The sequence below is a fragment of the Ceratotherium simum genome, chromosome 34 (genome assembly GCF_057802395.1).
Source record: "Ceratotherium simum simum isolate JZ-2026a chromosome 34, ASM5780239v1, whole genome shotgun sequence".
Taxonomy (NCBI): domain Eukaryota; kingdom Metazoa; phylum Chordata; class Mammalia; order Perissodactyla; family Rhinocerotidae; genus Ceratotherium; species Ceratotherium simum.
Window position 1 is genome coordinate 148,000 of NC_141933.1, and position 68,957 is coordinate 216,956.

The window sequence follows — 68,957 nt, forward strand, 5'->3', positions numbered from 1 at the left end:
GGGTGGATCATAAACACCAGAAGTTTACTTCTCACAGTTCTGGAGGCTGGAAGTCGAGATCAGGGTGCCAGTGTGGACGGGTTCTGGTGAGACCCTCTTCCTGGTTGCAGATGGCCAACTCATCAGTGTCCTCACAAGGTGGAAGGGGCTAGGGAGCTCTGTGGGGGTCTCTTTTATAAGAACACTAATCCTTATCACGAGAGCTGCACCCTCACCACCTAATCACCTCCCAAAGCCCCCACCTCCTAATACTATCACATTGGCCATTAGCTTCAACACGGGAATTTGGGGGGACACAAACGTTCAGTCCATCGCACCTCCTCTGCCCCATCTCTCCCAGCACAGGTGATGGCAACTCCACCCATCCAGCTACTCAGGCCAAAAAGGTTGGCTCACCCTGCCAGCTCTGCTGCCCGTACCAAGTCCATTTGGCCCCATCCTCCAGGGCATGTAGAATCTCAACCCCCACTGCAACCTCCGAGACCAAGCCATCCTCACCTCCTGCTGGATTAGCGGAGCCACCTCTTCTTGGCACTCTCAGTACTGCCCCAGAGTGATCCTGTTACAGCAGAAGACAGGTCATCTCCCGCCTGCTCAGAATACTGCAATGGCTCCCACCTCCTCCGAGGGAGATCCCAAGTCACCACAGTGGCTAACAAGGCCCTGCAAGGTTGCTCCAGGCCGTGGTCCCTGAACAGCAAACTGAGAAGGAGATTCGGGTGTAGGACGTTTAATAGCTCTAGGGGTCAAGCCCTGTGGAAGGGAAAGGAAGCAGGATGAGGCAGAGGAGAAGCTGAGCTGCACTGAGCCTCAACAAAGACGGCCGACCTCTCAGGAGCTCTGGAGCTTAGAAGGCCCTTCGGAGACATCCAGAGCAGAGGGAGGGGTCCAGGTCTTTACACCCCTGTGTTGCTCAGACGTTGGAAGCAGGATGCCCCCTCGAAGAAGGCGTGGCCCTGAGTGACACCACTTTCTTCAGTAGAGGCAGTCCCCAGGGACGGCTGCCCACTCTCCCACCAGCCGGAGGAGTGAGTCCTTTCTTCCTGAAGGTGGGTCTGAATGTGCATCATGGCATTGGCCATAGTCTACCCCATGAGCTGCTTGCGTGGGCTTCTTCAGGTGGGTTCTGGGAGCGGCCCCTCCAGGCTCCCAGTAGGCTCCTCCTCCTGGGGGAACCTGGAAGAGGGAGGTGAGTGGAAGGAAACCTGCCTCCTGCAGCTGCAGCTGGTCTCAGGGCCATGCTAGTGCTCTTCGTTTCTCTCCAGAATCCATCCCACATTCTCCTCGCCCTCAGCTATTACCCTGCTAGGCCCAGGAGGTGACTGCGTGGTGTGACCCCTTCTCTGAGGCATCTAGGCCCTGGTCACCATGCCCTTCTTGGCGCGATGGCGCTGCGCATGTCCAAAACTGGGCTCCATGTGGAGCAACAGCCCTCCCTTTTCTCCAGGGCCAGAGTCCAGTGGCCCTGCCTGTGACCCTCACGTGAGGACCCACAGGGCCCGAGTGGCATCCAGGGCAGTCAGGTCAACGTGCCTTGTTGTGTCACCTGATGGAAGCTTTCCCACTTCGGGAAATAGAACTTCTGAACTCAGAACCCAAAGTAGCAGGGATGGAGAGCGTGAATGCGCCAGTGGTCCAGAGGGTCCTGCCCTTGGGTCCTTGACCCCTGCCCACACAGCACCTGATAAAGGTCTTTGATCTGATGACTCACTGGAGCCACGATGGGTGCCCACCCTTGGGGCCATCACCTCTGCTCTGCTCCGTCTGTCAGGCATCTTCGGGGTGGTGTGGGGTGGGGCGTGACTGGCAGACCCAAGCCCTGCTCCTGTCACTGGGTAGACATGATATGATGTGGGGCCCTGTGTAGCGGTCAACATGCTGAGCCCCTGGGAGGTGCTGACTGAGGCCTGGGAACAGGGCGGGCAGCCACACCCAGAATACATGTCCTCTCTCTGGAGGGGGATGTCCAGTGAAAGTCACTGGCTTGCACCTCTGCCCATGGGGACCTTTCCCTCCCAGGGGTGTTCAGGCCACCCCTGAGGGGGCTGGAGTGGAGACTCCATCTGTGTCCAGCTTTCTCCTAACACTGAGCTGACCCATGGAGAACCAGGCTGGGAATCCTTCCTTTGCCACCATCTGGTCCCAAGGGGTTCCTCCTGCAGAACCAGGTGCCAGCAGAGCGACAGGCGTTGGGAAGCAGTGCTGGATGACACAGGGTCAGGACAACCTGCCTGTTTGGTCTGGAGTGTTCCATTTCCATCTTCGTATGCATTGCTGCTGGGCCCACCTGACGCTCTGACTTAGTGGGTCTGACACAACCCTGCTGAGTTGGGCAGTTCTGCCACCAGGTCAGCAGGTGGCGCATATCCATCTTTAAAGACAGGATAGGAAAGACTGCCTTCACCAGATCGGCCTTCCGGGGCCTGTCCCCGTCGTGCCCCCACACGTGGGACACCATGGAGAGCGGCACCCCGAGCACTCCCAAGGCCCACCCTGGGGACCCCGCCCAACAGCTGTCTCCTGGAGTTAGGCCGCTGATTTTCGGGGCACATAACGGGGTGTGGGTGAGATATGGAGGGGACCCTGGCAGACCCGCCCCTCTGGATCTGGGAAGGACGCACTCGGAGGTGGAAGGGCCCGCGGTGCCCCTTCCCGGCCGACAGTGCAGACTTGGGTCCGGTGACGCCCACCCTGGCCCCAGTGGACAGGAGGGCCCCCATTCCCCGAGGACAGCCATCATGAAGAGCGGTAACACAGCACTGTCACATAAAGTTGAGCTTTATTGAGTACAGGTGTAGACAGGTCTGTCTGTGCAAACTGCTATAGAAAGGGGTGGGGGTAAGGGGGCAGGGCCAACAGCCCCAGGATGCGGGGCCAGCAGGGACGGTGAGGATGGGGCCGCGGCCATGGGCAGCTACAAGTGGCCTCTGCCCTCCTGCATGGACTTTATAGCTGTCTGGTAGAGGATCAGGGTGGCAAATCCCAGAAGAACGATGAATCCAGTGGTCAGAAAGAGGCCCAAGACCAGGGCCCAGATGTTCAGGCACTTGGCAGTGGACGCATAGCTCTGGGCCCCAGTCACGTCGCCCACCATCTTCCGGTCCCTAGACTGGGGGAGAAGAGAGGTGAGAGGGACTTGGAGGGGTTCTGGTGAGAGCCAGGTGCTACGACTCAGGTCCTTCCCTGGCTGGTCCCTGCCCAGAGCAGCCTCCACCTGCCTTTCACCCACATGGGGAGCTGCCATCCCCGGCCCCTGAGCCTGAGCAGGACAGCGCCTGATGGGCCCTCTCCCTGCTGGGGCCTCCGTCTCCTTCCTCACAGCCTCAGCCTCTCCCCGAGGCCTCAGATTCCTCCTCCCTCTGCTCTGGCCCCCTCGCTGGCCACTCACCCCACCATGGGGCAGGATTTCCTGTGAGTCCCTTTGTTCTTTCTGAGAGAGCCTTGGAGCCACATCCTGAGTCTGAGGGATGTAATTTCTGGTTTGGTCAGTAAGGAAATCCCTGGTCCTGGGGACAAAGGCTGACCCTGGCCATCGCCATGCACCTCATGCAGCCTCATCGTGGCCTAGACACACACACACACACACACACACACACACACACCAGGAGATACCCACACACCAGGCCTCCCCACACCCCAAGTGCCATCTCTGCAGGCTCACACACTTTCTGGAGCATCCCCCACCTTCACAGAGTAGGCGAATGCCACGAAGCCCAGGCAGCACCAGTTCATGAAGAGCGTGTTGAACAGGGACCAGACGATGTGGTCGGGCACAGCCGTCTCGCTGTGGATGTTGATCACAGTAGTCGTCATGGGAGCTGAGCTCTGGGGCGCCCCCAGCACTGACACCTCGTGCTCCTCCTTGAGCATCTCGTAGGTCGGGGGGACGCCAGTGTGGGTGCCACTGACGAAGGTCTGGACAGTGCGGTTCATGGCGCCGGGACAGAGCAGCTGTGGGTGGGATACTGGATGGTGCTCAGTCCCTTTGCCCAGTAGTTTCGATTTCTCGGAAGTTTCTTTTTTCTTGCCTTTGGGGGAATTAGGAACTGGCTGGGCACCAGGAGGGTGGAACAAATGAGTGAGTGTCAAGTTACACCAGGGCGGGGTGGGAGGAGGGGCTGTGGTCTGAGGCGGGGCTTCCTGTCCCAGGCACTCAGGCCTGGTCCTGTCCCTGCTGACCCACCTCCTCCTTCAGGGTGTGGGACTTTCCCCAGCCTGGGAGTCACCCACCCTTTCCCCCAGCCCAGACCCAAGCCTGCTGCAGCCCCCCACTGTCCCCACGCAAGGCCCCACAAGGCCCTCATTCAGACTCCACACTGCAGGCCCAGAAGACGTGCCCCGCCCCCAGAGCCCACATCTGGGCTGTCACAGGCCCCCTCTCTGAAATCCGCTGTCCTTTTTTTTGTGCCGGTCTCTGCCTATCGATGGTAGGGCTATCGGCTAGAAATGCCTGGGGGTGCTCACCTGGCTCCTGTGAGCTTCCCATGGACATAAATCCCCTCTCCAAACCGTTGTTACCATGGACCAGACCTTGTGGTCCTTAGTATGATTGCATGACGCTCTTCAACAATAACCATCAGGAAATGTGGAAGAAAAAAGTTTATTACTTACAAGTCTTGCAGTGTACAACGCACGCCCGGGGCCACAAAGCAAGGTCGTGGGTAGACAGAGACATGGAGCGGGGTCCAGGCTGGGGTCTAGGGTTCCCGGGGCTCACTCTTTATTGCTGAATTTAGAACATAAGAGTGGGAATTTAAAGCACAGGAAGACAAAGACACAAAGAAAAACAAACAAGCAGCCCAAAGACCAGGTATCTAAATCAACCAGAATCTCTAAAACAAAGGATCATCATGGGGGGCCCGGAGTGGAGGGGTGCCCTGGCTCTTTATCTAGCTCAGTGGCTGGCAAAGTGTTGATTCCAGACAGACTTTTTTGAGTGGATGCCTCAGCAATTAAGACTGAAGTCAGGCACTTGCCTCAAGAAGAAAGCCAACTCTCCAGGCTTCACAACTCTTCGTGGTGCTGAGTCCATGCTCCAGGTGGGGTTGGGTGTTTCCTGGTTGCAGGTCAGGACCCAGCAGCTGTGTTGCCTGCCCCCTAGGAGCCTTCCAGGCCCTCTCACCAGGGTCCCCCAGGAACAAGAACACTGGGCGCTCCGTGAGGTGAGGAGGCGGCTGTGGGGGGAGACAGGACGACTCGGGGGCATTTGGCAGCAGCTCCGGAGCACAGGGCCAGCATCTCCGTGCAACCCCACCCTCCTCCTCCCTCCTGTCCCCCATCATTTCCCATGGGTGTTGTTGGGGTGGCGACAGGAGGAAGCTCCAGCGTTGGCAGGATGGCTCCTGGGCTGGAGGGCCTGTGCCCCCTTCTCCGGGAGAGGGTCAGGTCAGCTCAGTAGCCAGGACACAGCTCCATTTAAGACTGAAGAATCAGGTTGTTCTCGTTGTTGTCTGCAGTCCTCACCAGAGGATCAGGCTGTGGGAGGCCAATGGCCAGGCCTGCACTGTCTTGTTAGGAGCTGTCGCCTTTACCTGCTGGCCCTGTTGGGTCAAGGCTCCCAGACCAGCCTCCAGCTGCCCCAGTGGCTCTCACACCACCCAGAGGTCTGGGTCTCCCACTCTGGGGCCTCCTCCAGGTCTCCAGGTTCTGATCATTTCAGCCCCTTCCCTTGGTTCCCCTCAAGGGTGTGCGGGGAATTTGATACCCCAAAATGTGTCTCTTTACCTTGATTATTTTTAAGAATAAAAGTCTCTGAAAGTAACTTTGATTTTCCCCCTAACTGCCTAAAAGAATTTAAGATAGAAGGCCTGTTCCAGGAAGGAGCTAATACCATGAGATAACTACGGTATAATGTAAAACTGGTGGCCTAGAAAGGCACCAGCAAGCCCATTTTTGTCAAAATCTTGTTTCTCAGGTCACATTGTCTATAGAGGGCCCAGTGAACACTTGTTTAACAAACATTTGCTTTTCTGTCTCCATGTAAATTGCCTTCCTCCCGCTCTGAAGTCCCCAACCACCGCCCCAACATCCTCTTTTTTGTCTTTAGCTGAAGATGGTATTTAAGGCCGTCACTTCGGCCATTCTGGCGAGTTACCCAGTTTTCCTGGGCTTCTCCCAAGTATACAAAAGTGTCGGGGGAAGAGGAAGAATCTCCCTCTGCCCTTTTCCTTAAGGTTCTTATGGCTGGCCAAATAATCAACAAGACATGTTAGCAGGAGAAAATAATACCAAGTTTAATAACATGTATACATGGGAGAAACTCAGAAATGAGCAACTCGTCCCTCTGTCTAAGCTGCTTGCTTAAGTATTGCAGCTAAAGGCGAGGAGCGTGTTGGGGGCAGGTAGTGGCCTGGGACTTCAGAGGGCAGGAAGACAATTCTTTTCAGGGTCATCTATAGATAATGTGGTCAGGGAGAGACAGAGTTTTTGATAAAAGAGGCTTGGTGCCTTTTCTATTGTAACCTCTATCTTACATTATCTTTACAGCCATCATGATAGAAGATCTGTTCCAGGAAGGAGCCACCATGTCAAATTCTTTAGGCAGTTAGTAGGGGAGGTCAAATGTCCTTCAGAGAAAACAATCAAGGTAAAGAGATATTTTTCAGGGTGGCCAAATCTTGATCTCCCACAACATGTTATTAAACTTTGATTTTCTCCTGTTATTCTCTCTTGTCAATTTAATTCTTAGACCAGCCAGAAGGACCTAGTGGGTAGAGGGATTGTCTTGCTCCCCTGCAGTTGGGTGACTTGGACAGGATAAAACTTCACTATCTGCACACTGCTGGCTCCTGGACTACTGCAGCTGCGAGATCCTGGACCCCTGACAAGAGGTAGCAGGAGGTGAGGGTTCTTACCATGTCAGTCTCCTGGATCTCTGCCTCAGGGTCCAGTAGCAGTGAGAGTGGTGAGTTTTTTCCTTTTCTACATTTAGATTAGCAGGAGAAAATATTGGTAAAGTTAGCTTCTTGGACTCAGCAACTCTGGGAAATTTGGCTTGAGTACTCATTGGTTTATTGATCCTTCTCCTCCCAGAGATGGTCACCATTTTGCCTTGTCTCTGTCTTTTGTGTCATTTGTCATAAAAAGGAAAAACCATAGTGCAGGATGCAGGCATAGACCCCAAAGCCTGTTGCCTGGGCCGGCCTGCAGTAAACTTCACTGTGGGTTAATATGCACAGGGGTGAAAGTTGTTGTTAAGGGACACCTTGGAAGCCAAAAGGCCACAAAATTGTTGGGCACAGGTTGAGTATTTAAGAGCCATTAGGGCACTCAATACCTCAAGAAGACTCTTGTGATAGCATAAGTCGTTCACAGAATTAGGTAGATGACACAGGTCACTTGCCAACCTTAAGAATATTTCAGTGCAACAAGGCATTCCATAAAACAACATACAATCCCCAATCCTGCGGAACATCCCTCTTAGGTATTGGTTTGGCTCTAAGAGACCCAAGTCTTAGCTGAAGCTGTTAATGTGCACAGAAGATGAGCACAAATTCTATGTTTTGAGGTCTTAGCTTTGTGACCTCTCTGTTCTCTGCCATCCAGAGGGTGCACATACTGGCGTGCATCTTGGCAGCCAGTCAAATAGACTGGGGTTCCAAGATGCACTCTCTTTGTCCAGCTGTGTCAGCTCCCAGGGGAGTTTGTCATAAGGGGTCCCAGTCTATAAGAAACCTTTGTCTTCTCAAAGGTTCATTGCTTGTTATTCCTGGAAAAATTCAATTCCCGTAGCACCTGCCAGCGTCACAGATTAGCAGGTTTGTGACTAGAGGCATCCGTGTTCCCCTGGGAGACCGGAGACACTGTTTTCACTACATCCTCCTTACCACCTGTGCGACGAAGGCCTCTGCTTTCTTAGACTATTTTTGGGAGTGAACGTTCTGGATCTTGTGAAGGCTGCTTCTTTTGAACTCTCTTTTGGGGACACCTCCTAAGTCCATAGTTATGCCATAAAAGGTTGGTATTATGCCGTATTGGTTTCAGTTGCCATTAAGATCCTACTTGTCAATGGCCAGACGATGGATCCCTTAAGTTGGAAAAACTTCTAAGTTGGAAACATTTTTAGAGAGCTCTTTTTATAAACAGCTGTTTTATTGGTACCTATGAAAAGACCAAATTAAAAGAAAATACAAAGAAATAACGATTAGCCTTAAGAACTTAATCAAATTGGGGTTCAGCTTCCCCTCATCGTCTTACAAATGCTAATGAAAGCATTAGGTTAATTAATGAGAGAATAAAAGAAGCCTGGGGGGGAATCAAGGGACTTTTCTCAATAAGATGGAAATTTTTAAAAGGGTTTTTAGAAAATAAGGTAAATAAAGCAAACATTCAAAGAGGAGGAAACAAAGAGGAAACAGAAAGGGAAAAGTCACAAGACTCACCCCTGCAGGACGAGACTCTTTAGATGGTTGTTTTAAAAAGTGGGATGAATAAAACGGACATTAGTGGGGTTAAAAAACGGCTTTAATACAGCCCTGCCTAAGGTTGGGCCGGTCAAAGGGAAACCCTACTGGCCCCCCCAACATTAAAGGGCTGCAACCAAGTCTGTTCTACTTGCCCCAGTTTGGAGAAATTTAAAAAGTTGTAAGGCAGAGATCACGATGAGAAACCTCACCAACAGTCGCTTAGGGTACCAGTGAGGCCTGTTAATCATGTTCAAGACTAACAGAAGGGCCGGAGTCCCTGGGCTCGACCTCTCCCTGGGGACTAAACACCTTTTGCACAGGAAGGGATAAAGTAACTAGGAGATGGAGAAAGTTCCGAGACTCCTTGAGGTGGGAACCCCACGGGTTGTGGCACCAAACCCTCTTGGTGGGGCTCCGAGTCAGGCTACAATTAGATTGAGAAAACGTAAAAGTGTGAAGGTGGATGAGGTTATAAACATTGGAATGCTTGAGCTAGTATCACATGAAGAGGTTATGTCAACTTTGCCTGAGTGTTTTTTGGAAATAAATGTTATGTCTGGCCAGGAACGCTTCCCCTACCCAACACCATAAGACCAAGGCTTATTGATGAAGTTATAATGGAAGCTGTGGTTAGAGAGGTATAAGAGTTGGTGAAACTAAGATAAAAATTTGTAGGAAAAGTGGTATATTTAAACAGGTTTTATGTGAAGTGATTGCGTCTCTTTTGCCTGATTGTAGTATAGATTATATTGTGGGGATAGACTTTGTGTCTCACTGGGAAACGTGTCCCCTGCCTGACATTGTAAAACAGAACATACAAATCTATCCAGGCAATGTTAATTAAACATGCTAAAGGGAGTCAATAGGGTTGCCTGTGCCCACAGTGTGAGATGGAAACTAGAGGCTAATATTCGAAGGGAGACTAATAGAAAAGATAACAGACCCCCCAGGCAAATTGGTCTAGCGTTGAATTGTGCACTCAGGTAGGTGGCCTCTGTTAACCACTTTGTGCAGACTTTTTAAAGGTGTGGTATATTGTCCTGAAGTTTTAGAACATAAAAATCTCTTCATTTACCTCTTAGTTAAAAATCTCCCTGACGTAAAGAAGCAAATTAAAGAAAATGTGGTTGGATGAGCGCATCAGCCTTTTGATATCATTCAGGCTTCAACCCAAGTATTTGAGAAATTGATAGAACTATCTTTGTCTTACAAAAAGGGAGAGGAAATATTTGGAAATTTAACAACAACAACAAAAAGAAAATCTTAAATGTCTTCTCCATAAATATTAGTAAAAAGATTTAGCAGGTGAACTTAACTGTTTCCAATTGCTAAAATGAAATTTGGATCCAACTATTCTCTTATAAACTAGTGAGTTTTGTATTGTACCTGATTCATAGCAAAAATTTAACACAAGATATAAGGTCTCTGTCTGTGTCTGCCTGTGTGTTATGTATGTCCGTATGTCTATGTTGTAAATGTGAGATATTTTTCTACCTCCAGATGGTATGGCCAAAATTAAGAGCTCTATTTAATTGGCTTAAAGTAAGCACTTATATACATTATTTCTAAATGTAATAAAAACTAACCCAAATGTTTTTCAGGTTAACATGATATAAAATAATCTTTGATAAGTAAAAACTTATTTAAGTTTGTTGGTTTGGTTGCAATAGACATGTCCTCCGAGTTATCGGCATTGGAGAGGATGCAGACCTGCAGCCCGGGTTTCCTGGTCAGAAAAGCTCATGTTACCTTTGTTACAAATTTGTCAGCAAAAATAATAACTTAGAATGATAGCTAATTTTGTCTAATGTCTCATGAAGTTTTCATCGATAATCTAAACATAATTGTTGAGAACAAATGATTTAGATAGATGTAAGTGAGAGAAAAGTTTATAGATAAACTTTTAACAACAATTATATTTTATGGCGTGTGTATTTAAAATAACTTCCAAAATCTCTTTGGTAACTTGAAACTTTGAAGTTTTGCTAGGATAAATTAAATGATGGAAAATTCATTGAATATCTAGATCATTTTCAAATAGGATAAAATACTGAAACATTAATTGCTAAACAAGTCTACATTTATCTACTTTTATTACAGAGAAGCTAAAAAATATTTAGGGCTATTAATAAACATGTCTTGTAAAGAAGGCATAATAAATGGAGATATTTTTGTTTGTTAAGAAAGGTAGAGGGCTGGCCCGGTGGCTTAGCAGTTAAGTGCGTGTGCTCCGCCGCTGGCGGCCCGGGTTCGGATCCCGGGCGCACACCGACGCACCACTTCTCCGGCCATGCTGAGGCCGCGTCCCACATACAGCAACTAGAAGGATGTGTACCTATGACATACAACTATCTCCTGGGGCTTTGGGGGAAAAAATAAATAAATAAAAATAAAAATATTAAAAAAAAAAAAAGAAAGGTAGAGAAGGTTTGTGGAAGAAGAACTCTGAAAAAAGAGTTTTGTGCGTGGTCAAGTTGGCTAGGATTGAAATGAATTTAATTAAGTAAATGAGTTTTAATGTCAAATGTAACCTGGTGCAAAATTAGAATTTGGTTTTCTCTCTCTTAAAAGGATAATTTTCTTCAACTTTTAGTATGCCCTTGATAAAGAGATTAAAAAGGTTTTTCTTGGGGCTGGCCTGGTGGTGCAGATGTTAAGTGCCTGCGCTCCACTTTGGCGGCCCGAAGGTTCGTGTGTTCGGATCCCGGGTGAGCACTGATGCACCGCTTATCAAGCCGTGCTGTGGTGGCATCCCATATAAAGTAGAGAAAGATGAGCATGGATGTTAGTCCAGGGCCAATCTTCCTTGGCAAAAAGAGGAGGATTGGCATTGGATGTTAGCTCAGGGCTGATCTTCCTCACAAAAAGAAACAAACTAAAAATAAAAACAACAACAAAAAAAGGTTTGTCTTTACCTTTGAGTAAGTCTACCTAAAAGGCAGAAATTCTATGTTTTGTCAAAATAATTTCCTGTGTTAAAAAAGCTGAAGTCTCTCTATTAAGAGAGCTAAGGTTTTTTTTTTTTTTTAACTGTTTAACTCTTTATGTTAAATGGATAACGAAGCATTGTTTCACAGTGACCTATGATCCCATTGAAATTTTTTATAAACTTCCCCAAAATTCAAATCTTAAATAAAGTATTTCTTTTGACCTGAATGTAATTTTAGGAATTTTATCAGGTCCCTGGGACTTCTCAAAAAATTTGTTCTCTCTTCCCATAGAGAGGGAGATATTAAACTAATTAGGCATTTTTGGCATGTTAAATCGCATGAGAAGCATTGTCAAATAAATGATGATAAGCCTTCCTAGGATATATTGTGTGGGTAAATGTTATTAATATGTGTTTTAAAAATTATACAACATTCCTAAAATTCTGACCTGTCCTGTTTATCAGTCATGATTCTAGTTATCTTAAAATGCTATATGTCACAGAAATAACTGAATTTCTTTGTCAACTGCCATTTTTAAGTCTTTTGTCATTTACAGACAGTTATTGTTTTACTCTGATGCTTTTGCAAATATATTTCATCTTCAGAGAGATTCATGGAAAGAACTCTGACATTTACTCTAGAATACAGGTTTCTGATAAACTTTCAGATCATAAAATTGAACTGGCTAAGAAATTACAGAACTCTAGTGGAGAAACTGATGACTTCATGAAACTGCTAGCAAAAGATCAAGACCAAGAATTGATTACATGGGGCTGAATGAACTGATGAGGATGATTATAATTTTTATGACTTTTGTTTGAAATATTGCTGAATTTTTAATGTTTTTCCATATTTAAGGAAAACTTTTCCTCTTTTCACTTAAGCTAACTATGACTTATAACAATTTGGTAAATTATACCTTTGTAAGCAAAATTGAAACATTTATCTTTCTCTCCATACCTGATCCCTCCAGAATTTGGAAACTCTCAATGAGTGAATTTCTTATTTTCATGGCAATATAGTTATTTGCATAAGTTCAATAAGAATCTCTTCTCCTTATAACAGGATACAATGGGAAACATAGGTTATATTACCAAGGCTTTGACTGGAATATCATATTTGAGAGAGACATACATAAACTCAGATATGACCAAACAGCTTTGAGGAACAAAGGTTGACTTTATGAAATCACTAAAACCCCTTGGAAATATTGGCCTCATACATTGCTTACAGGGCTCCCAGCAAGCTTACCAAGTGAGTAAAGAATATCACTTCCTGGTGGGTGCAAAGAACCTCAGGATATTTTGGGAACCTCGGGAAGAGAGGGATTCACCCAAATCTGTAGGTATTGCAGGCAGAGTCTGGTGACAAGTCCTTGGCTTGGCTTTCCTGGCCTCAAGAGACCTATAAAGTTCAATCTGAGGTTCCTTATAAAAAGCTCCAGCAGGGGCTGGCCCGGTGGTGTAGCGGTTAAGTGCATGTGCTCCGCTGTCGCGGCCAGGGGTTCAGATCCCAGGTGTGCACCAAGGCACTGCTTGTCAGGCCATGCTGTGGCAGCATCCCATATAAAGTGGAGGAAGATGGGCACGTATGTTAGCCCATGGCCAGTCTTCCTCAGCAAAAAAAAAAGAGGGGGGTTGGTGACAGATGTTAGCTCAGGGCTGATCTTCCTCATAATAAATAAATAAATAAATAAATAAATAATAAATAAATAAATAAATAAAAATATATATATAAATAAAATGTTTAACAAAAAAGACAAGAAAAGAAAAAAAAAAGCTCCAGCAAAGCAAATTTAAAAGAGCCTATATGATCAATCAGTACTCTTGCATTACTTATGTAATTAATTGGCCCAAGTTTATTGAAACGAGACTTATTTTTGCAAACCAATTAGTCTTAATTTGGCTATCTTTTGATAAAAATGAGGGTGATTTTAGAAAGAAAAATTATGCTTCAGTAGAAACTATAATACATACTTGTGCATATTAGATTCTACTTCTGTTAATTGTCTTTGAGGCTTTTTTTTCTATCTGTAAACTGGACTGGATTCTGATTTCTTCTAGTTTTCTCGAGTATCTTATTACAAATCTCCAAACTAATGTTTTCAATATTTTCCATCCTTTTCATTTGGAATCATTGAGAACTGAAACCACTCTTCCTAAAGCCCTGCACACTGAAGCTGAGCAACTTGATATAAACTTGAGAGACATCACTGTGGTAGCATGCCTGCTGCTGTGTAAGCCACCCAAAAAGATACCTGAACACCTGATGACATCATCAGAGACTTTTCAAACTGCAAAAGATGCTTCAACCCTGACATCTAGAAATCTTCATGACTGGCTGTCCCCTGGGCTCAGAAACTGGGATATAATTTGATCCAACCATTAACCTTGTTTTTCTTTTTGTTTCCGTAGAAATGCTTCTTATTAAATACCTGATTGCTTGCTTATACAATATAGGCCGCCTAACTTTGGGAGCCCACCTGAATCACTGCCTCCTGAAATGAATTTAACTGGACTGACCTGTCGCCAGGACTAAGAGACGTGTTCAATGAGATGGAACAATCTACAAACTCAGCTTCTGGACCGTGAAGTTTCTTAAAGTTTCAAAGGTGGGACTGTGAGGGATCATAATTTGCCACCCCCAAATGTGTCTCTTTTCCTTGATTATTTTTGAGAACAAAAGACTCTGAAAGAAGCTTTGACCTTCCCCCTAACTGCCTAAAAGAAGGCCTGTTATGGAAAGGAGCTATCACCATATAACTGTAGTATAATATGAATTAGGTGTGGTAGACAAGAAACCTAGCAAGGTCCATTTAAGCAAAGTCCTCCCCATGTCCTATTGTCTTCTCAAGGAATGGCAAACATTTATTTACCAAACATTTGCTTTTCCAACTCCATGTGAATTGCCTTCCTTCCAGTTGAAGCCCCAAACCACTATCCCCAACATCCTCCTTTGTCTTTAGCTGAAGATGGTATTTAAGGTGGTAGCTTTGGCCATTTTGGTGAGTTATTCCATTTTCCTGGGTTTCTCTCATGTATACATGTTATTAAACTTTGTTCACTTTTTTCCTGTTGTTCTTTCTCATGTCAATTTAATTGTTAGACCAGCCAGAAGACCTTAGAGGGTAGAGAAATAGTTCTTCCTCCCCTACACATGTAATATCTCAGGCTTTGTTCTCCATCATCTACCTGCATCCTCAGGCCTCCACCCCAACTCCTGGGCCCCACCTTCCACTCTTTCTCCTGCCAGCCCCTGGTCTTCGCCACCTCCAAGCATAATGGGCTCTGAGGACAGGGGAATCCTAGACACTGTTAAAAAACAAAATTCAACTTAGTACAATTTCAAGATCTTCTTGGCTTTATTCCACAATTAACGAGTTGGGCAGCAACCTGTCCAGCAGACAGAAAGGAGCTCTGAAGAGCTGTACAAAATGAGAGACATTCATAGGCAGAAGGTGTGGGACAAGGAAGTTACTAGCAGAGTGGATTGCTCCTGTCAAGGTCACCTTGTCCAGGGGACAGCAGGGGTCTCAGGCTGACTGCCTCACTGGTGCTGACCAGGAAATTCCAGACTGACTGGTTAGGATCACAGTCCTGGGAGAGGCTGAGACTGCACTGGGGTTAGGTGCTAAGTCTCACTTTGCTGACGTGGGGCTTAGCACAAGTGACTCCGTTTTGGGCCTGTTGTCTCTTTGTAAACAACATCTTAGGGACTGTTGGTCTCAGATCAACAACTAAATCAGGTTTCTGGGCCCAATTCCCATTTGTCAGGGGGGAGGGGAAATTCCCACACAACACCAAACAATTCTCAGACACCAGCTGGGTGTCCTCCCATTCGACTCAGTTCTGACACTGTCTATCTGGGTGGCGTCAGATCCCACGTAAAGGGCTCCGTCCCACAAGTCTGCCTTCCCCCCAGCTTCAGACCCCAGTCACAAGTCCAGGTTGTCACCTGGGCTTCTGATCCACCGGCTATGAATCAGAGGTTCCCACAACCCCCTCCTCGGGTTCGATTAATTTGCTTGAGTGGCTCACAGAACTCAGAAACATTTTACTCACAAGATCACTGGTTTATTATAAAAGGATGCAACTCAGGAACAGCCAGAGGGACAAGTGCACAGGGCAAGGTGTGGGGAAAGAGCGAGGAGCCTCCACGCCCTCTCAGGGTGCCTCACTCCCCAAATCTCCACGTGTTCACCAACCCCATCCTTGTGGTTTTCTTCACATGGGCACAGTTGATTAAATCATCACCATTGGCAACCCATGGCCCCTCACCACTCCCCAGAGATGGGGGGTGTAGTGGGGGAGGCTGAAAGTTCCAGCCCTCTAACCACATGGCTGATTCTTCTGCAACAGCCCCATCCTCAGGGGGGTCAAAAGTAACCTCATTTACATGACAAAAGACACCTTTCTGCTCTCATCACAGAAATCACAAGGGTTTTGGGAGCTCTGTGCCAGAAGTGTGATGAAGACCAAATATGTTTTTTATTATAAATCACAGTATCACAATATCTCGACACGCAAAGCATGATCCTGGCCCCTCTTTCATGTGGGGCACATGGGGGCCAAGGAATCAGGGGGCTCCAGGCCCACTCAAACTCTCAGGGGGGCCCCTGGCCCCCCCAGCAGGCAGTCCCCATCCCTGGATGTGAGCTGGAATAGAAGTAAATGGTGGTTGGCACATCCTCACATTGGGCCTGTCCACACAAATAACCAAACACCATTCTATAGATGAGAGAAATAAGGTGAGTTTACCTGAGCCAGAGCGAGGATTATAACCTGGGAAGGCCTTGGAAAGTGTTCCGGAGAAGCACGTATTCTGTACAGGTGGTCCTGACCCTGTGTCATCCAGCACTGCTTCCCACGCCGGTCCCTCTGCTCATGCCTGGGGCTGCGGGAGGAGCCCCTTGGGGTCAGAGGACGGAGAAGGAAGAATTCTCAGCCTGGTTCTCCATGGGTCGGCTCAGTGTTCAGGAGAAAGCTGGGCACAGATGGGGCCTGCACTCCAGCCCCCTCAGGGGTGGCCTGAACACTCCTGGGAGGGAAAGGTCCCCATGGGCAGCTGCAGCAGGGCCTAGGCCGTCCTCTTTGTGTAGGGAGAAGTGGACACTGACAGAAGACACATGGAGACCTGGACGGGGAGAGGCCAGTGGCCAGCAGGGCAAAGAGTGGAAGGTGGGGCCAAGGGGCTGGGTTGGAGGCCTCAGGACGCAGGTGGAGGATGGGACACAAAGCCTGAGATATTACATGTTACTTTCAGGATAAATCCAGATTCCATGGCCTGGCGAACATCCTGTAGCAGAGGAGTTCAACTTCCAGGAATTTGTGAGTGGATTCTGAACACAGCTGTGATTAAAATTAAGTCCTGGAGACTATCAATCACTGATGTTACATAAGACAAAAGTCCTCATTACTCAAAACACACCACTTGGCAAGCGTTTCACCACGTTTTCCTGTTCCTCTGCATCCAGGTTGTTTCTGTCTCCTTGACCAGCCACGTGGTGAGAAGCTGCACCTGGGTGGCTGCTGCCCATCGCTTCCCTCCAGGAGCAGGACGTCATGTTGGCCTGAACGGCCCACAGGGGCAGTGTGTCCCACAGACACTGGCAAGGGCAGCCCATCAGGACTTTGAACAGCAGCAGCCCACCCGGGCCTGCAGGCGCCCTCCCCACCCCTCACGGACCTCCCCCCACACCAGGCTCCAGGGGCAGTTCTCTCCCTCCAATGCCCCTTACTGCCCATGTGTGGAGCGTCAGCTCAGTCAGGCAGGACAGCCTTCTGGGTCAGTGTGGGCGCAGCAGGAACACAGAACCACACTAGGTATTTCCACAGGGAGGATCTGACACAGGAACGGGTGGCAGGAACACCTGTCTCGGGGAGCCCCGGGCTGGCAACTGCAGGAAGCAGCTGACACCCTTGAGGGGAACCCAGGGAAGGGGCTGAAATGATCAGAACCTGGAGACCTGGAGGAGGTCCAAGGGCAGGAGACCCAGACCTCTGGGTGGTGTGGGAGCCACTGGGGCAGCTGGAGGCTGGTCTGGGAGCCTTGACCCAACGGGGCCAGCAGGTGAAGGCGACAGCTCCTAACAGGACAGTGCAGGCCTGGCCATCGGCCTCCTACAGCCTGGTCCTGAGGTGAGGACCACAGACAACAACGAGAACAACCTGATCCTTCAGTCTTAAATGGAGCTGTGTCCTGGCTACTGAGCTGACCTGACCCTCTCCCGGAGAAGGGGGCACAGGCCCTCCAGCTGAGGAGCCATTCTGCCAACGCTGGAGCTTCCTCCTGTCGCCACCCCAACAACACCCATGGGAAATGATGGGGGACAGGAGGGAGGAGGGGGTGGAGTTGCACAGAGATCCTGGCCCTGTGCTCTGGAGCTGCTGCCAAATGCCCCCGAGTCGTCCTGTCTCCCCCCACAGCCGCCTCCTCACCTCACGGAGCGCCCAGTGTTCTTGTTCCCGGGGGTACTCTGGCGAGAGGGCCTGGAAGGCTCCTCGGGGGCAGGCCGCATAGCTGCTGGGTCCTGACCTGCAACCAGGAAACACCCAACCCCACCTGGAGCACGGACTCAGAGCCAGGAAAGGACAGCGGATTTCAGAGAGGGGGCTTGTGACAGCCTAGGTGTGGGCTCTGGGGGCGGGGGACGCCCTCTGGGCCTGGAGTGTGGAGTCTGAATGAGGGCCTGGTGGGGCCTTGCCTGGGGACAGTGGGGGGCTGCAGCAGGGTTGGGGCTTGGTGGGGGAAAGGGTGGGTGACTTCCAGGCTGGGGAAAAGTCCCCAGGGCCCACCCACTCCCCTAAATGAGAAAGTGGGTCAGCAGGACCAGGACCAGACCTGAGTGCCTGGGAAAGGAAGCGCCCCCTCAGACCACAGCCCTTCCTCCCACTCTGCCCCAGAGTAACGTGACATTCAGTCATTTGTTCCGCCCTCCTGGTGCTCAGCCAATTCACCAATTTACAAAACACCAGGAAATAGAAATTTCCGAGAAATCAAAACTACCCTGGAGAGGGAGGGCCCCCAGAGCAACGGACCCACAGCTGCTCAGGTCTCTGCATCGGTAACTCCACTTCCCAGCCCTTCTTCACCTGGGACAACACTTGCTCTCCTGAAGGTGGGGATGATCAAGGAAGAGCACGAGGTGGCCGTGCTGGGGGCGCCCCAGAGCTCAGCTCCCGTGACGACCACCGTGATCAACATCCGCAGTGAGACCCCTGTGCCCGACCACATCGTCTGGTCCCTGTTCAACACGTTCTTCACGTACTGGTGCTGCTGCCTGGGCTTCATGGCATTCGCCTACTCCGTGAAGGTGGGGGATTCTCCAGAAAGTGTGTGTGAGCCTGCAGAGATGGCGCTTGGGGTGTGGGGAGGCCTGGTGTGTGTTACATCCCTCAGACTCAGGATGTGGCTCCAAGGCTTTCTCAGAAAGAACAAAGGGACTCACAGGGAACCCTGCCCCTTGGTGGGGTGAGTGGTCAGTGAAGGGGCCAGAGCAGAGGGAGGAGGATTCTGAGGCCTCGTGGAGAGGCAGAGGCTGTGAGGAAGGAGATGGAGGCCCAATCCGGGAGGGGGCCCATCAGGCACTGTCCTGCTCAGGCTCAGGGGCCGGGGATGGCAGCTCCCCACGTGGGTGAAGGGCAGGTGGAGGCTGCTCTGGGCAGGGACCAGCCAGGGGAGGACGTGAGTCGTAGCACCTGGCTCTCACCAGAACCCCCTCCAAGTCCCTCTCACCTCTCTTCTCCCCCAGTCTAGGGACCGGAAGATGGTGGGCGACGTGACTGGGGCCCAGAGCTATGCGTCCACCGCCAAGCTCCTGAACATCCTTGCCCTGGTCTTGGGCCTCCTCGTGATCACCACATTCTCGATTATTTTTCGCCACTCGCTGACTAATTTTGTCCCAAGCATTTAAGCAATCATAAAGAGTTACGGAGACTACTAGTAGCTGCCCCAGGCCTGCAGCTGTTACCCCTTTTCACAGCAGTTTATACACACATCTGTCTATACCTAAATTCAGTAAAGCACTGGTTTGTGAGGACGCTGTGTTTTCACCTGGGGAGGGGCCCTGCTGAGAGTCCTCAGCCTGCCCCTGAGACTGAGCCCACTTCCACCTACTTGCTGCTCTGAGGGGGCTGGGCATGTCCTCAGGGCTTGCTTGTATCTGGCCTTGAGCTGGGGGGCACAAATGGACAAGGGTTTTGGGTGGGTGTCCCTCCTTCTCAGAGGTTTGAGCCCTGACTCAAGGTGGGTTCGTTTGGGACGGGTGGTACTTAGTCCAGAACACCCTCGGCCCCCAAGGCCCCCATTGGTGGGAAGGCTGCAGGGGACCTGACTCAGGGGGGACCTGACTCGGGGAGTCCACAGTTCACGCTGGGGAGAAAGCCCCAGCGGTCCCTGCTCTTCAGGAGGAGGAGAAATCCCTGCCCTGACCTAGAAATCAGCTCCCTCACCTAATTCTGTCGTGGCCTCCAGATGTGTGGGCACCTGGGGGTGCTCCAGGGCAGACCCTGCCCACAACCAGCTGGGCAGGGGCAGCGGGAGCTGGGGAGGCCATAGCCTCCCCACCCACCCCTGTGCACCCAGACCCCCGCTGTCGGTCCTCCGCATGCCTTCCGTCCTGACTCCCACAGTGAGCTTCCACCAGGGTCCCCTGTGCCTGTACTCCTCCGTGGGACCCCTGCCCTCCACCTCCCTGGGAGTCCTGTCTCCCATCTCCTAGTTCTGTGCGGCCGTGTTGGCTGTGCATACCCATGCTCCATGGTCTGCAGCTCCTTCTCCTAAATGGCTGTGGTGGTTTCAAATGTATCAAAAGTTCCTTCTCTGCAAAACTGAAGCCCACCGCCCTGCCAGCGAGTGAGGGTGAACTTCCGACATTCATCTAAGAAATCAGACATAGTGACAGTGTGTGATTTTTGATATTGGGTCTCAAAGGCGCTGTGAAGGAATTGCTGACACAACCACAGGAACATATCAGATGGGGCCTCCATCCATCCACCCCTCTGCCGTGTTGGGGTCAAACCTAGGTTGGTCTAGTGGCCAAGGGGTAGGCCAGGGGGAGAGTCTGGAGTGCTCCTGGGGGCAGCCCCTGCATTGGCTTCAAGCAAGCCTGAGGGCTCGCTGTAATAGGAAGGCGGGTTGGGGGCACTGCTGTGGTCTCAGAGGGGTGGTGGTCTCTGGGGATTCAGGATTCCTCCCCGTGGAGACTCCAATCATTCCCACCACCTCTGACTACGGTACGGTAGATCTCCCCCCTCTGGCAGTTTAACCTTTGGAGCTAAACTATTTTTTTGTTGTTGCTGTTATGGCAAAATTTGCACAGAATGAACTAAGAATAATAAGAGGAGCATCTGCTGGTTACCCAGCCCTCACAACGAGCACATTCTGTCATTTCAGCATCTGTACTTGCACTGATCCCCCCATTTTATTTGCAGATTTTAGTTGAAATTTACGCACACTAATATGGGCAATTGCTATCTGTACAATTTTGGAACTGGATGCCCCGCGTGCCCACACCCCTATCAGGACAAGGAGCACACCATCTCTACCCACAGTCTCCTGGTACAGCTCTCGATTCAGTCCCGCCCAGTGGCAGACAAGTGCGGAATTGCACCTGCGACGGTCTGGCCTAACCCGGAGCATTCCATAAATGGATCACGCAGTTGGCACAGTCCTGTCTGTCTTCTTGGGCTCAGATCATGCCTGTGGGCGTCACCACCGGGTGGCCTGTAACAGCCACATCCTTCCCCTCACGGGGTGTGGTGCTCCCTTGTGTAACACATCTGAAGCTGTGTAGCCATTTCCTAGCAACGAGCATTTGGGGTGTCCCGGTCTTTGCCTTCCGCACAAAACTGGCGGTCCTCGGCCCATGGACAGGCTGGTCCTGACTCTGCCCTGCAGGGCCCCTGTCCATTGTGGGCCTGGAAAGTGGACGCTCTCCACTGGGACCTGGGGCATCCGCGGCCAGGAACAGACGGACCATCCTCCGCCCAGGAGTACATTTGTCCTCTCTGCCCTCGGCCCCCATCGGGACAAACCTGGGCTGGGCATCTTCAGGAGTCCAGCCCGGCCATCGGCCTCCAGGCTCACCCCAGGCAAAGCGGGAAGAGAATATTCTCTCCGAGTGCTGTTTGGAAAAGATTTCTAGGAACACGGCTCACCTCTGCAGCCCGGCACCTGCCCGGCCCCGCCCACCTATCCGGCCCCGCCCACACGCCCGACGCGCCCACAGCAGGCCCCACCCACGTGTCCCCACCGCCCACCTCCCCTCCTCCCCAGCTCGCACCACCGTAAGCCCCGCCCACCCCCAGGCGACACAGGGCGCCTTCCCACCCACTTCGGAACCAGAGCCGGTGTTGCGGCTCCGAGGACCAAGGCTGCTCCCGGCTGGGCCCTCGAGAGCCCAGTGGTCAGCACCCAGGACCTTCCCGCTGACCTGCAATTGCGCCTGCGTCATGCCTCAGGCCTCACCTGCAACTTTTCAAAAGCTCGGGATCAGGGGCTCTTTGCGGGCTGCGCGAGAGGGTCGCCCCCTAGCAGGACCCTCATCCCAGGTCACGGAAGCTCAGATGGGGTAGGCCCAATGCTGAGTGCCCTTCATGACAGCGGCCCTACAGGAGAATGTGGGCCCCTCCTGTCCACCGGAGCCGGGGTCAGGGTGACCCAACCCGGGTCTGCCCTGTCCGTTGGCAGGGGGCGCCGCAGACCCTCCCCCCTGGCAGTGAGTTCCCGGACCCAGAGGGGCGGGTCCATCAGCGTCCCCTCCCCCAGGACCCACTTTCCAAGGACCGCCTTGCTGCTCCCACACGTGGGACCAGCGGAGATAAGGGGACGCCCTCGGGCAAGTCATCGTTCACTAAAGAGGACCCCAACCCGTGTGGCCAAGGAGTTAGGGCGCTGCAGGGGATGACACTGGGGGTGTGGGAGTTTGGGCAGTCCGACACGTCTGGAGGGCTGGACTGAGGGAGAACCCAGCATGAAGAGCTGTTGACTTCAGGTGCAAGCGAACAGGACTGGCCTCTCTTCGCTGCTGGAGCCAGGTGAGGCTGGATCCCCCAAGGGCAAAGCACTGTGGAGAAGGGTTCAACTCCCTGGCACCGGCCTGTGGCCACTTGGACTTCTGCAGCCTCTCCAGGGTGATACTGTGCAGGGCATGGTGAGTCAGCCAGCAGAGTGTGTATCCCCACCCACTCCCTCTGGGGCCTCAGAGACAGGAATACCTGCCTTGGGCAAGTTCCCCCTGCATCAGGCTGAGGATGGCCCAACCTCCCCTTGTGCATCCCAGGCTCTGGCAGAGGCTCACAGCCAATGCCCCAGGGTCCCTATTGCTGGGGCACTGGGGCGCTGGCACATTGCGCGGCTGCTCCAGCCAGCAGGGCCAGCCCGGTTTGGGTTGGAGAAATTGGTCCTTCCTCTCAGGGTTTTGGTCTAATGGGGCTGAGTCACCAGTTCTGATTATTGGCTTCTGCAGTCAGCCTACAGCTGAGCGCTCTATCCCCCTTGAGGACACTGGCTGCCCCCACCCCTCACCCGCAGGGGAGCAGGACAGAGCCTGGTGGGCTGGAGGAGGCAGCAGCAGGATGCAACAATGGCTGGATCGCCCAGGAGGGGCGGGGAGGGCCGGGGCTCCATCAGCCGAGCCCACACATGCAAAACCCATGGCCTTCCCACAGGGTCTGAGCTGCCCGCCTTCACCCAGCACTGCGGCTCCCAGCCCCCCGAGAGTCAGGGAGGCTGGTCCTCGGGGCAAAGGGTGTTCTGGGCACAGTGTGCCCTTGCGTCAGGACGCAGACCTTGGGGAAAGAGGGAGCCCCGTCCCAGGACCCGGGTCCAGCTGTTGCTCCCAGCAGGAGGCTGGAAACCAACACAACCTGAGGACATGCCCAGCCCCCCTCAGAGCAGCACAGCAGGTGGGCCAGGGAGGAGTGGGCCCAGTCTCGGGGGCAGGCTGGGGACTCTCAGCAGGGCCCCTGCCCATGGGACATCACAGCACCGTCACAGGCAAGTGTGCTTTATTGAATCCAGGTGTAGACAGGCATGTCTGTGCAAACTGCTGTAGAAAGGGGTAGGGGCGAGGGGGCAGGGCCAACAGCCCCAGGATGCGGGGACGGTAGGGATGGGGCCGCAGCCATGGGCAGCTAGAAGTAGCCTCTTCCCTCCTACGTGGATATCATAACGATCTGGTAGAAGTTCAGGGCGGCATATCCCAGAAGAACAATGAATCCAGTGGTCAGAAAGAGGCCCAAGACCAGGGCCCAGATGTTCAGGCTCTTGGCGGTGGACGCATAGCTCTGGGCCCCAGTCACGTCGCCCACCATCTTCCGGTCCCTAGACTAGGGGAGAAGAGAGGTGAGAGGGACTTGGAAGGGTGCTGGTGAGAGCCAGGTGCTATGACTCAGGTCCTCCCCTGGCTGGTCCTTGCCCAGAGCAGCCTCCACCTGCCCTTCACCCACATGGGGAGCTGCCATCCCCGGCCCCTGAGCCTGAGCAGGACAGCGCCTGATGGGCCCTCTCCCTGCTGGGGCCTCCGTCTCCTTCCTCACAGCCTCAGCCTCTCCATGAGGCCTCAGACTCCTCCCTCTGCTCTGGCCCCTTCACTGGCCACTCACCTTGCCAGGGTCAGAGTCTTTTGAGTACCTTTTCCTTTATCTGGACCAGACTTGAGGTCTGAATTCAAAGTGTGAAGCATGCACTTTCTCTAACTAGTCTGGGAAGGAGACTTGGGGATTATGGAGACATAGGCTGCCCCGGCCATCCCTGTGCAGCCTTGCCGTGTTCCCTCACTGCGAGATCCCCCAGCCACACACACACAACGTGAAACACACACACAAGGCCTCCCCACACCCCAAGTGCCATCTCTGCAGGCTCACACACACTTTCTGGAGCATCCCCCACCTTCACGGAGTAGGCGAATGCCACAAAGCCCGGGCAGCACCAGTTCAAGAAGACGGTGTTGAACAGGGACCAGACGATGTGGTCGGGCACAGGGGTCTCACTGCGGATGTTGATCACGGTGGTTGGCATGGGAGCTGAGCTCTGGGGCGCCCCCAGCACGGCCACCTCGTGCTCTTCCTTGATCATCCCCACCTTCGGGAGAGCAAGTGTTGTCCCAGGTGAAGAAGGGCTGGGAAGTGGAGTTACCGATGCAGAGACCTGAGCAGCTGTGGGTCCGTTGCTCTGGGGGCCCTCCCTCTCCAGGGTAGTTTTGATGTCTCAGAAATTTCTATTTCCTGGTGTTTTGTAAATTGGTGAATTGGCTGAGCACCAGGAGGGCAGAACAAATGACTGAATGTCACGTTACTCTGGGGCAGAGTGGGAGGAAGGGCTGTGGTCTGAGGGGGCGCTTCCTTTCCCAGGCACTCAGGTCTGGTCCTGGTCCTGCTGACCCACTTTCTCATTTAGGGGAGTGGGTGGGCCCTGGGGACTTTTCCCCAGCCTGGAAGTCACCCACCCTTTCCCCCACCAAGCCCCAACCCTGCTGCAGCCCCCCACTGTCCCCAGGCAAGGCCCCACCAGGCCCTCATTCAGACTCCACACTCCAGGCCCAGAGGGCGCCCCCGCCCCCAGAGCCCACACCTAGGCTGTCACAAGCCCCCTCTCTGAAATCCGCTGTCCTTTCCTGGCTCTGAGTCCGTGCTCCAGGTGGGGTTGGGTGTTTCCTGGTTGCAGGTCAGGACCCAGCAGCTATGCGGCCTGCCCCCGAGGAGCCTTCCAGGCCCTCTCGCCAGAGTACCCCCGGGAACAAGAACACTGGGCGCTCCGTGAGGTGAGGAGGCGGCTGTGGGGGGAGACAGGACGACTCGGGGGCATTTGGCAGCAGCTCCAGAGCACAGGGCCAGGATCTCTGTGCAACTCCACCCCCTCCTCCCTCCTGTCCCCCATCATTTCCCATGGGTGTTGTTGGGGTGGCGACAGGAGGAAGCTCCAGCGTTGGCAGAATGGCTCCTCAGCTGGAGGGCCTGTGCCCCCTTCTCCGGGAGAGGGTCAGGTCAGCTCAGTAGCCAGGACACAGCTCCATTTAAGACTGAAGGATCAGGTTGTTCTCGTTGTTGTCTGTGGTCCTCACCTCAGGACCAGGCTGTAGGAGGCCGATGGCCAGGCCTGCACTGTCCTGTTAGGAGCTGTCGCCTTCACCTGCTGGCCCCGTTGGGTCAAGGCTCCCAGACCAGCCTCCAGCTGCCCCAGTGGCTCCCACACCACCCAGAGGTCTGGGTCTCCTGCCCTTGGACCTCCTCCAGGTCTCCAGGTTCTGATCATTTCAGCCCCTTCCCTGGGTTCCCCTCAAGGGTGTCAGCTGCTTCCTGCAGTTGCCAGCCCGGGGCTCCCCGAGACAGGTGTTCCTGCCACCCGTTCCTGTGTCAGATCCTCCCTGTGGAAATACCTAGTGTGGTTCTGTGTTCCTGCTGCGCCCACACTGACCCAGAAGGCTGTCCTGCCTGACTGAGCTGACGCTCCACACATGGGCAGTAAGGGGCATTGGAGGGAGAGAACTGCCCCTGGAGCCTGGTGTGGGGGGAGGTCCGTGAGGGGTGGGGAGGGCGCCTGCAGGCCCGGGTGGGCTGCTGCTGTTCAAAGTCCTGATGGGCTGCCCTTGCCAGTGTCTGTGGGACACACTGCCCCTGTGGGCCGTTCAGGCCAACATGACGTCCTGCTCCTGGAGGGAAGCGATGGGCAGCAGCCACCCAGGTGCAGCTTCTCACCACGTGGCTGGTCAAGGAGACAGAAACAACCTGGATGCAGAGGAACAGGAAAACGTGGTGAAACGCTTGCCAAGTGGTGTGTTTTGAGTAATGAGGACTTTTGTCTTATGTAACATCAGTGATTGATAGTCTCCAGGACTTAATTTTAATCACAGCTGTGTTCAGAATCCACTCACAAATTCCTGGAAGTTGAACTCCTCTGCTACAGGATGTTCGCCAGGCCATAAGACCTGGATTTTATTCTGAAAGTAACATGTGCGGGGGATCAGAATTTGCTACCCCAAAATGTGTGTCTTTGGCTTGATTATTTTAAGAACAAAAGTGATATGTTTTGCACTATTTGACATTGGTCATAAAGGAATCTTTTCGGATGACATGCCTACCCAGACTAGGGAAACTAAAGAAAAAATAAATAAGTGGGACTTTATCGGATTAAAGAGCTTCTATGAGACAAAGGAAACCAGAATCAAGATGAACAGACAACCCACCAGCTGGGAGAGAATATTTGCAAAACTTACATCTGACAAGGGGTTGATCTCCATAATATATAAAGAACTCACACAACTGAACAACAAAAAAACAAACAACCCAATCAAAAAATGGGCAGAGGAAATGAACAGACACTTCTCCAAAGAAGATATACAGATAGTCAATAGGCACATGAAAAGATGTTCAACATCATTGATCATCAGGGAAATGCAAATCAAAACAACACTAAGATATCACCTCACACCCGTTAGAATGGCTATAATCACCAAGACAAAAAACAGCAAATGTTGGAGAGGATGTGGAGAAACAGGAACCCTTATACACAGCTGGTGGGAATGCAAACTGGTGCAGCCTCTATGGAAAACGGTATGGAGATTCCTCAAAGAATTAAAAGTAGAGATGCCCTATGATCCAGCCATCCCACTACTGGGAATCTATCCAACGAACCTGAAATCAACAATCCAAAGAGGCTTATGCACCACTATGTTCATTGTAACATCATTCACTATAGCCAAGAAGTGGAAGCAACCTTAGTGTCCCTTGACTGACAATTGGATCAAGAAAATGTGGTATATACAAACACAATGGAATACTACTCAGCCATAAAAAAAAAGACAAAATCATCCCATCTGCAACAACATGGATGGGCCTGGAGGGTATTATGTTAAGTGAAGTAAGCCAGAAAGAGAAAGACAAACACTGTATGATCTCACTCATATGTGGAATATAAACCAACACATGGACAGAGAAAACTGTATTGTGGTTACCAGAGGCAATGGGGGTGGCAGGTGGGCACAAGGGGTGAAGGGAGACATATATATGGTGATGGACAAACAAAAATGTACAACCCAAAATTTCACAATGTTAAAAACTAATAAAACATCAATAAAAATATATATATATAGGTTTGATAAATTGAAAAAAAAAGTGATGTGTTTCGAGTAATCATCACTTTCTTTTATATAATTTAGTTAATTCATATTTTATATTATTTAAATTTTTTTCATGTAGAAATTGCATAACATGTAAAATTTGCTGTTTTATCCATTTTACAGTGTATCATTTTAGTGGCTTTTTGTACATTCTTGATCTTGTGCAACCATTACTACTATTTAATTGCCGAACATTTTCAGACCTCAAAAAATAAATCCCATCCGCATTATGCAGTCACTCTGAATTTCCTTGTGTCCCTCCTGGCAACCACTTATATCTATCTGTCTGTCTCAATTTCCCTCATCTGGACTTTCATATGTATGGAATCATATAATATGTGGTCCTTTGACTGGCTTCTTTCACTAGACATAATGTGTTTAAGCTTCATCCATGTTTTAGCATCTATTAATACTTTTCTTTTTATGGCCAAATAATATCCTTTTATATGGATATATCACATTTTTTTATCCAGTCATAACTTGATGGATATTGAAGTTGTTTTCACCATTTGGCTACTATTAATAATGTTGCTATAAACGTTTCTGTACAAGCCTTTTATAGACACATTTGTTCACTCATTCACTCCCAGTAGTGGATTTCTGGGGCATTGGGTAACTGTGTCTCATTATGTGAGGACCTGCCACACTGTTTTCCATAGAGGCTGCACCATCTTACTTCGCGCCAGCAGTGTACAAGGGTTCTGTTTCCCACACATCCATAAGGCCTGTTATTATCTGACTTTGTATTGTACCATCATAATACATGGAAGGTAGTATCTCATTGTGGTTTTGATTTGCATTTCTCTCATAACTAGTGATATTGAACATCTTTGCCTGCCTTCTTGGCCATCCGTGTATCCTCCTTGGAGAGATGTCTATTCAGGTCCTTTGCCCATTCCTTTTTGTTTTGTTTTTGTTTTTTTTTTTTGGCAGTCTAATTATTGTAGTATTATTATTGTTAGTATGTGGGCGAATAAGTGGGTTTTTCCCCCCCAGGTTTATTGAGGTATTATTGACAAACAAATTGACTGTTAAATATAAAATTCTTTTTATTTCAAAGCTGTCTGGCCTGCCCATCTGAGACTCTGGACTTGTTCTGAGCAGCAGGCCTGCTCTGGGGGTCTTGGAGTGGGGTATGCAAAAGAAGTAGCAAAAGACACTGAGGTGCATTTCACTCACACGGAGCCTCTGCATTGAATTTTTTTTTTATTGATGTTTTAATAGTTTTTAACATTGTGAAATTTTGGGTTGTACATTTTTGTTTGTCCATCACCATATATATGTCTCCCTTCACCCCTTGTGCCCACCTGCCACCCCCATTGCCCCTGGTAACCACAATACAGTTTTCTCTGTCCATGTGTTGGTTTATATTCCACATATGAGTGAGATCATACAGTGTTTGTCTTTCTCTTTCTGGCTTACTTCACTTAACATAATACCCTCCAGGCCCATCCATGTTGTTGCAGATGCCTTTGCCCATTCTTAATTGGGTTACTTGTCCTTTTGCTATTCAGTTGTAATTGTTCTGTAAATAGTCAGATATGACTTGCTTATCAGATTTGTGATTTGCAAATATTTTCACCCATCCTATGGGCTGCCTTTCCACTTTCTTGATGGTGTCCTTTAAAGCACAAAAGTTTTAAATTTTCATGAAGTCCGATTCATCTATTTTTTCTTTTGTTGCTCATGCTTGTGGTGTCATATCTAAGAATCCTTTGTCAAACCCAAGGTCACAAAATTTATTTTACTTTTCAATTGTGGTAAAATATACCTAATCTAAAATTTACCATTTTAAGTGGACGATTCAGTAGTAAGGGCATTCACATTGTTGTGCAACCAATCTCCAAAACTCTTCACATCTGGCAAAACTGAAGCTCTATATTCGTTAAACCCTAACTCCCCATTCTTTTCTTCCTCCTAGTCCCTGGCAACCACCATTCTACTTTCTGTCTCTATGAATTTGACTACTCTAGGTCCCTCATATGAGTGGAATCGTACAGTATTATCCTCTTGTGACTGGCTTAGTCCACTTAGCATGATGTTTTCAAGGTTCATCTGTGTTGTAGCATGTGTGAGAGTATCATTCCTTTTTAAAGCTGAATAATAGTCCATTGTATGTATATATAACATTTTGCTTATCCATTCATCCATAGATGGTCACACGGGTTGCTTACAACTCTTGACTATTGTGAATAATGTCCCTGTGAACATGGGTGTGCAAATATCTGTGTGAGTCCTGATTTAAATTCTTTTGGTATATACGCAGAAGTAGAATTCCTGGATCATATGGTAATTCAAATTTTATTTTATTTTATTTTATTTATTTATTTATTTATTTTTGTGAGGAAGATCAGCCGTGAGCTAACACCCATGCTAATCCTCCTCTTGTTGCTGAGAAAGACCGGCTCTGAGCTAACATCTATTGCCAATTCTCCTCCTTTTTTTCCCCAAAGCCACAGTAGATAGTTGTATGTCATAGTTGCACATCCTTCTAGTTGCTGTGTGTGGGACGTGGCCTCAGCGTGGCCGGAGAAGCGGTGCGTCAGTGTGCGCCCGGGATCTGAACCCTGGGCTGCCAGTAGCAGAGCACGCGCACTTAACCGCTAAGCCACAGGGCCGGCCCCTGAAATTTTAATTTCTTGAGGAGAAGGCCATGAAGTTGTACCCCTATGTTTTCTTCTAAACTTTTCATAGTTTTAGCTCTAATGTTTAGGTCTTTGATCCATTATGAATAAATTTTCATATATGGTGTGAGGTGGGGGTCCAATCATTCCTTTCCGTGTGGCTATCCAGTTTTCCAAGGATTTATGTGTTGAAAAGATGATTCTTTACCTACTGAATGGCCTTGGAAAGCTTGTCAAAAATCAGTTGGCCATAGATATTTGGATGTATAGCTGGACTCTGAATTGTCTTCCATTCATCTCTACTTCTATCCTTGAGGCAGTACTGCACTGTCTCGATTACCATTGTGCTGTGGTAAGATTTGAAAGTAGGAAGTGTGAATCTTCCTACTCTGTCCTTTTCAACACTGTTTTGGTTATTCTGGGTTTCTTGCAATTCCATATCAACTTTAGAATCAGATTGCCAACTTCTCAGAAGAAATCAGCTGGGATTTTTTATAGGTATTGGGTTGAATCTGTAGATAAATTTGGGGATTATTGCCATCTTAACAATGCTAAGTAAATCTTCCTATCCATGAATATGGGATGTTTTTCCATTTATTTAGGTATTTGATATTTGTTCTGAGTCCAGGAGGGCTCTTCCCAACTATTCATTCCATGGCTCCTTCCTGCAAACTGGCCAACCTACAGCCTAGGTTGTATCTGTGTTGAGTCCATGAATCTCCTCCCAGTTGCCTGTCACACGACCTCCACTGGTTGGGAGTGCCCTTGACCTTGAACTCTGTTGCAAAGGAAGCCAGATCCTTTGAGAAGGTATTGAGAGCTCGCTGTTTCATGGCCTGTTTCTCCTCCTCTCCACTCTCTGAGTGACACCCCCACTCTCGGAGCTGAGCCCTCGGTGGAAGGGCAAGCAGCCTGGAGTCCTCTCAGCTCACCTCTCCTGGCGTGGAGAGCCGCCATCTTGTGAACCAAAGCAAGGACGATGAGGGACCCCATGTTCTCGGTGCTCCAGGCCCCAGGCAGAGTCTCTGTTCTGTGAGTGGGAGCGGGGCAGAAGAAGGGAGCCCATCTCCTGACTGCACGTGACTGGGACTCAGCACCAGGCCCCTGGGACAGGATGAGAAATGCTGAAGCCCTGCTCCTCCCACGACAGAAGCCCTCCGACTGAGGCTGCAGGAGGGGGAGCCCTGTGTCATGACTACACCACCCTAGAGAGGAGTCTGCACCTTGATGGCCTGGGAGAGGAGAGGGAGGGAGCAGTCTTGGTTCACATGCCACAGACTCTTACCTTTCTGCCTAAACTGTCAAAGACGTTCTTGAATAGCTGTTTCTTCATTTGCTGTTTGTCTTTAGGACCGTTTCCAGACGCTGTTCATGGTTGTTTTAAACAATCATCGCCAGCTTCCTGGGGAGTGGGCGAGCAGAGCGGCTCATGCTGCTGTGCTGGAAGTCGTTCTCAGAGTTTATTTTTGCACCTTCAGGGGTCTCTCTCTGTGGTCTGATGGCTTCTTTGACCTGGAGCTCCAGGATCCCAATGAAGGGAGGGCCACCCTGGGAAGAGAGCGTCATGCTTTCTCCCCTGATTCTGAAACAGAGGCTGAGGCCCCCTGGCCCTGCCCTGCTTTATGCCTGGGGCCTTCATCTTCCAGGTTAGATTTCGGAATCTGGTGAGAACCCTCCTGCTGTGGGCTGGGTTCTCTAGCAGTCTTGGACCTTGACCAGAAAACCATGAGTGTCTTTTCTCTGGTGGTTACTGCTCTTGCGAGTATCTCAGATATTTCCAAAATGGTTGACTTGTATGAGTGCCTGATATTTGTCACAATTGATTATTTTTCTGTCGGTCCTAAGGTGTCCTGTCCCAAGTGAAACTGATGGAAGCTGGTCCAGGTTGTTGAAATCTCGCAGACCCCCTCCGTCACCTATGCTCTCCCAGGATTCTCCGTCACAACCAGTGGTTCCTGCTGGTACTGGATCTGCCAGCCCCCGGGGAAGGAGCAGCAGTGGGTCAGAAAACTAAGTGATTCTGGAGTCACAAAATGCAACCCATCCTGCCTGAGCTGCAGCTCTGTCTCCAGAGGCACATCCAAGAACCAGTTGTCCTACAGCTGAGCCCCGTTACTGCCAAAGACATGGCTGTGTGTCACCGTGCAAGATACACACAGGGAGGGGAAGATGGGGTGAGCCCGACGCAAACCTCCTCTGCAGGGTGGCCAGGGGGACTGGCTGCCGTGGGCGCTCAGGACCCACCGAGCACAGGGCTCAACCCAGGGCAGGTGCAAAGAGAGCCTGGGGAGGGAGTCCCCATCAGAGCCTCAGGTTCCTTATACTCATTCACCCGTGAGTCATTTCCATTCATTTATTTAATATTTTCACATATTAGCTTAGTGTCTCTCTCAGGATATCCTTTTCCATAGGGATTATAAAAATGTTTTAAATGTTTATAAATATATTAACAAAATATTTCTGACTAGATATATTTCACCAATCTCTCACTTCAGGCTGACCTTGAAATGCTGCATGAGAAGGAAGTAAAAACTGAGGCAGGCTGGTAAACTGCTGGAGAATTGAAGGCATGTCCCCCTCCACCGCCCTCAAAACCCTTCAGCAAAGACTGGGTGACTTATTGGTTCCAGGCATTTAATCTCCGTGCATACATTAGCTGAACACTGAAGTAACTGAGCAGAGACTCAATGTCTACACACAGCAAAGAAGAAGGGCCTTACAAAATTAGTTCGGGAATGTCACCAAACAAATAGCAACAACAACATCAACAAAAGCATCAGCAACAAACCCTGATTGGGGGAGGATCCGATTTCCAGAGTTGCCACATTATGATATTTAAAATGCCCAGTTTTCAAATTAAAATTATTGGACACATTCAAAGACTCATGAATATATGACCCATACACTGAGGGGGAAAAAGCATTGAATAGGAGCTATCTGTGAGGAAGCCAGACACTAGACATACTAGATGAAGATTCAAAAATCATTCATTTAAAATATGTTCAAAAACCCCAAAAGAACTCATGTCTAACAAATTAAAGGAAAGCATGAGAATAATGTTTTACTAAATAGAGACTATAAAGAAAGAGAGAAATTTTTAAAACAAACCAAATAGAACTTCTGAAGTTGAAAACCACAATAACTGAAATGAAAACTTAACTAGCTTAAGAGCATATTTGACCCGGCAGAAGAAAGATTCAGTGAACATGAAAGTAGGTACTTGGGATTATCCAGTCTGAAGAGCAGAAAGAAGAAGGACAAAGACAAATGCGTCGATCCTCAGAGACTTGTGTGACACCATCAGGGATACAACAGAAGCATAAGGGAAGTCCCAGAGGGGAGGAGAGAGAGCAAGATCAGAGTGAATATTTGGAGATAGAATGGCTGAAAACTTCCCAACCGTGATGAAAAATCCACATTAATTCACATGTCAAGAAGCTCAACAAATTCGAAGAAATATCCCAAAGAGATACATACCTAGACACATCGTAGTCAAACTGTCAGAAAAAGACAAAGGAACTTAGTCATCCTGATGAAGAGTGGTATCTCTTTGTGATTTTTATTTGTGTTACCATGATAACTTGTGATGTTCAACATCTCATCATGTGCTTATTGTCACTTGTACATTTTCCCTGGATAAATGTCTGTTGAAACCCTTTGCCCATTTCGAATGGAGTCATTTATCTTTTTATTGTTGAGTTGTATTATCTATATCTTCTTGAGTCAGTTTTGTAGATTGTGTGTTTCTAGGAATTTGTCCATTTCAACTAGATCATACCACTTGTTGGTGTACAACTGTTTATAGTATTCTTATAATTCTATTTCTGAAAATAGGTTGTAATGTAATGTTGACCTAAAACAAATGATATAGCCAGTTATTTTACCAGCTAAATGGGTTTATTCGTGAACAGCAAAGAATTGCAGTTTGTTACATGCAATCTATGGTGAACCACAGGCAAGTCCAGAGAAACAAAGGAGAGAAATGTTCTTTTATAGAGGAGAAGGGAGCTCGGAGGGGCTGTTAAAAACAGAGAGTCCAGGGAGGAAGCAGGGAGTTCAGAAGTGTAGTGGCCTTTTGTTGGCTGAGTTATGACAGTCTCTCATTGGCTGTGCTGTTGCCGGGCAGGGAGGAAATCCTCTTTCCTCTTGTTGGAGTAGCAAGTAGTCACTTCCTGCTGGAGATGCAAGTACTTCTCTTCCCGCTGGGGCTGCAATTGACATGGTGTGGTGGGTGTGCTGGAGCTCCCCCTTCTGGCCTCCCCACTCATTTTTTTTTTTTTTTTGAGGAAGATCAGCCCTGAGCTAACATCCATGCCAATCCTCCTCTTTTTCCTGAGGAAGACTGGCCCTGGGCTAACATCTGTGCCGGTCTTCCTCCACTTTACATGGGACGCCGCCACAGCGTGGCTTGACAAGCGGTGCGTGGGTGCGCGCCCGGGATCCGAACCCCGGGGCACCATGGTGGAGCATGCACATTTAACTGCTATACCACTGGGCTGGCCCCCCACTCATTTTAACTGAGGTTTCTGTTTGTTAATTTTCACAGTCCCCACTTTCATTTCTGGTTTTAGAAATTAGAGTCTTTTCTCTTTTTTTCTTAGTCAATCTAGCTAAAGGTTTGTCAGTTTTGTTGATCTTTTCAAAGAACCAATTTTGGTTTTGTTGATTCTCTCTTGTTTCCCATTCTTGTTTCTTTACATCTGCTCTAACCTTTATTATTTCCTTCCTTCTTTACTTCCTTCCTTCTACTAGCTTTAGTTTCGGTTTCCTCTTTTTTCTAGTTTCTTAAGGTGAAAAGTTATGTATTGATTTGACATCCTTCTTCTTTTTCACATAAAAGTTTACAACTATAAATTTCCCTCTAAGAACCACTTTCCCTGCGTCCTATATACGTTAGCATGTTTTGTTTTCATTTTCATTCATCACAAAGTGTTTTATGATTTCTCTTGTGATTTCTTATTTGATCCATTGGTTACTCAGGAGTATCTTGTACAATTTAAATATGTTTGTGAATTTACCTATTTTCCCTCTGTTATTGAATTCTAATTTTATTTCACTGTGGTCAGATAATATATTTTGTATGATTTCAGTCCTTTTACATTTATCCAGAATTGTTTGATTGCCTAACATCTGTCTAACTGGAGAATATTTTATGTGTCCTTAAGAAGAATGTGTATTTTTATATTGAGTCTAGTTGGTTTATGGTTGTTGCGTGATCGCCCCACAGTATCACCGTCCCCTAATTTTTTGATTCAGATGTTGAATGTCATGATGCCATACACTCACCACTAGGACATGAACAGGCGTATTGCTCATGTAATGAGGCATTACGAGGAGAACAGGGTGGTCCCCAGCAGGTCCAAAAATGGCTTCAGAGAGCAGGGCAAGGAGACTGACTTGAGAGTTTTGTGGTGGCTTAGGGATTGGGGCTGGGGTGTGACTTTCCTTGTGCGGTTTGAATTTTCCACAAGCACCAAAGGAGGGAGCACCCAGGCTTTCTTATCAGCTTGCCTTGATGTGGGGCAGTAAATGAAAAGGAAGGAGTGAGGCTTAAAGCTAGCATCAAATGTCAAAATCTTGAATCAGACTCTTGATCACAGTTTACCCTGAGATTTGACTGGTGGCTGAAATATGCCTTTTCTCGTTTAATTTAACTCAGACTTCTTTAAGGAAACCAGATGGGTCTCTATGAGGCCTGCAGCTGAGGCTGGTAAGGGAGGTGCAAGTTCCACTGAATGCCTCACTCAGGAGCCCCGCACTGAGCATTCTGAGAAGCGAAACGATCGCCCTCTTTCTCGATGGGACTCTGCAGAGGACAGGGAGCACCTTTGTGAGGACTCATGTTGTGGCTTCAGTATGTGTAGAGACACGGGACTTTGGTTTATATTGTGGGCATCTGTGAGGCAGGAGATTCCCAAGGTTTAGTCCTTTCCCCCATATCTGCTAAAATGGGCAGAGGGGGCCAGTTGTTGGCCATGGCTTCTGGTGCTGGGTTGACTGATGTTTGCCTTGGCTCCCATCCTTTCCAGGAACATCCTGATTAAGGGACAACCAGCCGCTGCTCTCCACGGAGTCCATCATGTGCCATCTGTAAAGCGTACTAACTCCAACTCCTGTTTATAAATGTTATGTCTTGTTCCTGGATTGATCCTTTTATAATTATAAAACATCCTCCACTGTGTCGGCTAATAATTGTCTTAATCTCCGTGTTGGCTGAGATCAGCATTAGCAGCACAGATCTCTTTTGGAGACTATTTTCAGGTAGTATTTCTTCCCATCCTTTTACTTTCAACCTATTTGTGGTGTCAAATCTGAAGGTTGTCTCTTGTCAACTGCGTATATTTGGATCAAGTTTTTCTTTTTCTAATCCGTTCCGCCATTCTGTCTTTTGATTACTTTATCCAGTCACACTTAATATAATTATTGATAGGGTAAATGTATGTCTTCACTTTGCCATGTTTTCTGTATGTATTATGTCTTATTTTCTATTTTCTCTATTCCTCAATAACTGCCTTCTTTGTATGAAATAGATCATTTGTATTTTAATTTCCTTTTCATTTCTTTCACTCTATTTTTTGCAAGTTACTTTCTTAGTGGTTGCCTTGGGGACGTACATCAACATTTTAACATAGTAAAATGGCTCAGATTAATCTCAACTTACTTTCGATAATAGACAAAGCTCTTCCCCCTGTAGAGCTCCACTCCCTCCTCCGTCTTGGTTGCCATTTTTATCACACACGTGACATCTTTATTCATTGTGTGTATAAATATCTGGTATAAATACCAGATTTAGTATTTCTTAACACAGGAGTCTTTTAAATCAGATAGGAGAAAGAAAGTTACAAAGAAAAATACATTTATACTGTTTTTATATTTCCGCATAGAGTTACCTCTCCTGGTGCTCTTATTTCTACTGGTTTTTCATTTCAGCCTAAAGCACTCCTGTTAGTATTTTTGTAGGCCAGTTCTGCTAACCTAGAATTCTTTCTGGTTTTGTTTTCTGGGAATGTCTGAATTCTCCTTCATTTTGTGAGGCTAGCTTTGCTGGATGTAGAACTCTTGGTTGACGGTCTTTTTCTTTCAGCACGTTGAATATGTCGTGCCACTGCCTTCTGGCCTCCGAGGTTCTGATGAGCAGTCGGTCCTGATCTCACAAAGATCCCTCATGCGTGAGGAGCTGCTTCTCTCTGGACGCTTCCAAAATTCTTTCTCTGACTTTTCTTTCAGCAGTTTGGCTATGTTGCGTCCAGGTTGGGTCTCTTTGCATTGATCCTTCTTGAAGCTGCTGAACTTCTTGGATGTGGACTAACGTTTTTCACCACGTTTGGGAAGTTTTCAGCCCTTATTTCTTCAAATACTCCTTCTGTCCCTCTTAGACCACCCATTCTCTCTCCTCCTCCTCCTGGGCCACCCATCCGGCGTGTGTTAATAAGCTTTATGGAGCCCTCCAGGCCTCTGAGGCTACGTTAATTTTTCGTTATTCTTCTTTTGTTTTCTGTTCCTCAGACCCGATAATCTCAAGTAACCTATCCTCAAGCTCACTGATTCTTTCTCTGCCATCTCAAATATGCTGCTGAGCCCCTCTGTGAAGTTTTCCTCTCTTTTTTTTGTACTTATCCACTCCAGAATTTCTATTTGGTCCTTTTTTGATGATTTCTGTCTCTTTGTTGATGTTTTCTATTTGGTGAGACATCATTCTCATACTTTTCTTTAGTTTGTTTGACGTGGTTACCTTTAGTTTCCTTGGACATATTTCAGCTGATTCAGAGTCTTTTTCTAGTAATTACAATGTCTGGGCTTCCTCAGAAAGAATTTCTATTGACCACTTTTTTTTCCTGTGTAGGGGTCATAGCTTCTTGTTTATTTGCATTTCTCATAATTCTTTAGTGGAAAACTTGGCTTTTCAGATAATGTAATATAGCAGCACTGGAAACCAGTTTCACGCCTTCGCCAGGGGGACTGTTGTTGTTATTGCCGTTTGTCCTGTTCTCTGAAGTTTCTGTTAAGTCTGTTCACTTTGTCCTATGTGGCCACGTATGTTTCTGATGAAATTGTGGTGAGCTAATGTTTGGACAGAGATTTCTTAAACCCCTGAGGCCAGTAAGTCCTTTGTCTTTGCCAAGGGGCTACGGGAAGGTGTTGGGGCGTACCTGTGATATTCGGTCTCACAGATGAGAAGCCTGCTTTAACCTTCACTTCCTGCCTACACAGAGGTGAGTGCATGGGACCTGCCAGGTCTTTCCTGACGTGAGCGTCGCCCCACATGTGTGCCTGGCTTCTAGAATCTCAAGAATATGGTGGAGCTTTTATTTTCTCTTTCTGTTTTTAAATGGAAGTGAAATTCGCATAACATACAATGAACCATCCAGAAGTGTACAATTCAGTGGCATTTAGTGTATTCACAGTGTGTGCAACCACCACCTCTCTCGAGCTTCAAAATGTTTCCATCACCCCAGGAAAACACCCTGTGCCCAGTAACTAATAACTCTCCACTCCTCTCTCCTCCCGTCTCCTGATAGTCGCTAACCTCCTTTCTATTTCTGTGGAATGGCCTGTTCCAGATATATCACAGAAAAGGGATCACACAACATGTGACATTTTGCGTCTGTCCTTTCACTTAGCACAATGTTTTCAGTTTCATCTAAGCTATCGCGTGTGTCAGGATTGTGTTCCTTTTTATGGTTGAATAATAGTCCCTGTTGTAGATCGTGATTTGTTGGTCCCTTGATTCGTTGCTGCGCATTTGGGTTGTTTCCACCACTTGGCCATCAGGTGTAATGCTGCCGTAACCATTGTGTGCAAGTTTCTGTGTGGACGTATGTTTTCACTTCTTGGGAGATGCCTAGGACGGAGTTTCTGGGTCACGTGGTAACTCTGTTTAGAGTTTAATGGCAGCTGCACCATTTTTCATCCCCACCAGCAGTGCATGAGGGTTCCTTTTTCTCCACATCTTCTTGTTCTTTTCAGTTTTCTGGGCTTTTTTTTTTTCCTTGGTAACAGCCATCCTTACAGGTGTGAAGTGGAGTCCCGCTGTGGTTTTGATTTGCATTTCTTAGTGACCAATGGTGTTGAATATATTTTTGTGTGCTTCTTGGCCATTTGTATATCTTCCTGGAAGAAATGTCCATTCAGGTCCATTTTAAAATCATTGTTGTAGCTTTTCAAAGCCCACTATGGACATCTCACCCCCAGCTTTTCCTCCTAAGCTTTCTGGTTAGCTTCTAACCAGATAGTTAGAAGCTAACCAAATGTTTGTCCCAAATAGTCTCCACTGCCACAAGCAGCCAGTTTTTAAACAGACGTCTGTGGGGAAGAGGTGCTCAGCTGTGCGAGCTCTGAGTCAAGTCAGAAGAGAAGATGGTTGTGGGTGGCGCCTCCCAGGGGCTCAGCTCTCTGGGAAGGAGCTCCAGCCCTGCTCTCCTGTGAGGTGCAGGCTGCTGGTTTTAAGTTACCAAAGGGCTGTGGGAGTGGTCGATGGGAACATGGCAAGTTAAACACCATGAAGCTTGCTGTTCTTACAAAGAAGCAGGCATTTTTCTTGATTAAACCACACTCAGATTAGTACAAGAATTTTGCTAATTTCCAGAGTTCTGAAAAGTTTTAATTTTACAAGTTTTGCCACTGTCCTCACTGCTCTTACAGCAGAGAGGCTTGGGGAGGAGGAAATGGTTTACTTTACCATTCTTGCTAAAATCACCCAATATGCATTTTTGACTAAGTACTTTCACCTTCAAATAACACTCCACTGCTTCACAGGCCGTGCAGGGACCTCATAACAGAGCGTTGCCCATTCCTCCCTCCCACCCTTAGAACCGCCGTCATTCATGCCTTAGCCATATGCTGTAATAAGCGACCACGTCGTCGGTATTGTCACTATGACCCAACAGTTATTCTTACTTCTCATTCAGTTAAGAATAAGAAATAGAATATTTTATTTCACCTTCATTTATTCCTTCTCTGATGCACTTTCTTAATGGAGATCAGATTTCTAAGCTATATAGTTTTATTTCTTTTCTTTTCTTTTTTTTTCCCCGGGGAAAGATTCTCCCTGAGCTAACATCTGTTGCCAGTCTTCCTCTTTTTTTTTTTCCTCCATGTAGTCCCAGCGCATGGTTGGATATCCTAGTTGTAGGTTCTTCTAGTTCTTCTATGTGAGCTGCCACCACAGCATGGCTACTGACAGACAGGTGGTGTGGTTCCACGACCAGGAAGTGAACCCATCTGCCGAAGTGGTGAGAGCACCAAACTTCAACCACAGGCCATCAGGGCTGGCTCTATGTAGTTTTATTTCTGTTTGAGAAACTTCTTTTAACATTTCTTACGGGGTAGGTCTGCTGACAAACGAATTCTCTGTTTTTGTTTGTTTGAGAAAATCTATTTCTCCTTCACTTTCATGGAATAATTTCACTAGATATAGAATTCCGGATAGGTGGGCTTCCTCCTTCTTTCGACATTGTCACTATTTCACTTCACTGCTTGCCAGAACGGCTTCAGACGTGACATTTGATGTAATTCTTATCTTTGATTTTCTATAGATTAGGTTTTTTATCTATAGATTGGTTTTTTAATCTGACTTTCTTCAATATTTTTAGCACTCTGAATATGATATGCCTTGGTGTGGGTTTTTTCCATCATGAACTATTCTGTTGGTAATGTTTTTTCCCTTACAGTCTGCCTTGTTCAGTATAATATAAATGTACCAGCAATCTTTTGGTTAATGTTTTGTGGTGTATCATTTCTGTTTCATACAATCCAACTTTTTCTATCTTTATGTCAAAGTTTGTATCTTATAAGGAGAACAAAGGTCTTTATTTTAAATCAACTCTAGAATTAATTAATTTAATTTCAGTTTAATAACTTAAATCTGGTTGAACTTTCTTTTCTCCATTGTGCATTCCCGTTACCCTTTTCATACTTTCTTTGAGTAGACACTTCATTATTCCACTTTTGTTTTATTGATAATACATGTGCATACTTTTCCTGTACTGTTAATGCTTAAACTACAGATTACACCATGTAGTTCAGATTTATTAAATTCCAATATATATTAGTTATGCAAATATTTCCTTAGAAATAAAGGTAACTTAGAAATTTTAAACCTTGTCACCTGACCAACTTCACCTTATCTTATTTTCTTTGAATTTTAATTCTAGTTATGCACTTGCTGTTCATATTCAATTCATATGCAATTCGAATTCTCCTAATTCATTTTCTGAGTTCTTACTTGATAGCCGAGTATTGAGTGACATCTCTCTGTTTATCTAGCTATCTAGCTATTGTTATCTTTCATTATTGATTTCCAGATTAATCCTGCTCCAATCATGGAACATACTATGAATTATTTAAATATTTGAAATTGTTTAATATTTGCTTTACATTTAGTGAATGCATGATTGTAAAACTTCCAAGAACATTTCAAATGTATCATATATTTATAATAAGCACACCCATGTATGTTCGAGATATGTATGTCTCAAACACTGCATCCTATGCATACGTATGTAGAGGGGAGTGTTTGTAGAGTCAATTAGGTCAATTTTTTTTGTTGTTTTATTCAGATGTCCTACATTATTACTGAATTTTTAAATGTTTTTTTCTATCACATTGGTTCTATCAGCGTCTGAGGGATTTGTGTAATGTTTAAATGTGTTAAATACTTACACTATGTTCATGGTTTTGTCCATTTCTAGCTCTGTTCCTTTTCAATGTACATGTTGAAGTTACAGATCTAGACTTTAAAAAGAAGACTTCATCAGTTCACATTTAATATAATTACTGATATTTTGGGGTTATAGTCCTCTTTATGTTCTACCTTTTCGTGTTTTAACTGCTGTTGCATTTTATCCTCTGTTTGCAAACGTGTTTTTAGCTGGTTCTTGCCCACTAAGGCCACGTCACGAAAGCCTCGGTAGCACAGGAAGATGAGTGTTGACTTCTGGCTCCCTGTGCTGCGGGTCAGTTGTCACGGCTTCGCCTCAGGGTTGGCACTGGCCGGGGGCAAGCCACCTTCCTAAAGCACGTTCGTGGCTCTGGCAGAGTTGCAAGAGGGCAAACCCCACATGCCAACATGTTTCAAGACTCTGCTGACTTCACACTCACTGATTTTTCCATTGGCCAAGAAGTGTCCCATAACCAGGCCTCAAGTCCAGGGCAGAATGCCCAACAAGGCGCACAGGCCGGCAGGCGCGGGCCAGCTGCTCACCAGCTCACTTGAGCCCCTAGTGTCTGCTTGTCTTCTTGTCCCGTGGTCCTGTCATTGCCCATGTCCAGTGATCACTGAATGAATGTGACTTGGCTGTGTAAACCCCCGTGGGCGCTTCCTTTCCCCAGAGTGGGTCTGTTCTTTGCTCCACGCCACCATCTGGAGTGACACCAGTCTGAGACTGAGGTGCATGTGGTCAGGATCAGGACCCTGCAGGTTCATCCGCTTCCGGCCAGTGTGTTCCTGCAGCTGTGTCCTCAGGCGCCTGGGTGGGCCCTGAGCCCTGACTGGCCTCCTGCGTTCCAGAGGAGGCCTTCTGTCACATCCTTCACCTCCAACCTGTGGAGCCTCTAGGTGCACTTGAATGGGATCATGACCACTCTCTCAAGACACTCTGTCCTTCACGTTGACAGAAGCTTATATTCTGGAAGCGTGGTGGAGGATCAGTCAGAAATAAAATCGTGGGGGTACAGAAAAGAGTCTTCTAGAGACAGGGTTTTATTTTGTGACATTTTAGGCTGTGACGTGTGGATTTGTTTGAGTAATTTTTTTCATTACAGCACTGACTGATGCATAGATCAACTAATCCTAAGTCAATAGAAAAACTATGTGATGGGAAGCATTTCTTTTACTTTCTTTCTTTCTTTTCCTTTCTTTTTTTTTTTTGTGCTATTTCTTTCTTTTTTTTTTTTAAATTGAGGTATAATTGACAGGTAACATTATATTAGTTTCAAGTACAACATAATGATTTTATATTTGTATACATTGCAAAATGATCACCACAATAAGTCTAGTTAATATCTGTCACCATACATAGTTACAGAATTTTTTTTCTTGTGATGAGAACTTTTAAGATTTACTCTCTTAGCAATTTTCAAATATACAATACAGTTCTACTAACTATAGTCACTATGCTGTACATTACGTCCCCAGGACTTATCTATTTTATAACTGGAATCTTGTACCTTTTGACTCCTTTCACCCGTTTCCCCCACCCCACTCCGTGCCTCTGGCGACCACCAATCTGTTCTCTGCATCTATAAGCTTGGTTTTGTTTGTTTGTTTTGTTTTTTAAATTCCACATATAAGTGAGATCATACAGCGTTGGACTTATTTCACTCAGCATAATGTCCTCAAGGTCCATCCATGTTGTTGTAAATGGCAAGATTTCATACGTTTTTATGGCTGAATAATATTCCATTGCATATATAGACCACATCGTCTGTATCCATTTGTCCATTGATGGACACTTAGGTTATTTCCATATGTTGGCTATTGTAAATAACGCTGCAATGAACATGGGAGTGCATATTTCTTTTCAAATTAGTATTTTCATTTTCTTCACGAAAACTAAATTTCTGTGATGTCTCCAGGTAGGAAAGCAGCTGAGGCCATGGGACAACTTCTAAGGAGTGGCTGGGTTAAGGGAGCAGCTTACCGCCCAGCCACAACCTGGGCCATGCTCAGGCCCCTGGCTAGGGTAGGGGCAGGAGTGGCTAGGGGATCCTTCAAGCCTCAGACAGGACCAACATGGGCCAGGCAAAGGCCCAAGAGATAAGCAGAGGAGTGATCCAGACACCACAGCAACCTCCCAGGGCCCTCCTCCATCCCTGCCCTCACACCTGGAGTGCCCAGCCTCTGTGTGTCCAGGACTGAGGGCCAGGAGACAGTGCTCATGGGCATGGAAGTCTTATCAGCAACATCAAGTCAGGCTGAATTTAGTGCTGTCTACTTAAAAGGCAAATTTGTCCATTATTTTATCCTCAAAATGAGTTTATTCGGGAATAGCCAAAAGAATTGCAATCCAGGATGCTCATGCTATGGCAAACCGCAGGCAAATCCCGAGAACAAAGGAGATGAGCTGCTTTTATAGAGAAAAGGGGGAGTAGAGAGAGGCTGTTCTTAAAGAAAGTCCACTGGGGGAGAGAAACAGTTCAGGGTGGCAGTGCCTTCTCATTGGCTGAGCTGTGGAGGCTTTTCTTTGTTTTTTTTTTTTTTAATTTTGAAGTACATCCTTTTTTTTTTTTTTGAGGAAGATTGGCCCTGAGCTCACATCTTTTGCCAATCTTCCTCCTTTTTTCCTTTTTTCTCCCCAAAGCATCAGCAGGTAGTTGTATGTCATAGTCATACATCCTTCTAGCTCTTCTATGTGGGACACTGCTTCAGTGTGGCTTGACGAGTGGTGTATAGGTCTGTGCCCAGAATCCAAACTGGTGAACCCCAGGTCTCTGAAGCAGAGAGCACGAACTTAACCACTACACCACTGGGCCAGCCCCTGCAGAGGCTTCTCATTGGCTGGGTTGTTGCCGGGTGGGGAGAGAATCTTCCCTCAGTAGTGAAGTAGTTGCACTTCCTGCCAAGATGCAAGTGTCCCTCTCTTCCTGTTTGGTGACATTGATGATGTGTGATGGGGTGAGCGCCCCCCCGGCAGGCCTTCCCCATCCGGTGTAGTTGATGTTTCTTTATTAATTTCCACAGTGCAGAAAAGACTCATGCTGGCTCAGATCAGAGGTGAGAGAAACAAGGGTCAACATTTGAATTAGTCCAGCCTTGAAGGCCTGGGAGAGCTTCAGCCATCCTCCTCGTGGGATCTGGATGCAATCTGAAGGAGGATCCCTCCAGGATGGTGGTCCACAGGGGACCCAACAGTAACTGGGAGAATGGGAACGTCTGGGCTTCTGCTGCTGCCCAACCTTTCTGTGAGGAGAACAAGGGTGTTTTCCCAGGGTTTTCTCGGGGTGTGGGAGGGGACTCAGTTGCTAGAATTTGGGGTATTTCCCATTCCATTGGGCCTTGAGATGAAGCTGGCTTCTGGCGTGCTCTCCTCCTGTGTGCTTCAGCTGAGCTGGCAGAATCAGACACCAGGGGAGCATTTTAATCCTTCTACCCTTTGTGGAAATTAATGAAAGAAACATTAACTAAACTGGATGGGGAAGGTCTGCAGTGGGAGCTCTCGTGCCCATCACACATCATCAATGTCACCAAACAGGAAGAGAGGGACACTTGCATCTCAGACAGGAAGTACAACTACTTTACTACTCAGGGAAGATTCTCTCTCCACCCGGCAACAGCCCAGCCAATGAGAAGCCCTGCAGCTCAGCCAATGAGAAGCCGCTGCCACCATGACCTGTTACTCTCTGCCAATGGACTTTCCTTTAGAACAGTCCCTCCCTCTCCCCTCTTTACTCTGTAAAGGCAGCTCATCTCTTTTGTTTGTTGGATTTGGCTATGGTTCGCCATGGCATGCGCATCTGGAATTACAATTCTTTTGGCTATTCCCGAATAAACTCATTCTGAGATAAAACAGGCAAATTTCCTTTTTAAGTTGACATCTTCCAGGTTCTTCTGGCTGCTCTAAGAATTCAATTGACATGACACAGATTAAGAGGAGGAAATCAAATTTAATTTCATATGTATGGGGGCCTCATAAGAAAAATGAGACCCAAAGAAGTGACCAAAGCAGGCAGCTTTTGTACCTTTTGGACAAAGAAACAATAAACTTGTGAAGAACTGACAAGACAAACCCTTGGGTACTAATTAATGAAGAAACTAAGCAGAGTTTGTTTTGTGAAAATTAATAAAGGGAAACCTCATTTAAAATGGAGTCAGGAGGCCAACAGGGGGAGGTGCCACGCAGTGCCACTCTCAGTCAATTACAGGAAAGAATGTGGATTACAGACAGAAATGTACATGGCATCCCAAACAGAACTCGAGGACCCCAGCAACTCAGCCAGTGAGAAACCATCACCACCCTGAACTCCTGCTTTTCTCCAATGGATTTTCATTCAAAACAACCCCTCCCAATTTCCTCTTTTTTCCCTATAAAATAACGTTCCTCTCCTTTGATTGTTGTATTGGCTTATGGTCTGTGATAGCATGCATATTCCGAATTGCAATTCTTTGGCTATTCCTGAGTAAACTCATTTTGCTGGTAAACAAACTGGCTGTTGTATTTTTAAGGTTGACACCCCCATTGGTGGGAAGGCTGCAGGGGACCTGACTCAGGGGGGACCTGACTCGGGGAGTCCACAGTTCACGCTGCAGAGAAAGCCCCAGCAGTCCCTGCTCTTCAGGAGGAGGAGAAATCCCTGCCCTGACCTGGAAATCAGCTCCCTCACCTAGTTCTGTCGTGGCCTCCAGATGTGTGGGCACCTGGGGGTGCTCCAGGGCAGACCCTGCCCACAACCAGCCGGGCAGGTGCAGTGGGAGCTGGGGAGGCCATAGCTTCCCCATCCTCCCCTGTGCACCCAGACCCCAGCTGTGGATTCTCCACACCCCTCAGCCACACCCTGTTACCTGTCCTCAAAAGCAGTGCCCTAACTCCAAGAGGTGGCTGGAGGGTTGGGGACGTCCGGGGAAACGTGGGAGCACACGGGGGACATCCCTTATCCCCGGTGGTCCCACCTGTGGGAGCAGGAAGGGGGGCAGGTCCATGGAAGGTGGGTCTTGGGGGATGGGATGTTGACAGACCCGCCCCTCTGGGGCCGGGGACTCACTGCGCCAGGGGGAGGGCCCACGGCGCCCCCTGCCGACGGACAGCGCAGACCCGCGACGAGTCACCCCAACCCCAGCCCCGGTGGACAGGAGGAGCCCGCATTCTCCTGTGGCGCAGCCTCATGAAGGGCACTCAGCATTGGGCCTAACCCCATCTGAGCTTCCGTGACCTGGGATGAGGGTCCTGCTAGGGGGCGACCCTCTCGCGCAGCCCACAAAGAGCCCCTGATCCCGAGCTTTTGAAAAGTTGCAGGTGAGGCCTGAGGCATCATGCAGGCGCAATTGCAGGTCAGCGGGAAGGTCCTGGGTGCTGACCACTGGGCTCTCAAGGGCCCAGCAGGGAGCAGCCTTAGTCCTCGAAGCCGCACCGCCAGCTGTGGTTCCGAAATGGGTGGGCAGGGCGCCATGAGTCGCCTGGGGGTGGGCGGGTCTTGGGTGCTGCGAGCTGGGGAGGAGGGGAGGTGGGCGGGGTGGGCACATGGGCGGGGCCTGCTGTGGGCCGGGCGGGCTGTGGGCGGGGCCGGATAGGTGGGCGGGGCGGACAGGTGCCGGGCTGCAGAGGTGAGCCTCGTTCCTAGAAGTCATTTCCAAACAGCACTCGGAGAGAATATTCTCTTTCCGCTTTGCCTGCGGTGAGCCTGGAGGCAGACGGCCGGGCCGGACTCCTGAAGATGCACAGCACATGTTTGTCCCGAGGGGGGCCGAGAGCAGAGAGGACAGATGTGCTCCTGAGCGGAGGATGATCTGGCCCGCCGTGTCCACCGGAGCCAGGGTCGGGGTTACTGGACCCGGGTCTGGCTGTCTTCAGGCAGGAGACACCGTGAGCCCCTCCCCCGTCGGAGCGAGTTCTTCCCAAACTCAGAGGGGCCGGTGGCCAGTGTGCCCTCCTCCAGGACCCGCCTTTCGGGAGCCTGTGCCCCATCGTGCCCCCACACGCGGGACGCTAGGGAGAGCGTCACCCCGAGCACACCCAAGGCCCATCCTGGGGACTCCGCCCAACAGCTGTCTCCTGGAGTTAGGCCGCTGATTTTCGGGGCACATAACGGGGGTGTGGGTGAGATATGGAGGGGACCCTGGCAGACCAGCCCCACTGGATCTGGGAAGGACGCACTCGGAGGCGGAAGGGCCCGCGGTGCCCCTTCCCGGCCGACAGTGCAGACTCGGGTCCGGTGACGCCCACCCTGGCCCCAGTGGACAGGAGGGCCCCCATTCCCCGAGGGCAGCCATCATGAAGAGCGGTAACACAGCACTGTCACATAAAGTTGAGCTTTATTGAGTACAGGTGTAGACAGGTCTGTCTGTGCAAACTGCTGTAGAAAGGGGTGGGGGTAAAGGGGCAGGGCCAACAGCCCCAGGATGCGGGGCCAGCAGGGACGGTGGGGATGGGGCCATGCCATGGGCAGCTAGAAGTAGCCTCTGCCCTCCTGCATGGACTTTAAACTTGTAGGAAAATTATCATGCAGACAACTCCCACGATGAAGCCAATGTTCAGAATGATGCCCAAGACTAGGGCCCAGATGTTCAGGCACTTGGCAGTGGACGCATAGCTCTGGGCCCCAGTCATGTCGCCCACCATCTTCCGGTCCCTAGACTGGGGGAGAAGAGAGGTGAAAGGGACCTGGAAGGGTGCTGGTGAGAGCCAGGTGCTACGACTCACGTCCTCCCCTGGCTGGTCCCTGTCCAGAGCAGCCTCCACCTGCCCTTCACCCACATGGGGAGCCGCCATCCCCGGCCCCTGAGCCTGAGCAGGACAGTGCCTGATGGGCCCCCTCCCTGCTTGGGCCTCCATCTCCTTCCTCACAGCCTCAGCCTCTCCACGAGGCCTCAGACTCCTCCTCCCTCTGCTCTGGCCTCTTCGCTGGCCACACACCCCACCAGGGTCACAGTCTTTGTGTGTGTGAGGAAGATTAGCCCTGAGCTAACATCCGATGCCAGTCCTCTTGTTTTTTGCCAAGGAAGATTGGCCCTGGGCTAACGTCCCTGCCCATTTTCTTCTACTTTAGATGGGATGCCGCCACAGTGTAGCCTGACAAGCGGGGTGGCGGTGAGCGTCCCCCAGGATCCTAACCTGTGAACCCCAGGCTGCTCAAGTGGAGCGCGCGCTCTTAACCGCTGCACCACCAGGCCGGCCCCGGGTCAGAGTCTTCTGAGTACCTTTTCCTTTAACTGGAGCAGACTTGAGGTCTGAATTCGAAGTGTGAAGCATGTAATTTCGCTAACTAGTCTGGGAAGGAGAACTTGGGGATTAGGGAGACATAGGCTTCCCCAGCCATCCCCATGCAGCCTCGCCCTGTTCCCTCACTGGGAGATCCCCCAGCCACACACACACACACACACACACACACACACACAATATGAGACACACACCCAAGGCCTCCCCACACCTCAAGCGCCATCTCTACAGGCTCGCTCACACACACTTTCTGGAGAATCCCCCATGCACCCACCCACCTTCACGGAGTAGGCATATGCCACGAAGCCCAGGCAGCACCAGTTCATGAAGATGGTGTTGAACAGGGACCAGACGACGTGGTCGGGCACAGAGATCTCGGTGGGGATGTTGATCACAGTGGTCGTCAGGGGAGCTGAGCTCTGGGGCTCCCCCAGCACGGACACCCCATGCTCCTCCTTGAGCATTTCATAGGTCGGGGGGACACCGGCGCGGGTGCCACTGACGAAAGTCTGGAAAGTGCGGTTCATGGCGCCGGGACAGAGCAGCTGTGGTCGGGATTCCGGATGGTGCTCAGTGGGCCGTCTCTTTCCCCAGTAGTTGCTGTTTCTCAGAAGTTTCTATTTCCTGGCTTTGGGAAATTGGGAACTGGCTGCGCACCAGGAGGGCGGAACAAATAACTGAGTGTCAAGTTACTCTGGGGCAGGGTGGGAGGAAGGGCTGTGGTCTGAGGAGGGGCTTCCTTTCCCAGGCACTCAGGTCTGGTCCTGGTCCTGCTGACCCACTTCCTCATTTAGGGGAGTGGGTGGGCCCTGGGGACTTTTCCCCAGCCTGGAAGTCACCCACGCTTTCCCCCACTCAGCCCCAAGCCTGCTGCAGCCCCCCACTGTCCCCAGGCAGGGCCCCCACCAGGCCCTCATTCAGACTCCACACTGAAGGCCCAGAGGGCGTCCCCTGCCCCCAGAGCCCACACCTGGGCTGTCACAGGCCTCATCTCTGAAATCCCTTGTCCTTTCCTGGCTCTGAGTCCATGCTCCAGGTGGGGTTGGGTGTTTCCTGGTTGCAGGTCAGGACCCAGCAGCCTGTGTTGCCTGCCCCCGAGGAGCCTTCCAGGCCCTCTCACCAGGGTCCCCCAGGAACAAGAACACTGGGCGCTCTGTGAGGTGAGGAGGCGGCTGTGAGGGGAGACAGGACGACTCGGGGGCATTTGGCAGCAGCTCCAGAGCACAGGGCCAGCATCTCTGTGCAACCTCACCCCCCTCCTCCCTCCTGTGCCCCATCATTTCCCATGGGTGTTGTTGGGGTGGCGACAGGAGGAAGCTCCAGCGTTGGCAGGATGGCTCCTGGGCTGGAAGGCCTGTGCCCCCTTCTCCAGGAGAGGGTCAGGTCAGCTCAGTAGCCAGGACACAGCTCCATTTAAGACAGAAGGATCAGGTTGTTCTCATTGTTGTCTGCAGTCCTCACCAGAGGACCAGGCTGTAGGAGGCTGATGGCCAGGCCTGCACTGTCCTGTTAGGAGCTGTTGCCTTTACCTGCTGGCCCCGTTGTGTCATGGCTCCCAGACCAGCCTCCAGCTGCCCCAGTGGCTCTCACACCACCTAGAGGTCTGGGTCTCCCACTCTGGGGCCTCCTCCAGGTCTCCAGGTTCTGATCATTTCCACCCTTTCCCTGGGTTCCCCTCAAGGGTGTGCAGGGAATTTGATACCCCAAAATGTGTCTCTTTACCTTGATTATTTTTCAGAACAAAAGTCTCTGAAAGAAACTTTGACCTCCCCCCAACTGCCTAAAAGAATTTAAGATAGAAGGCCTGTTCCAGGAAGGAGTTAATAACATGAGATAACTATGGTATAATGTAAAACGGGTGTGCTAGAAAGACACCAGCAAGCCCATTTTTATCAAAATCCTGTCTCTCAGGTCACATTGTCTATAGATGGCCCAGTGAACACTTATTTAACAAACATTTGCACTTCCATCTCCATGTAAATTGTCTTCCTCCTCCTCTGAAGTCCCCAGCCACTGCCCCCAACATCCTCTTTTGTCTTTAGCTAAAGATGGTATTTAAGGTGGTGGCTTCAGCCGTTCTGGCGAGTTACCTAGTTTTCCTGGGCTTCTCCCATGTATACATGTTATTAAACTTTGATTTTCTCCTGTTATTCTCTCTTGTCAATTTAATTCTTAGACCAGCCAGAAGGACCTAGGGGGTAGAGGGCTTATCTTGCTCCCCTACAGTTTGGCGACTTGGACGGGATAAAACTTCACTGGCTGGACGCTGCTGGCTCCTGGACCACTGCAGCTGAGAGATCCTGGACCCCTAACAAGAGCCAGCAGGAGGTAAAAGTTCTTACCATGTCAGTTTCCCAGATCTCTACCCCCAGGGTCCAGTGGAAGCGAGAATGGTGAGTTTCTTCCTTTTCTACATTTAGATTAGCTGGAGAAAATGTTGGTGAAGCTAGCTTCTTGCACTCAGCAAGTCTGGGAAATTTGGTCTGAGTACTCATTGGTTTATTGCTCCTTCTCCTCCCAGAGATGGTCACTATTTTTCCTTGTCGCTGTCCTTTGTGTCATTTGTCATAAAAAGGGAAAACCGTAGGGCAAGACACAGACGCAGCTATAGGCCTGCTGTCTGGGAACATGTGCATGACGTGAAAGCTGCTGCCAAGGGCGTCTTGGAAGCCAAAAAGGCCGCACATTTGGTGGGCACGAGTTGACTCGTTAAGAGCCATTAGGGCGCTTGCCACCTCAAAAGACTCCCAGGATAGGATAAGTTGGTGCTGGAATAGGATAGATGACACAGGTCCCCCACCAACATCAAGAAAATGTCCATGCAACAAGATACTCTAAAGCACACACAATCCCCAACCCCGTGGCACCTCTCTTCTAGGTATTGATCTGGTGCCAAGAGACCCAAAGCTCAGCTAAAGCTGTTAATGTGCATGTAAGGTGAGGTTTCTCCTTTTGTCTTGTTCTGTCTTGAGAGCTGGGCTTTGTGGCTTTTCTGGTCTCCGCCCTCCAGGGGACGCACCTACCACATGCAGCTTGGCGGCCAGTTGCATAGACTGGGGTACCGAGACGCACTCTCTTTGTCTGGCTGTGTTGGCTCTAGGGCAGTTTGACACAAGGGGTTCTGGTAGCTTTCATTAGGGGCCTTTGTTGTCTCAACCTTCGTTCCTTGTTAATGCTGGCACCTTACTGCCTGTGCAATGAAGGCCTCTGCTTTCTTAGACTATTTCTGGGAGGGAACTTTCTGGATCTTGTGAGTGCTGCTTCTTTTGCACTCTCTTTTGGGATGCCTCGTGCATCCACGGTTAAGCCATAAAAAAGGCTTATTGGTTTGAGTTGCTATTAAGATCCTACTCATCAATGTGGGCAGATGATGGATCATTTCAATTGGAAAAATCTCCCAAATTTGAAAATAAAATTTTGAGAGCTCTTGTCATAATTGTTTTATTGGTACCTATGAAAAGACCAAATTAAAAAGGAAATACAAAAAAAATAATGACCAGCCTTAAGACCCTGACTCAGGCTACAATTAAATTGAGAAAATGTAAAACTATAAGTGTTCATAAGATTATAAAGCTTGGAATGTTTGAGCTAATTTTATATAAAAAGGTTATATCAACTTTGCCTGAGTGTGGTTTGTTTGTTTGCTTGTTTGTTTGTTTTTTGAGGAAGATTGGCCCTGCACTAACATCTGTTGCCAATCTTCCTCTTTGTCTTTTTTCTCCCCAAAGCTGCAGTACCTAGTTGTGTATCATAGCTGTGGAGTTGTAGCTCTTCTATGTGGGACACCACCTCAGCTTGTGGGCTTGATGAGCGGTGAGTAGGTCCGTACCCAGGATCTGAACCAGTGAACCCTGGGCCACCGAAGCAGAACGCGAGAACTTAACCACTACACCACAGGGCCAGCTCTGCTGAGTGTGTTTTGAAAATGTCTGGCTGGGAATGCTTCCCCTATCCAATATTATAAGACTGAGACCCTTGATAACATCCTATTGAAAGCTATGTTTAGAAGTATAAGGGTTGATGGAATTAAGTGATTGCATCTCTTTTCCATGATTGTATTATAGATTGTATTGTGGGGATAGACACTGTGTCTCACTGGGGAACTTTCCCCTGCCTGGTGGGAGGACAGCATATAAATCTGCCCTTCAGACAACATTAATTAAACATATTAAAGGGAAGTCAATAGGATTGCCTGAGCCCACACAGTATGAGATAAAAACTAGAGGCTAATATCAGGTGCTAATGAAAAAGATAATAAAAGCCTCCCCCCCATGGTAAATTGGTCTAGGGTTAAATTGTACACTTAGAAAGAAGGCCTTTGTTAAATGCTTTGTGTAGACTTTTAAAGGTGTGATACATTGTCTTAAAGTTTTAAAACAGTAGCCGTGGAGTCTGCGTGTGTGTGTGTGTGTGTGTGTGCGTGTGTGTGTCTATATGTATGTTATATATGTGTGATATTTTATCCCTGGATGGTATGGCCAAAATTAAGAACTCTGTATAGTTGGCTTAAAGTAAGCGCTTACATAAATTACTTCTAAATGTTGTAGAAACCAACCCAAGTGTCATTCAAGTTAATGTGATGTAAAATAATCTTTGGTAAATGAAAGCTGGTCTAAATTTGTTGGTTTGATTACAACAGGCATGTCTTCAGAGTTATCAGCATTGGATATGATGCTGACATGCAGCCTTTATCAGTCAAATAAGCTCATGGTCTCTGTTACAAATCTGTCAGCAAAACAATAGCTTAAAATGATAAGCTGACTTTGTCTAATGTCTCATGAAGTTTTTTTAGGGAATCTAAACATAATTATTGGACACAAGTAAACTGAATAGATGTAAGAAAGATAAAATTTTGGGGGTCAACTTTTTAACAACAATTACGTATTATGGTATATGTACTTAACAACTTTTTGGTAACCTGAAACTTTGAAGTTTTGCTAGGTTTAATTAAATGACTGAAATTTTATTGAATATCTAGATCATTACCAAGTAAGATGAAATATTAGACATTAATTACTAAATACAGGTTTGTGTACTTTTGGCTTCTTATTACAGAGAAACCAAAAGATATTTGGGTCTATTAGTAAACATGTCCTGTGTTTCATTAAAAGGATTGCACTATGAAGTAGCATGTTTCTAGAAATTATAAAAAGTATTTATAAATTTGCCAAGCCACAGAATGCTAATGTAAAAGACACTTTATAATTGCTTACTTCTTAGTTTTCACCAAAAATTAAAATTTCTAAGGGTTAAAAATTCTATTTAATATATGTGATTAAAGCTACTAAAATTAAAAGGGAAATATCTTTGTATTCAAGGAAAGTAAGATGTATGTTTTCAGTACAGAAGGTATAAGAAATAAAGATATTTTTGTTTGTTAAAAAAGGTTATAGAAGGTTTATTGGAGAAAAGCTCTGAGAAAGGAATTCTGTACATGGTCAAGGTGGCTAAGATTAAAATGAATTCAATTAAGTGAACAAATTTTAATGTCAAAAGTAAGCTGGTGCAAGATTAGAATTTGTTTTTTTTCCCCTCTCTTAAAAGGATAATTTTCATAAACTTTTAGTCTGCTCTTGATAAAGAGATTATGAAAGAGAAATGATAGAGAGATTTTTCTTTGAGTAGTCTACTGGAAGGGTACAGATTTTATGTTTTATCAAAATAAATTTGCTGTATTGTTTTTATCCGGTCTTTAATCACAGGACAGCTATTTAATTTTCTGCATTTGCCTGAGAATCTTTAATTGTCACCATGGTTAAATGGATAACTAAGCATTGTTTCATAGGGACCTATGATATTGTGTAGGTAAATGTTATCAATATAAGTGTTTTAAAAATTATATAACATCCCTCCTCCAAAAAAAGAAGAAAAAAAATTATATAACATCCCTAAAATTCTTATCTGTGCTAGTTGTCAGTCATAATTCTAGTTCTGCTTTTGCAAATATGTTTCATCTTCAGAGAGATTCATGGAAAGGACTCTGACATTTACTCTAGATTACAGGTTTCTGATAAACTTTCAGATCATAAAACTGAATGGGGTAAGAAGTTACAGAACTCTAATGGAAAAACTGATGACTTCATGAAACTGCTAACAGAAGATCAAGAGTTGGTTAAACATGGGACTAAATGAACTGATGAGGATGATTATAACTCTTATGACATTTTGTTTGAAATAGTGATGATTTTTTAATGTTATGTTCTTTCAGATTTAAGGAAATCTTTTTCTCTTTTCTCTTAAGCTAACTATAACTTATAACAATTGGATAAATTATACTTTCATAAGGGGAATTGAAGCATTTATATTTTTCTCCCTACCTAATCCCTCCAGGATTTGAAAACTCTTGGTGAGGAAATATTCTTATTTTCATGGCAATATAGCTGTTTTTACGTAAGTTCAATAAGAATTTGTTCTCCTTATAACAGGACAAAATTGAAAATGTTGGTTATATTACCAAAGCTTTGACTGGAATCTCATATTTGAGAGAAACATACATAGACCTGGATATAACTGAGCTTTAAGAAACAAGGATTGGACTTTAGGGAATAAAGCCGCTTGGAAATATTGGACTGGTATTTTGCTTACAGGGTTCCCAGCAAGCTTTCCAAGTGGGTAAAGAAGGTCACTTCCCTGGCAGGTACAAGGAACCTCAGGATGTTTTGGGGGAACCTCAAGAGAAGAGAGGAATTCACCCAAATCTATAGGTATTACAGGCAGAGTCTGATGACAAGTCCTTCTGGCTTTCCTGGCCTCCAGAGGCCTTTACAATTCAATCTGAGATTCCTTATAAAAAGTCCCAGCAAAGCAAATTTATAAGAGCCTATATAATCAGTTGCTATTCTTGCTGTACTTATGTCAATAATTGGGCTAAGTTTATTGAAACAAGACTTATTTTACAAACCAGTTAGTCTTAATTTGGCTATCTTTGATAAAAATGAAGGTTATTTTAGAGAGAAAAATTATGTCTCAGTGGAAACTATAGTATACATTTGTAGATATTAGATTCGAGTTCTGTTAATTGTCTTTTAGGTTTTTCTTTTATACCTGTAAACTGGACTGGCTCCTGAATTATTCTACTGTCCTGAAATATCTAGCTACAAATCTCCAAATTAACATTTTCAATTTTTTCCATCATTTTTATTTGGAATCATTGAGAACTAAAATCATACTTGTTCCTGAAGCCCTGCAAACTGAAGGTGGATAATTTGACATAAACTTTGTAGAGATCACCACGGTAGCATGCCTGTTGCTGTATAAGCTACTCAAAGGATACCTGAACGCCCGATGACATCATCAGAGTCATTTCAAACTGCAAAAGGTGCTTCAACTCTGACATCTAGAAATCTTCTTGATTGACTGTCCCCTAGACTCAGAAACTGGTTTATGATTTGATCCAACCATTAACCTTTTTTTCTTTTTGTTTCCATAGAAATGCTTCCTATTAAATACCTGATTGCTTGCTTATACAATGTAGGCCTAACTTTGGGAGCCCACCTGCATCACTGCCTCCTGAAATGAATTTAACTGGACTGACCTGTCGCCAGGACTAAGAGACGTGTTCACTGAGATGGAACAATCTACAAACTCAGCTTCTGGACCGTGAAGCTTCTGACAGTTTCAAAGCTGGGACTGTGGGGAATCAGAATTGGCCACCCCAATTGGCCACTCTCTTTGCCTTGAGTATTTTTAAGAACAAAAGACTCTGAAAGAAACTTTGACCTTCCCCCTTTGAAAGGTCAATTTCACTGATTGAAAGTAAGAGACTAACTGCCTAAAAGAATTTAAGATAGAAGGCCTGTTCCAGGAAGGAGCTAATACCATGAGATAACTAGGGTATAATGTAAAATGGGTGTGCTAGAAAGGCACCAGCAAGCCCATTTTTATCAAAGACCTGTCTCTTGGGTCGCATTCTCTACAGATGGCCTAGCAAAGGATTGTTTAAGAAACATTTGCATTTCCATCTCCATGTGAATTGCCTTCCACCCCTCTGAAGTCCCAAACCACTAACCCCAAGATCCTGCTTTGTCTTTAACTGAGGATGATTTTTAAGGAAGTGTCTTTGGCCATTTTGGCCAGTTACTCGGTTTTCCTGGGTTTTTCCCATGTATGCACGCTATTAAACTTTGTTTTCTCCTGTTATTCTGTCTCATGTCAACTTAATTCTTAGACAGGCAGAAGAACCTAGAGGGTAGAAGGAGTCTCTTCCTCTGCTGAAGGTGTCAGCTGCTTCCTGCAGTTGCCAGCCCAGGGCTCCCCCATCACACGTTCCTGTGTCAGATCCTCCCTGTGAAAATACCTAGTGTGGTTCTGTGTTCCTGCTGCACCCACACTGACCCAGAAGGCTGTCCCACCCAACTGAGCTGACGATGCACACAGGGGCAGTAGGGGCATTGGAGGGAGAGAACTGCCCCTGGAGCCTGGTGTGGGGGGAGGTCTGTGAGGGGTGGGGAGGGCGCCTGCAGGCCCGGGTGGGCTGCTGCTGTTCAAAGTCCTGATGGGCTGCCCTTGCCAGTGTCTGTGGGACACACTGCCCCTGTGGGCCGTTCAGGCCAACATGACGTCCTGCTCCTGGAGGGAAGCAATGGGCAGCAGCCACCCAGGAAGCAGCTTCTCACCACGTGGCTGGTCAAGGAGACAGAAACAACCTGGATGCAGAGGAACAGGAAAACGTGGTGAAACGCTTGCCAAGTGGTGTGTTTTGAGTAATGAGGACTTTTGTCTTATGTAACATCAGTGATTGATAGTCTCCAGGACTTAATTTTAATCACAGCTGTGTTCAGAATCCACTCACAAATTCCTGGAAGTTGAACTCCTCTGCTACAGGACGTTCGCCAGGCCACAGAATCTGGATTTATCCTGAAAGTAACATGTAATATCTCAGGCTTTGTGTCCCATCCTCCACCTGCGTCCTGAGGCCTCCAACCCAGCCCCTTGGCCCCACCTTCCACTCTTTGCCCTGCTGGCCACTGGCCTCTCCCCGTCCAGGTCTCCATGTGTCTTCTGTCAGTGTCCACTTCTCCCTACACAAAGAGGACGGCCTAGGCCCTGCTGCAGCTGCCCATGGGGACCTTTCCCTCCCAGGAGTGTTCAGGCCACCCCTGAGGGGGCTGGAGTGCAGGCCCCATCTGTGCTCAGCTTTCTCCTGAACACTGAGCCGACCCATGGAGAACCAGGCTGAGAATTCTTCCTTCTCCGTCCTCTGACCCCAAGGGGCTCCTCCCGCAGCCCCAGGCGTGAGCAGAGGGACCGGCGTGGGAAGCAGTGCTGGATGACACAGGGTCAGGACCACCTGTACAGAATACGTGCTTCTCCGGAACACTTTCCAAGGCCTTCCCATGTTATAATTCTCGCTCTGGCTCAGGTAAACTCACCTTATTTCTCTCATCTATAGAATGGTGTTTGGTTATTTGTGTGGACAGGCCCAATGTGAGGATGTGCCAACCACCATTTACTTCTATTCCAGCTCACATCCAGGGATGGGGACTGCCTGCTGGGGGGCCAGGGGCCCCCCTGAGAGTTTGAGTGGGCCTGGAGCCCCCTGATTCCTTGGCCCCCATGTGCCCCACATGAAAGAGGGGCCAGGATCATGCTTTGCGTGTCGAGATATTGTGATACTGTGATTTATAATAAAAAACATATTTGGTCTTCATCACACTTCTGGCACAGAGCTCCTAAAACCCTTGTGATTTCTGTGATGAGAGCAGAAAGGTGTCTTTTGTCATGTAAATGAGGTTACTTTTGACCCCCCTGAGGATGGGGCTGTTGCAGAAGAATCAACCATGTGGTTAGAGGGCTGGAACTTTCAGCCTCCCCCACTACACCCCCCATCTCTGGGGAGGGGGGAGGGGTCACGGGTTGCCAATGGTGATGATTTAATCAACTGTGCCCATGTGAAGAAAACCACAAGGATGGGGTTGGTGAACACGTGGAGATTCGGGGAGTGAGGCACCCCAGGAGGGCGTGGAGGCTCCTCGCTCTTTCCCCACACCTTGCTCCTTACACTCGTCCATCTGGCTGTTCCTGAGTTACATCCCTTTATAATACACCAGTGATCAAGTGAGCAACATGTTTCTGAGTTCTGTGAGCTGCTCTAGCAAATTAATCGAACCCAAGGAGGGGGTTGTGGGAACCTCTGATTCATAGCTGGTGGATCAGAAGCCCAGGTGACAACCTGGACTTGTGACTGGGGTCTGAAGCTGGAGGGAGGCAGGCTTGTAGGACAAAGCCCTTTACCTGTGGGATCTGATGCCACCCGGGTAGACAGTGTCAGAAATAAGTTAAATGGTAGAACACCCAGCAGGTGTCTGAGAATTGTTTGGTGTTGTGTGGAAATTCCCCCTTCCTCCTGACAAATGGGAATTGGGTCCAGGAACCTGATTTAGTTGTTGATCTGAGACCAACAGTCCCTAAGATGTTGTTTACAAAGAGACAACAGGCCCAAAATGGAGTCACTTGTGCTAAGCCCCACGTCAGCAAAGTGAGACTTAGCACCTAACCCCAGTGCAGTCCCAGCCTCTCCCAGGACTGTGATCCTAACCAGTCAGTCTGGAATTTCCTGGTCAGCACCAGTGAGGCAGTCAGCCTGAGACCCCTGCTGTCCCCTGGACAAGGTTACATTGACAGGAGCAATCCACTCTGCTAGTAACTTCCTTGTCCCACCCCTTCTGTCTAAGAATGTCTCTCATTTTGTACAGCTCTTCAGAGCTCCTTTCTGTCTGCTGGATGAGTTGCTGCCCGACTCGTGAATTGTGGAATAAAGCCAAGAAGATTTTGAAATTGTACTAAGTTGAATTTTGTTTTTTAACAATGTCTAGGATTCCCCTCTCCTTAGGACCCATTATGCCTGGTTATGGAGAGGACCGGGCCGGTAGAAGAAAGAGTGGAAGGTGGGGCACAGGGGCTGGGATGGAGGCCTCAGGATGCAGGTGTAGGACGGGGCACAAAGTGCGAGATATTACATGTTACTTTCAGGATAAAATGCAGGTCCTGTGGCCTGGCGAACGTCCTGTAGCAGAGGAGCTCAACTTCCAGGAACTGTGCGAGTGGATTCTGAGTACAGCCCTGATTAAAATTAACCCCTGGATGGGCTGGGCTGGTGGTGTAGTGGTTAAGTTCACGCACTTCACTTCAGTGGCCTTGGGTTTGTGGGTTCAGATCCTGGGTGCGGATATACACACTGCTCATCAGACCATACTGTGGCGGAGTCCCATATACAAAAAGTGGAGGAAGATGGGCACAAATGTTAGCTCCGGATGAATCTTCCCCACAAAAACAAAGCAAAACAAAACAATTAAGTCCGGGAGACTATCAATCACTGATGTTACATAAGACAAAAGTCTTCTTTTCCCAAAACACACCACTTGGCAACTGTTTCACCACGTTTTCATGTTCCTCTGCCTCGAAGTTGTTTCTGTCTCCTTGACCAGCCACATGGTGAGAAGCTGCACCTGGGTGGCTGCTGCCCATCACTTCCCTCCAGGAGCAGGACGTCGTGTTGGCCTGAATGGCCCATGGTGGGAGTGTGTCCCACAGATACTGGCAATGGCAGCCCATCAGGACTTTGAACAGCAGCCCACCCAGCCTGCAGGTGCCGTACCCACCCCTCACAGACCACCCCCCACACCAGGCTCCAGGGGCAGTTCTCTCCTGCCCCTGTGTGATAAATAAATGACATGAGATAGGATACACTGGAGGATATGAGGAAACCATGTGGTTTAAAACTAATTCAGCCTGACCTTTTTTCCCAATAGGGCCTGATGTGGCCTGTCGAGCATGCATTGTATATCTGCTTTAGACGTTTCCAATGTCCCACAGACAAGAATGATGCCCCTTAAGATAGGGATGTAGCTTCCGCCTCATATCAGCATTTCATTAGGAAGGAGGGTCTCTTCCTGGGCTTGAAGGATTAATTACCGACCTGCTGTGCTCACCTTGTGACCACTGACCTGCTGACCACTGACCTGCTGTGCCAGCAAAGCAATCTCCTGACTGTTGTAAAGCGGATATCCCTGTCAAATGTGATGTATGCTCTTTGTTCCAACACGGTATATAACCGCTCTGCACACCACACTTCTTGGTGCCCTTCCTTCCTTGGGGAAGGAAGGCCCCATTCTACAGTCCTCAGATCTGGCTAATAATAAACTCTCCCTAATTTGGATTTATAGATTGGTTATGGAGTATTTGCGTTGACATTTCTTGGTGTAGTTGTGGCAGGATTTCAGAGACACCCCCCGGAGACCACCTGGAATCTACACTGAACCGGCATTCGGAAACAATAGGGGCCCACTGAGCCCCCAGATCACTGTATTCTTCAGGGGACCCTCAGGGGTTCTCATGAAACCCGGACCTCCTTGTTTTAAGTTGATGGCCCAGAGTTTATTTGAGCTGTTTCAAGGCCTAAGACTAGGTGTCTTCTGGGGGTACCAGTACATACCCCAGGTCAGAGGAACCTAGCAGGAATGTCCTAGGCCAGGGGAGCCTGGGGGGAACTTGGGAGTGAATGGGGCAGGCTGACCTTTTTAATTTGGCTTAAATTGGAAAGAATTGTGCTTATAAAGCCTGAACAAACTGTTTGATAGAGAAATGAGAGTCTGAATTTGTTCAGCTCCGAAGAGAAGGGACTCCAGCTCCTCCAGCTGTAAGGCGTTCTCAGGCGACTGAGAACCTAGTGGGAGTGTCTGAGGTGGAGCCTCGAGACGTGCAGCGGTCCCATAGGGAACTCCACTATCATTCACGTTAATTAATTAAAGGGTCGTCCGGGGAAGTGCATGTGAGGCTTGGTCACCCTCACTCCAAGCCCCCACAGCGGTCTTAGACTTCTGGCAGGAGCAACCGAGGCACGTAAGAGACTGTTTGCAACCTTTCTTTAGGGAGTAACACTCACAAGCAGCACATTTCTGACCCACTACACTGTCCCTAGAAATTGTTCCGACTTTATAGTAAAATGAAACTAAAAGAAAAACAGGAAGTCAAGTTTCTAAAGGCCAACTAATTCCCAAATGGGGAGCCGCCCCCCAGAACTCCGGCTGGCTTCATGCTGAAAACTTGTAAGTGCTTAATGAAATAAGGGTAGCTGTAAATGGCTGGCAAGACAACCTGGGATAACTTGAAATTACAGTGGCCACTGTGGGGCTCCTTTGTAAGAGCCAGATGGCAGAGAAATTTTTAAAGAGTCAAGCTCGCCAACTTCCGGCACAACTGCTCAAACTAAAGGTTCTTGAAGCTGTAAATATTTACAAAGAATAGCAAAAAAATGTCTTACCTAGCTTGTTTCATGTCCTGAGGGCTTGGCTTAATAGTCTTCATGTTGGAGAACTCACTAGGGATTCTCCAAATAGGAATTATCTTTTCCAATAATAATTTACTTAAAGCCATTGCTCTTCTGCAAGGAAAGTCCTCAATTCAATGTGAGAACATATAAATCATTACCAAGATATATTTATATCCTTGCGATGGTGGCATTTGGACAAAGTCCAATTGGCATACCTCAAAGAGTCCCTTAGGAAGCGCAACGTGGCCTTGTGATTCATGAAATAGTTTTCCTAGATTACATGTTGGGCATATAGCACGAGTATAGGCTTTATGGGCCACTGTGGGAGAAAGTTTCCAAAAGTATTGTTTTCCCACTTTTGTTGCCACTTTTATTTCTCTTCTTCTGTGGTGATTTCTTGAGCCTACAGAAGGAAATTTTTACTGGGTTATCAGAGTTAATAGAAAGTAGCAGGCATTCTTGAGGCTGCACAGCATATCCAGCTTGATAACATTTTTGCTTATCATTTGAGTAAGACCCATCTGTAAACCAAATTAGATAATAGAATGTAGTCATGACTTCTTCTTGTTATGTTGGAAGCAAGGTAGCAGGGTTAAGATAGTGAAAAATGTTTACCTATGTAAACCTAAGAAGGTTTATCATCATTTACTTAAAGTGCTTCCCAGGCAATTTAGCATACCAAAAAGCCTAATTAGTATCTCCCTCTTTCTAGGAAGAGAGAACAAACTTCTTTGAGAAGTCTCAAGGTCCCTTTGAAAATTCTCAAAGAAAGAAAAGTCAAAAGAAAGACTTTATTTAGGATATGAATTTTGGAGAACTTGTCAAAAATATCAAAAGGTCTTAAAGCACTTGATCAGACAAGATCAAGGGGTTGCTGATCTTTTTGCAGTGAAGCAAAGCTTAGTTACCCCTTCAAACAAAGTGACAACAGAAACAGTCAAGGGCAAAGAGAGCACTAAAACAGTCAAAAAAAATCTTATTAGAGAGACCTCAGTCTTTTTGAACCTAAGAAATTACCTTAACAAGACGTAGATCTCTGTACTTTACGTAAACTTACTCAAAGGTAAAGAAAAACCTTTTATACCCTCTTTATCAAGAGCAGGCTAAGAGTTTAAGAAAATTATCCCTTTTAAGAGGTAGAGAAAACCCAATTCTAATTTTTGTACCAGCTTACTTCTGATATTAAAACTTATGTACTTAATTAAATTTATTTTAATTTTAGCCAACTTGACAATGCATAAAACTGTTTCCTCGGGGCTTCTCTTCAATAATCTTCCTCGGCTAGTGGAGGCTGAGGAGCATCTCATCACCTGTCCGTCTACGTTGCCCCCAGGACACAGCCCATGAACGTCTCTAGAACTCTCTGCTGGTCAGGTCCTGTGGCTGCACTCTGACGTCCTGGTAGGAGATGACTGATCCCACTGGCCTCCACACCCCCGCGGTCACTGCCTTGTTCCCTGTGGGCGTCTCCCAGCACTGGTCCTGGGGCAGAGGAGGCCACCACCTACTGCACCTGTTGAGTGGGGTGTCCCCAGCTCTCCTGCAGGGCAGCTTTACCTGCTCCAGCCTGGAGGTCAGCATGGAAGCCCTGGCAGGACAGCAGGAGACGGGGTGGTCACCCTGAGGGGGCTCCAGGAAACGTGGGAACGTGAGGCCCCCACTGAATGTGGTGGACACGTGAGAGCTGCTACCCATGGCAGAGGCAGGACGAGAGGTGAGGCTGTGGACGTGCCGGACGGAGAGTTAGTCAGATGCAGGAAGGTCCGTCCAGCCCTGTCCACTGGGCCCAGGTCAGGGTCGCCTGATCGGGGTCTGGGCTGTCCGTTGGCAGGGGACACCATGGGCCCCTCCCCCCTCGCAGTGAGTCCTATGACCTGGGGGGAGGGGGAGTCCGTCAGCATCCTCTTCTCCACGACCCGCCTTCCCTGGGCCTGTCCCCATCATGCTCCCACAAGTGGGACCACTGCTCTCGCAGGTCCCCCCGGAGGACCCCAACCTGACCCCCGGCTCCTGGAGTTAGGGCACTGCTTTTGGGAACAGGTAACAGGGTGTGGGTGAGGGGTGCGGAGAATCCACAGCTGGGGTCTGGGTGCACAGGGGAGGATGGGGAGGCTATGGCCTGCGAGCTGGTTGTGGGCAGGGTCTGCCCTGGAGCACCCCCAGCTGCCCACATATCCAGGGGCCATGGTGGAACGAGGTAAGGAGTGGATCTCTTGGTCAGGGCAGGGTTGTCCCAGGTAGTTGGCCAGGACTAGGAAGGGCTTGACGCTGAGGACGGCTGCTCCTCACTGCTCCAGCTGGCCCTGTCCCCCCAGGACACTGGCTGCCCCCACCCCTCACCCGCAGGGGAGCAGGACAGAGCCTGGTGGGCTGGAGGAGGCAGCAGCAGGATGCAGCAATGGCTGGATCGCCCAGGAGGGGCGGGGAGGGCCGGGGCTCCATCAGCCGAGCCCACACATGCAAAACCCATGGCCTTCCCACAGGGTCTGAGCTGCCCGCCTTCACCCAGCACTGCGGCTCCCAGCCCCCCGAGAGTCAGGGAGGCTGGTCCTCGGGGCAAAGGGTGTTCTGGGCACAGTGTGCCCTTGCGTCAGGACGCAGACCTTGGGGAAAGAGGGAGCCCCGTCCCAGGACCCGGGTCCAGCTGTTGCTCCCAGCAGGAGGCTGGAAACCAACACAACCTGAGGACATGCCCAGCCCCCCTCAGAGCAGCACAGCAGGTGGGCAAGGGAGGAGTGGACCCAGTCTCGGGGGCAGGCTGGGGACTCTCAGCAGGGCCCCTGCCCATGGGACATCACAGCACCGTCACAGGCAAGTGCGCTTTATTGAATCCAGGTGTAGACAGGTATGTCTGTCAAACTGCTGTAGAAAGGGGTGGGGGCGAGGGGGCAGGGCCAACAGCCCCAGGATGCGGGGCCAGCAGGGGACAGTGGGGATGGGGCCGTGGCCATGGGCAGCTAGTAGTGGACTCTGTTGCCTTGAATTCTGTTAACTCAGCGTGACTGTCCTTTAATGGCAGAAACAATGATGAAAATGACGATCACAAGGATGCCCAAGACCAGGGCAAGGATGTTCAGGAGCTTGGCGGTAGATGCATAGCTCTGGGCCCCAGTCATGTCACCCACCATCTTCCGGTCCCTAGACTGGGGGAGAAGAGAGGTGAGAGGGACTTGGAGGGGTTCTGGTGAGAGCCAGGTACTACGACTCACGTCCTCCCCTGGCTGGTCCCTGCCCAGAGCAGCCTCCACCTGCCCTTCACCCACATGGGGAGCTGCCATCCCCGGCCCCTGAGCCTGAGCAGGACAGTGCCCGGTGGGGCCCCTCCCTGCTTGGGCCTCCATCTCCTTCCTCACAGCCTCAGCTTCTCCACGAGGTCACAGACTCGTCCTTCTGCTCTGGCCCCCTCGCTGGCCACTCACCCTGTCAGGGTCAGAGTCTTTTGAGTACCTTTTCCTTTATCCGGACCAGACTTGAGGTCTGTGAAGCATGTAATGTCGCTAACTAGTCTGGGCAGGAGACTTGGGGATTATGGAGACATAGGCTTCCCAGGCCATCCCCGTGCAGCCTTGCCGTGTTCCCTCACTGCGAGATCCCCCAGCCACACACACACACATGCACGCACACACACACATCGTGAGACATACACACAAGGCCTCCCCACACCCCAAGTGCCATCTGGGCTGGGGGACCTCTGCAGGCTCACACACACTTTCTGGAGCATCCCCCACCTTCACGGAGTAGGCGAATGCCACGATGCCCAGACAGCAGCAGTTCATGTAGACGGTGTTGAACAGGGACCAGACGATGTGGTCAGGCACAGAGGTCTCGGTGCGGATGTTGATCACGGTGGTCGTTATGGGAGCCGAGCCTTGGGGCATCCCCGTAGCAACCACCTCATTCTCCTCCTTGGACATGTCTTAAGTTATCTGGATGCCGGTGTGGGCACCAGTGAAGAAGGGCTGGGAAGTGCGGTCACGATGTGGAGCTACGACCATTTGTGGAGTGAGGCCCGGATGCAGGAGGATGGTCCTTGGTAGAGCTCGGCCCCCCCATCTCAGGGTCCCCTTTCCCCATCACGACTCAGTAGTTCTGCTTTCTCAGAAATTTCTATTTCCTGATGTTTTGTAAATTGGTGAATTGGCTGAGCACTAGGAGGGCAGAATAAATGACTGAATGTCAAGTTAGTCTGGGGCGGGGTGGGAGGAAGGGCTATGGTCTGGGGGGGGCTTCCTTTCCCAGGCACTCAGGTCTGGTCCTGGTCCTGCTGACCCACTTCCTCATTTAGGGGTGTGGGTGGGCCCTGGGGACTTTTCCCCAGCCTGGGAGTCACCCACCCATTCCCTCACCCAGCCCAAGCCTGCTGCAGCCCCCCACTGTTCCCAGGCAGGGCCCCACCAGGCCCTCATTCAGACTCCACACTCCAGGCCCAGGGGCGTCCCCCACCCCCAGAGCCCACACCTGGGCTGTCACAGGCCCCCTCTCTGAAATCCACTGTCTTTTCCTGGCTCTGAGTCCATCCTCCAGGTGGCATTGGGTGTTTCCTGGTTGCAGGTCAGGACCCAGCAACCTGTGTTGCCTACCCCCGAGGAGCCTTCCAGGCCCTCTCCCCAGGGTCCCCCAGAAACAAGAACCCTGGGCGCTCCATGACATGAGGAGGCGGCTGTGGAGGGAGACAGGATGACTTGAGGGCATTTGGCAGCAGCTTCGGAGCACAGGGCCAGCATCTCTGTGCAACCCCACCTCCCTCCTCCCTCCAGTCCCCCATCATTTTATATAAGGGCCAAGGAGCTTGAGGGGCAGGATCCAGGGGAACCTGGAGAGCAGCTCACTCAGAGGGGCCTCAGGAGAGGGCAGTGCCCCCCACTGGCCGGGGCCTCCCTGAAATTACATGCTTTCCGCTTCCTGCCTCAGTCCACCCCACGGAAAGATGGGGACATCAGAGCAGTGAGGTGTGTCACCTGCGGTAAGGCAGTTCCTGTGACTCAGCTGCAGTGACCACTGGGTTGTTCCCCTAACAGAACAGAGACGATGGGCGCTGTAGGCTGACCCCTGCATCGCAGCCCTTCTCCAGCCCCCTTCCACGTGGGTGATCCTGTCTGGCTCCTTCTAGTCCCTCCTGCTCTGCTCTCTGAGAGCTCTCCCAGGTCAGGGTTCCCTCTTCGCTCTCTCCTGGAGCTTCCAAGGCCCCCAGTGCCCTCCTCCCTGGCTCGTTGTGGGAGTCAGCATTTTAAAGAAAAAGCAGTTCTCAACAGGGTCTCTTACCGGCCAAAACTGGGTAGGGAATAAATAGAGTTTTGCTTCACAGAGAAATAAGGGTGGAGAGTGTTCTTCCACGAGGGTCAGGGGAGGCTCCTTTCTCCGCCACACCCACATATCCAATGCGGGGGGCCCAGGAGTGCTGGAGGCACATCCTGGCTCCTCACCTCCTCCTCCAGATCACCTTTCTCTCTCTTCCATAAACCTGCCAGTTCCTTGGAACTCCGTCCACTTGACTCTGCCATCATTATTCCTGCTGTTCGCCAGGATTCCTGCTCCCCTCCTTCTGCGCGAATGGAAAGAAGGCACTTCCCCACCACCTTGAATTCATACGTGATCGGGGGCTTGCTGTGGCCAGTGAAGTGAGGGTGGGGCTGAGAGGCGTTGCTCCCAAGCAAAAACGCTAAGAGATTCGTGTGTTCACCACGCTCCCTGCGGCAGCCATGAGCCATGGACGCCCGTGTCAGGGGGGCCCCACCCTGGGTCCCTGGGTGAGGGCCGTACGTGGACCCCACTGCCACCAAAGACCCACGTTTGAGTGCTCACATGAGCAGGAAACAAAGCTTTCCTTGAAGGCACTGAGATCCGGGCTTGTTCCCCGCCACAGCACAGTCTGGCTTGCGCTGACCGATGCAGTGACGCGCTGCCATGATTTAAGATGTGGAACGTGGGGCATTGGCCTGGGGCCAGTTGCCAGGCAGCAAAGAACTGTTCTCGGAGGCCGGACAGAGTGACCCAGGTAGAGAAATGTGACAGCTGATTTTGTGTGTCAACTGGACAGGGCCACAGGGTGCAGACTTTGGGTCAAACAGGACTCTGGCTGTGTCTCTGAGGGTGCTTCTGCATGAGATAAATGTTTGAATAAATGGACTGAGTAAAGCAGACAGTCCTCCACAATGTGGGTGAGCCTCATCCAATCCGTTGGAGGCCTAAATAGAACAAAAAGATGGAGTAAGGGAAGGTTCGCTCTCTCTGCCCAACTGCCTGTGAGCTAGGACAGCCACCTTCTCCTGCCTTTGGACTGGGACTCAGGCTGGAGCTGCCCACTGGATCCCGTGGGCCTCCAGCTAGCCCATGGCAGACGATGGGCCTCCATAACCAAGCAAGCCAGTTCCTTATGCTAGGTCTCCTTCTGTATGTCCATTGGTTCTGTTACTCTGGAGAACCCAGCCTCGGACCAGCAGAGAGGAAGCTGGTGGTTAGATGACTCCCTGCGCTATGCGGAAGGCGGTTCTGATCCGCCCTAGAATAAGATGTTGGACAGCAGACTGCCACTGTGTATGCTCTTCGCTGTTGGCTGCGTGTTTTGGCTTCGCGAGCTCAGGAGAGAATCTCCTGGTGGATGAGCAGGAATGAAAGGACATGGAGAAAGTCCAGAGTGGGGCCTTGCAGGGTTAGAAGACGTGAGAGCTTTTCAACCTTAACCAGTGAAAGATAAAATTACAGGCTCCCGAGTGGTAAAACTCAGCGCTGCTGCAAGAATGGA

At 48.8% G+C, this 68,957-nt stretch overlaps 5 protein-coding genes and 2 long non-coding RNA genes across 12 annotated transcripts; 3 read left to right on the plus strand and 4 right to left on the minus strand.

Moving 5' to 3' along the window:
- Positions 1 to 2,760: 2,760 nt before the first annotated feature.
- LOC101388537 (interferon-induced transmembrane protein 1-like) lies at positions 2,761 to 4,056 on the minus strand. The gene is made up of 2 exons (XM_004441024.3): positions 3,685 to 4,056; positions 2,761 to 3,109 (listed from the first exon to the last, which is right to left on the minus strand). The coding sequence occupies exons 1-2, from the start codon at positions 3,931 to 3,933 to the stop codon at positions 2,915 to 2,917; spliced, it is 444 nt and encodes a 147-aa protein (XP_004441081.1). The 5' UTR covers positions 3,934 to 4,056; the 3' UTR covers positions 2,761 to 2,914.
- A 14,347-nt stretch (positions 4,057 to 18,403) lies between these two features.
- LOC101405458 (interferon-induced transmembrane protein 3-like) lies at positions 18,404 to 19,367 on the plus strand. Its single transcript, XM_014795799.2, has 2 exons — positions 18,404 to 18,647; positions 19,086 to 19,367. Exons 1-2 carry the CDS (start codon positions 18,459 to 18,461, stop codon positions 19,245 to 19,247), a joined length of 351 nt encoding a protein of 116 aa, XP_014651285.1. The 5' UTR covers positions 18,404 to 18,458; the 3' UTR covers positions 19,248 to 19,367.
- Positions 19,368 to 21,695: 2,328 nt separating this feature from the next.
- Positions 21,696 to 33,736, plus strand: LOC147912502 (uncharacterized). Of its 2 annotated transcripts, none has more exons than XR_015549676.1 (3): positions 21,696 to 22,371; positions 31,922 to 32,410; positions 32,572 to 33,736. It is a non-coding gene; the product is annotated as an uncharacterized LOC147912502 (long non-coding RNA). The 2 variants fall into 2 exon arrangements; XR_015549677.1 differs by having other exon boundaries at positions 31,922 to 32,250.
- LOC101405717 (interferon-induced transmembrane protein 1-like) lies at positions 23,491 to 24,412 on the minus strand. Its single transcript, XM_004441096.3, has 2 exons — positions 24,227 to 24,412; positions 23,491 to 23,664 (listed from the first exon to the last, which is right to left on the minus strand). The coding sequence occupies exons 1-2, from the start codon at positions 24,410 to 24,412 to the stop codon at positions 23,491 to 23,493; spliced, it is 360 nt and encodes a 119-aa protein (XP_004441153.2).
- Positions 33,737 to 46,868: 13,132 nt separating the features above from the next.
- LOC147912503 (uncharacterized) lies at positions 46,869 to 57,084 on the plus strand. 5 transcript variants are annotated; one of them, XR_015549680.1, is made up of 5 exons: positions 46,869 to 47,025; positions 51,122 to 51,882; positions 52,674 to 52,758; positions 55,187 to 56,263; positions 56,375 to 57,084. It is a non-coding gene; the product is annotated as an uncharacterized LOC147912503 (long non-coding RNA). The 5 variants fall into 5 exon arrangements; XR_015549678.1 differs by having other exon boundaries at positions 52,674 to 56,263; XR_015549679.1 differs by having other exon boundaries at positions 51,122 to 51,338; positions 51,824 to 56,263.
- LOC101388793 (interferon-induced transmembrane protein 3-like) lies at positions 48,023 to 49,555 on the minus strand. Its single transcript, XM_004441025.3, has 2 exons — positions 49,224 to 49,555; positions 48,023 to 48,363 (listed from the first exon to the last, which is right to left on the minus strand). The coding sequence occupies exons 1-2, from the start codon at positions 49,470 to 49,472 to the stop codon at positions 48,208 to 48,210; spliced, it is 405 nt and encodes a 134-aa protein (XP_004441082.1). The 5' UTR covers positions 49,473 to 49,555; the 3' UTR covers positions 48,023 to 48,207.
- Positions 57,085 to 65,090: 8,006 nt separating the features above from the next.
- LOC101405987 (interferon-induced transmembrane protein 3-like) lies at positions 65,091 to 66,263 on the minus strand. The gene is made up of 2 exons (XM_004441097.3): positions 65,944 to 66,263; positions 65,091 to 65,358 (listed from the first exon to the last, which is right to left on the minus strand). The coding sequence occupies exons 1-2, from the start codon at positions 66,127 to 66,129 to the stop codon at positions 65,209 to 65,211; spliced, it is 336 nt and encodes a 111-aa protein (XP_004441154.1). The 5' UTR covers positions 66,130 to 66,263; the 3' UTR covers positions 65,091 to 65,208.
- Positions 66,264 to 68,957: the final 2,694 nt, after the last annotated feature.

Coding starts and splice junctions, on each gene's coding strand:
- LOC101405458 (XM_014795799.2), top strand. CDS start 18,459: ATGATCAAGGAAGAGCACGAGGTGGCCGTGCTGGGGGCGCCCCAGAGC. Junction 18,648..19,085: donor CATTCGCCTACTCCGTGAAG/GTGGGGGATTCT, acceptor CTTCTCCCCCAG/TCTAGGGACCGGAAGATGGT.
- LOC101405717 (XM_004441096.3), bottom strand. CDS start 24,412: ATGATCAAGGAAGAGCACGAGGTGGCCGTGCTGGGGGCGCCCCAGAGC. Junction 23,665..24,226: donor CATTCGCCTACTCCGTGAAG/GTGGGGGATGCT, acceptor CTTCTCCCCTAG/TCTAGGGACCGGAAGATGGT.
- LOC101388537 (XM_004441024.3), bottom strand. CDS start 3,933: ATGAACCGCACTGTCCAGACCTTCGTCAGTGGCACCCACACTGGCGTC. Junction 3,110..3,684: donor CATTCGCCTACTCTGTGAAG/GTGGGGGATGCT, acceptor CTTCTCCCCCAG/TCTAGGGACCGGAAGATGGT.
- LOC101405987 (XM_004441097.3), bottom strand. CDS start 66,129: ATGTCCAAGGAGGAGAATGAGGTGGTTGCTACGGGGATGCCCCAAGGC. Junction 65,359..65,943: donor CATTCGCCTACTCCGTGAAG/GTGGGGGATGCT, acceptor CTTCTCCCCCAG/TCTAGGGACCGGAAGATGGT.
- LOC101388793 (XM_004441025.3), bottom strand. CDS start 49,472: ATGAACCGCACTTTCCAGACTTTCGTCAGTGGCACCCGCGCCGGTGTC. Junction 48,364..49,223: donor CATATGCCTACTCCGTGAAG/GTGGGTGGGTGC, acceptor CTTCTCCCCCAG/TCTAGGGACCGGAAGATGGT.